Source organism: Amphiura filiformis, chromosome 15, assembly GCF_039555335.1.
Source record: "Amphiura filiformis chromosome 15, Afil_fr2py, whole genome shotgun sequence".
Classification (NCBI taxonomy): domain Eukaryota; kingdom Metazoa; phylum Echinodermata; class Ophiuroidea; order Amphilepidida; family Amphiuridae; genus Amphiura; species Amphiura filiformis.
The window spans coordinates 39,794,271-39,847,898 of NC_092642.1; the positions used below are offsets into that span (position 1 = coordinate 39,794,271).

Below are 53,628 nucleotides of genomic sequence, written 5' to 3' on the forward strand. Positions count from 1 at the left end.
TTAATTGAAATTGGATCCAATTCCTGGTTTGTTCTATGTCAAAAGGTGTCCATGAAAATATACCACTCATCAGTGTTCCAGGGGAAACATAGCCATACTATAGGACCTTTTAGACATGCTATTCCCCAAGAACTTCTAAAGCCCAGCACAGATATTGTGAGCCCAGTGACCGCTCCATCCACCCGAAATTTTTTTGGGGAGTGGTCACTGAGATTTAGTAGTTCTCTGGGTGTGAGTGTTTTTTAAGTAAGAATGCCCAATACAGCTAAGAAAATGCAGCTCTGATACTGGACATGTCAACATTCATTAGGGGTGGTGCAATAATTATGTGTACCCCCGGGGTGGTGAATTATACGGGGGGGGCAAAGATTTTTGGCAGGCCAAAAGGTGGGGCAAGCATTTTTTGGCAGGTCGAAAGGGTGGGTCAAGCGATTTTGGCAAGTCAAAGGGGGCAAGCGATTTTTGGCACAGATATTTTGGGCTCCGTTTCTATATTATGCCCTAAAAAGGTGTAGGAAAACACTAGGAACACGTTCAAATATGCAAAATTTCCTGCTTGCTGCGCTCACATTATCATGATTATATGGTAAGACAAAGGTTGTAAATTTAGGTTCCCCAAAATCTTGCATTGGTAAGGGGGGGGGCAAAGATTTTTTGGCACATCAAAATGGGGGGGGCAAACGTTTTTTGGCACGCCAAAAGGGGGAGGGGCAAAGATTTTTGGCACGGCCAGAGGGGGGGGGCAAGCAATTTTTGGCAAACCATTTTGAGAATTCACCACCCCGGGGGTACACATAATTATTGCACCACCCCTTAACTTTTTTGCCATTTTCAATATGAAATAATAAAGTGACTAATTGGAAGTAGTTTCTGATGAAAGTGATATTATAAATTGAACATGTTTGTATACACAACAAACAGCCCTGATGAAAACAATACTGGTAACATGGGCGTTCTCATTTGTGAATTATGGATGGCGGAAACCTTCAAAACACGCCTAAGAATACGCCTAAGAATACGCCTAACCTTAGACGTCTAAGATGCATTCTTAGGCGCCTAAGATGCAATCTTAGGCGTCTAAGAAATTCGCGGTAGACTTAAATCAACGAATCACAGGACCAGAAATCCCAAACAACCAATCATCTTAGGCCGATTCAATTATTGACCAATGAAATCTTAGACGCCTAAGATTTTACACGCCTAAGAATTCTTACACGCCTAAGATTGATATTTTAGTGATGGACGGTATCACCAATGTGATTTTCTCTGAGGACTTGCAGCAAAATTGATTAATTGGTTTGATTTGATTTTCGTTGGTTTGGTGTGCTGTTTTGGTGTGGCTTGTAGTAGTCAGGTATTAATGTTGAAGAGCATGATGACGGCGACGACGACGACGACGACGATGATGATATGATGATATGATGATGATGATGATGATGATGATGCAAGTCATTCTCTAGCTAAATTGTACATATGTTACAAATCGTGAACACCTAATTTTGTTTATATGATACATTTTAAGGCATGCGCAATAGAAAGATTAAAATGTAAATATATTACATTTTAAGAAAAAGCTGACTTCTGCGCATTTCACTGAAGTGATGATGATGCTTATTTTGTATATTTAGCACGGCAGTAATTAGCGCCCTCTGTGTTACATTAATGTTGCTGTTGGCCAATTTTATACATTAAGGTTACTGTTGGTCAATGATACATTAAGGTTAGGGTTAGGGATAGTGGATTAGGGTTAGGATTAGTGGGTTAGGGTTAGTGGGTTAGGGTTAGGGTTAGTGTTAGGGGTTAGGGTTAGGGTTAGGGTTAGGGATTAGGGTTAGGGTTAGGGATTAGGATTAGGGTTAGGGTTAGGGTTAGGGTTAGGGGATTAGGGTTAGGAGGTTAGGGTTAGGGTTAGGGATTAGGGTTAGGGTTAGGGTTAGGGTTAGGGTCCCAGAATCAACAAAAACATCAATACAGCATCAATTAGCTATCGACAGCCCGTCGCCCATATCCATATTTAGAGACAGTCCGTCACCCATTTCAAACTCTCTACTTTTTAAAAAATTTTACCCCATAATTTCCCTCATTCTTCAGGCCCTGCCCTCTATCGGTGGCTAATTTACAGTTTAAGCTTGATTGCTATTGTATTGGGAGCAACATTGTTTCTTTATAGGCCTCGGCGCAACCTTGAACAATATTGTCCTTGAGCTAACAAAAATATGTCACACGCTGTTCGAATTATAAAGACATAGTTGGTTGACCTTATAATGTGTGTGCAATAATAACCTGACCTCTGAACGTATTGGATATAAACGCATCATACCCTACACCGTCAGGTTAACTTTCTTGTTGAATGGAGGTATCGAGGTCTCTTAACTACGGAAGCACTGAAGGGACATGTCATGTTGTCATGATGACATGATGATGACATAAATGACGACATAATTGACCACATAATTGCAAGTTGTCACGATAAATGATGACATAATTGACGATATAATTGCGAGTTGTCACGATAATTGACATGATAATTTCGAGTTGTCGAGTTGTCACGATAAATGACGACATAATTGACGACATAATTGCGAGTTGTCACGATAATTGACATGATAATTTCGAGTTGTCGAGTTGTCATGATAAATGACGACATAATTGACGACATAATTGACGACATAATTGCGAGTTGTCACGATAATTGACATGATAATTTCGAGTTGTCGAGTTGTCATGATAAATGACGACATAATTGACGACATAATTGCGAGTTGTCACGATAAATGATGACATAATTGACGATATAATTGCGAGTTGTCACGATAATTGACATGATAATTTCGAGTTGTCGAGTTGTCACGATAAATGACGACATAATTGACTACATAATTGCGAGTTGTCACGATAATTGACATGATAATTTCGAGTTGTCGAGTTGTCATGATAAATGACGACATAATTGACGACATAATTGGCGACATAATTGCGAGTTGTCACGATAATTGACATGATAATTTCGAGTTGTCGAGTTGTCATGATAAATGACGACATAATTGACGACATAATTGCGAGTTGTCACGATAAATGATGACATAATTGACGACATAATTGCGAGTTGTCACGATAATTGACATGATAATTTCGAGTTGTCAAGTTGTCACGATAAATGACGACATAATTGACGACATAATTGCGAGTTGTCACGATAAATGATGACATAATTGACGACATAATTGCGAGTTGTCACGATAATTGACATGATAATTTCGAGTTGTCAAGTTGTCACGATAAATGACGACATAATTGACGACATAATTGCGAGTTGTCACGATAAATGATGACATAATTGACGACATAATTGCGAGTTGTCACGATAATTGACATGATAATTTCGAGTTGTCGAGTTGTCATGATAAATGACGACATAATTGACGACATAATTGCGAGTTGTCACGATAAATGATGACATAATTGACGACATAATTGCGAGTTGTCACGATAATTGACATGATAATTTCGAGTTGTCAAGTTGTCACGATAAATGACGACATAATTGACGACATAATTGCGAGTTGTCACGATAATTGACATGATAATTTCGAGTTGTCGAGTTGTCATGATAAATGACGACATAATTGACGACATAATTGCGAGTTGTCACGATAAATGATGACATAATTGACGACATAATTGCGAGTTGTCACGATAATTGACATGATAATTTCGAGTTGTCAAGTTGTCACGATAAATGACGACATAATTGACGACATAATTGCGAGTTGTCACGATAATTGACATGATAATTTCGAGTTGTCGAGTTGTCATGATAAATGACGACATAATTGACGACATAATTGCGAGTTGTCACGATAAATGAGGACATAATTGACGACATAATTGCGAGTTGTCACGATAATTGACATGATAATTTCGAGTTGTCAAGTTGTCACGATAAATGACGACATAATTGACGACATAATTGCGAGTTGTCACGATAATTGACATGATAATTTCGAGTTGTCGAATTGTCACGATAAATGACGACATAATTGACAACATAATTGCGAGTTGTCACGATAAATGATGACATAATTGACGACATAATTGCGAGTTGTCACGATAATTGACATGATAATTTCGAGTTGTCGAGTTGTCACGATACTTGACGATATAATTGCGAGTTGTATGACGAGTTGTCATGATAATTGATTTACATAAAGTCATGATAATTTCGTGTTGTCACGATAATTGACATGATAATTTCGAGTTGTCGAGTTGTCACGATACTTGACGATATAATTGCGAGTTGTATGACGAGTTGTCATGATAATTGATGACATAAAGTCATGATAATTTCGTGTTGTCACGATAATTGACATGATAATTTCGAGTTGTCGAGTTGTCACGATACTTGACGATATAATTGCGAGTTGTATGGCGAGTTGTCATGATAATTGATGACATAAAGTCATGATAATTTCGTGTTGTCACGATAATTGACATGATAATTTCGAGTTGTCGAGTTGTCACGATACTTGACGATATAATTACGAGTTGTATGACGAGTTGTCATGATAATTGATTTACATAAAGTCATGATAATTTCGTGTTGTCACGATAATTGACATGATAATTTCGAGTTGTCGAGTTGTCACGATACTTGACGATATAATTGCGAGTTGTATGACGAGTTGTCATGATAATTGACGACATAAAGTCATGATAATTTCGTGTTGTCACGATAATTGACATGATAATTTCGAGTTGTCGAGTTGTCACGATACTTGACGATATAATTGCGAGTTGTATGACGAGTTGTCATGATAATTGACGACATAAAGTCATGATAATTTCGTGTTGTCACGATAATTGACATGATAATTTCGAGTTGTCGAGTTGTCACGATACTTGACGATATAATTGCGAGTTGTATGACGTGTTGTCATGATAATTGTCATGATAATTGCGAGTTGTATGACGTGTTGTCATGATACTTGACGACATAAAGTCATGATAATTGACGACATACGCATGATTTATACTACATCGCGAGCGATTTGTATGACCAATGAGGTGGCGCGTTCTTCCCAACGCAACAAAAGGCACTATATCCCATTGGTAACAAGCTAAACACAAATCGCTTTTGCTCAGCGTAGATAAGTATAAGATTTAGATGTATTCAGTGCTATGTTTAGACGACGAACAACGACGAGCTGGAGCTGGTCCATACATTCGATCAGGCTACGGTTTTATGAAATTGCACAATTTAATATTCAAAATATGCTACTGTTTTCAAACTGCTTGAATGAAAACTGCAATCAGAAGAAATATTGATAGCAAATGATAAGTTGAATGTATGCAGTTTGTAAAACAGCGCGACATAAGTAGGTCTACGTGTACGTAGAAGTGCCTTGCCTGGCCTTGGTGTATGCACTGAGAATTCGACAGGTCAGACGCCATGATTAATCAACATGATGATATGCCACCATGGTAAGTTGTTGATATTTACGTCGCATTACACATGTACATGGCCTTCTATTATATTGAAATGACATTTTATTTTAAGATAAAATGTAGGCCCTAAGTCAGTGTTCTTTGCATGTACGTGCGCTCAAGTTCAACATACATTACAGACAGTGTGAACAGAACGAATTCCCAGGGCCAGGCTATACCGTAGTATAGAGTCTATAGACCTAAGGCTGTACTACTACACCATTCAGCAAATTACTACAGCGGTGTTTGTCTGCTCTGTCTGATTATCGCGTAAAAAGAACTAGGTCATGCGTTTCTACACAGCTTGACCAGCAAATGCCCGATGTGATGATGACGTGATTCAATAAAGCCAATCAGAACCACACATCAGTATGTACGCCATAAACTCGGGCATAAACTGCGCCAAATTGGCAGACTGCTGAAGTTCTATGGTGAAAACCGGGGGGCACTCAACACAAATGACCATACGGATATGCTCCCCCGGAAAGACCCCCGTTTTGGGCTTTCGCAGTTCCGAAAGACCCCCCATATTTGACCAAAATACAGCTCCGAAAGACCCTTGATTTTGATAATTTCAGCTCTAAAAGACCCAAAATTGCTCATTCCTCATATTTCTTGTTTTTTCAGGCGATTTTCAACCAAAAAGCCAAGAAAGACCCTTGATTTTGACTTTTCGCATCTCCAAAAGACCTCATTTTACTTGTTCACAGCCCGGTTCGCAGCTCCGAAAGACCCTTTTACCGGTGCCGTCAGCTCCCAAAGACCCACCACCTCAAAATTCCGGGGAGCATACTCACCAAAAGTTTTTGATGTGCCCCCCCCCCCCCCGGGGGAAAACTATAGATATGATCGATATATGTAGGCCTGTAGTCCGGGGGCTGGCACTAACACAAATGACCATACGGGTATGCTCCCGGAAAGACCCTCCATTTTGGATTTTGCAGCTCCAAAAGACAGGCCTATAATATTTGACCAAAATAGAGATCTGAAAGACCCTTGATTTTGACATTTCAGCTCTAAAAGACTGGATTTTCGGGCGATTTTCAACCAAAAAGCCAAGAAAGACCCTTGATTTTGACTGTTCGCAGCTCCAAAAGGCCACATTTTACTTGTTCGCAGCCCGTTCGCAGCTCCAAAAGACCCCTTTTACCAGTACGCCGTCAGCTCCCAAAGACCCACCGCCTCAAAATTCCGGGGGAACATACCCACCAAAATTTTTTTGATGTGCCCCCCCACGCCGGGTATAGTCCATTTAGCAAGCTGGAGGCAGCAGTGTCTACATGTGTAGTGTACACAGTACACGCACAATTAAAGGCGATGTATTTCTACGCACACGTTCACTTGCTAAGCGCATGCTACAGATGCGTACCTTTGACGCATATATCACACGCGGACGCTACTGTCTTGAGGAAATAAAATGGACTTTATTAATATTATAATATGCACAACACGATGCACTCAACTGAAGTCATTGATATTAATAAGGGACCGTTCACAAACACTTGTTGGGGGGTCTGATGCAAAAAAGGGGACCTCAACAGTTTTGAACCTCCTAAGTGGGGGGGGTGGCTGAAAATAATGACCACAAATTTTCCTGGGAAAATTGAGTTTATACTTTACTATGGGGTTGACCCATAATTTTCATGTCAAAAAGAGGGGGGCCCTGAAATTTTGAGGTCTGAAAGGAGGGCCCAAAAATTTTTAGGGATAAAATTTTTTTGCATTAGGCCCCCCTCTAACAAGTGTTTGTGAACGGTCCCTAATGCGCTCCACTTGCCAAAAGTCATGTGTTACAGTGTGGCAGTGTGTGAGCAGGAATGTTCACTCAGCATTTGTGCACCTTAATTTGCTTGTAAAATACACTTTCTGGCAGAGAGGAACGGCACTTGTTTACATTTTTACACACAGCGTAATCACAGAAGTGGGGTTGTGATTGGTATTCAATCATCTGATATTTCATAAAACAGACCAGTAAGGTGATTGGCCGATTACGTGTCAAAGAAACAATCAGTGGAGACCAATTTTTTGTCAAAAGGGCACCTGAAAGGACCCATTTAAAATTTGAGTGCATTTTGGGTGTTTTTTATGGAAATTCGGTATAGTCTGCGTGGCAAATCCCTGTAGAAAATTGTTCAAAGAACCCCCGGGGAGTGCTGTACTTCTCTGGAAGCTAGTGTAAATAGCCAAATTTCCTCATAGACATTTTGTATTTGATACTGATACTGGGCAAGAGAGGAACCATTGGGAAATCCATACACCCCATATATGGAAGACATATGACCTTAATCTTCCACACAGGGAATGTGAATTTCAAATGGAGTTACCTGAATGGGTGACTCCATTTGATATATCTACACCCCTGTGTGCGAGATTGAGGTCAGACCTCCATCTAGGGGTGTATGGATTTTAACTGAATAGCCCACTGGCTGCAGGACCGTGGCAGTCAAAATTCACACATCAGCATAATAGGCTATATGTAATCACATTGAATGCACAGTACACTGTGGAGTAACTGCAATTTCGATTTAAATTTGCTGCTTTTTTTTTTTCCAGGGGTTGAAAATATGGGCAATTTTGAACATTTCAATTTTTTCACCCACCCCTCAACAATTTTATTTTCACAAGTTGCACTTACAGCTACCTACTTGCACTGGATTGTACTTAGGTCTAAAATTCATAAATCAAATGTGTACATTTCAACATAGTCCTATGCATAAATCAAAATGTGCAATTTCAACTTTACTGGATGATACATTTTGAATCATAAAAGCATTCAAATTTCATCATTCTTTTTTTTTACAGGTTCTTACAGAGCCCCAGAAGTGACATGGAAAGAAAAAATAATCCCAGGAAACTCAGGGCCTTGACTTACATGTACATGTACGGTAATAACTTTAGGCCTCGATTTAGTAACATAGGGCCCTGACTTAGTTACACAGGCCCTGGCTTAGTAATTTGGGGCACCGACTTAGTAACTCAATGCCCAAATTTAGTAACACAGGTCCCAACTTAGTAACTCTTGGCCCCTAATTACTTAGTCGGGAGCCCGTGCTACTCTATTAAGTCAGGGGCCTGTGCTACTCTACTAAATTGGGGCCCAAGTTACTATCTCGGGCCCGAGGTACTAAGTCAGGGCCCAAACTACTAAGTCAGGACCAAAGTATATTTCTTTCTTTCCATGCACTTTGTGGGCTCTGTAGGTTGTTCAATTTAATCTTGGTAAGAAAAATGTATTAAATTTAAATATTTTTAATTGATATTTTGGTTTATTTTACAGATGAAATTTGAACTTGTACTGGAACTGGAAGGAACCACCTGCAGCAACAAGCTAAAAGCAAGATAAAGATCGAGATGATGATAGTGATGACGATGTGTAAATCAAGTTTGAATTTGAGGGGAAAAGCAATTGATAGAAAAAGGCAACTTGTCAACAACATGGCAAGTAGGGCCTACATGTGGGCCTACCTTATACCTATCAATTAGGTTTGGAACACTAGTAGACAATAGACATCACCTGCAGAATTTGATCTTTTATCCCGGCTGGGATTCTTAGAAACATTTTGTACAGGGATGTGCCACTGCCAGTGCCACAGACTTGGATGCTGACTTTCTCTATAGTCTACTTTTTTAGCAACCTAATTTGTCACAAAAAGCACCCAAATTTGCCCAAATTAGGTGTTTTTAAGACATTTTAGCCTAAATGCCCAATTGTGCACATTTGTCTCCATTAAAAACTACCGTGGTACATCCATGTATACCTTCAATCAGGAAGAACCCCCCCCTCCCACAGATATTACCACAAAATAAAGTCAACAAATACTCCACACCTGTGCCACACCCTTACCCTTATTAACTATATACATGTATGTACCTATTACAAACTCTAATTATACCCTCTATTATAGCTCTAGCAGAGATGTAAGTGTTATTGGTCAGGTATGATGTGCCTATTATGAAGAGTGTACACCATAGGCGTAGATCCCGGGGGATGTGGGTATTTGCCAGTGGGGATGGTACATACAATCATCCCCCCCCCCAATGTTTACGGCTGGTGTATGTGGGTTTCTGACCAAATTAACCTCATTTGTGGCCATTTAGGCCCGAAAGTGCAAATATTAGCGCTTTGCAAATTTATTCCACTTTTGCACCATATTTCAACAGTTTAGCTTCAAAATGGCAAATTTTTTCATACACATTTGTAACATACACTTATTCTGTTGCTAAAAGTGCTGGATTCACTATACTTCAAGAAATGTTTTCAAACCCCATCTCCCCAATGTCAAAAAGAATTCTACGCCACTGGTGTACACTGTTAATGGTAAATCAGCACGGTATTGGGCAATTTAATGAAAATGTGCTCAGAATTGTAGATTGTGAAAATGAAATCAAAATTTATAGTAATTGGAAATTAAGAACACACTTTTTAAGAAATAGGTTTTAAACTAGTACCAATGCTTTTCACCTTTGTATAGTGGTCAAAAAAATTAATATGGTTTAATTTTTTAAATCTTCATTTGTTCCTTTAGTCCTTGAAATTAAAGGAGGATGGTATGATCAACAGCATCATCTCCACTTTTCTCCATCAAAATGGAGATTTATTTATCAGTAGCATCAGTGGAAAGTCCATATTTTTCTTACTGACCCTGTCAAATATTAGTCAAGAAAAATAATAAATTTTGTTTAGAATTTATATTTCCTAAATTGGCTAGTAATAGGTTTGTCTACCTTTGCTGAATTTAAGAATGTGAAATGTACTTGGCATATTCCATTTGTGAGTGGTCCAATAATTTGGGACATGCATTTTGTGGGTCTTTTTGGGCCTGATTTCATAAATTGTCTTTACTGTTTAAACTATATTTATTTTAGATGCTTATTTTCAAACTCTTTACATTTTGAAACTTTTAACACAAAAAATAACTACACACATATGCAAAATATTGTGAATATTGCTATATTTAATTTAAAAAGCAGTTTTAAGTCAATTTTATTATTTCAGGTGACCAGGCCACTTTCTCATCTAGATACCCAAATAAATCATGAATCAGTTGTTTCAACTGAATTTTATTCTAATTTTCTCAAATTCTGAAAGAACTTGACCAAATTTTATAAAGTACGTAACTGTTACAAACCCTGCTCCAGCAATACAGTGAGCTTTAATTTGGAAATATATACATTTGTTAAATATTTTAAATATTTTCACAATGTAAATATTTTTGGGGACACCAAAGCACTTCAACAATTTTCAAACCAATGCATTTTTTAATTCTTCACATTTTTGTAATCAATTTTATTTCCTTCAAATCATGCAAAGCCCAAACATTTAACAAACAAATAACAATAAAACAACCAATTTTATAGAAAATATAATTATTCAATTGAAATTTCACATGGTAAATGAAAATGTAGGACACCAAAGTTGACAGGTGAAACCTATTTTTGATGAAGTCAGTATGAAGGGAACATACAATTTGAATGTAAGAAGTAAGTTTATTATGGAAGATCTATCTTTAGTACACATGAAAATTGAGGCAAAAAACAAGTACATAATGAAAATGTTGGAGGAATGAGCATTTATAAACGCATATTTTATATGTCTTAAAAAGCGCCTGAAAATGATGATTTTTTTACTCATTTTTGTGCAAAATTCATAATATTGCAAGGTCATGAACCAAATTTCAGGTACTAGTATTTTAATTTGTTTATAGAAATGTTAGTAAGAGATTTAAAGTTTATAATATTGCAAGGTCATGAACCAAATTTCAGGTACTAGTATTTTAATTTGTTTATAGAAATGTTAGTAAGAGGTTTAAAGTTTATTATAGAAAATTACTAAAATGGCACATGAACGCACACACTGCTGTAATTTGCCATTGGACCCCTCAAAAATGATGCCACATGTGCAATTCTTTGAATGTTGCCATTTCCTGCTTTAGCTGGCTGCTTTATTATAATTCTTGTAATTTGAAAGACAAAAAAACCCACATATTCAGCAGGGGCGTAGCAATACAATCCATAGCAAATCCATGGGCCCTGGGGGGTTCAGGGGCCCAAGCAAATGTGAAAATGTAATAAGGGCTGATAAAGGAGATGTTTAGTGTCCATGGGCCCGAGGCTCTGCCCCTGATATTGAGAATAATACACTGCCAGTAAAATTTGTAAAAAAATTAATGTATTACTAGGTTGGTGTTACTGTTACATACAACTTATTGTATTTTTGTTTGAATCATATGCTGACCACATGTTGGAATACACTGTGTGTGTTTTGACACCCTGTCATGTGTTAGAAAAATAAAATGACAATGAATAAAAATACAAATTTACATATAATCTATGTGTTTGTTTTTGTGATGACTGGTGTATCATGTCATCAGCCATGTGTTAGAAAAAATAAAGTGGTAATGAATAAGAATTAAAATGTATCTATGTTTGTTTTCATGGTGACTGGTGTAAGGACTGATCAAAATTAATGGGTGAGCTTTTTTAATTGAAAGGGTGAGCGAACATGTTTTTGAGCTAAAAACAATTGAATTAATAAATTGCCTCCAAAATTTGATTGGTTCCTTTTGTGATGTTTTTTATCTTTCACATTCACCCAGCCCTTGCACTAACAATGGGTGTAAAATTTGCGCAAAAATAGTTTGGTTTTCAGTGAAAGTTTTGTTCAAGTTCTGATGAGGGGGGGCAAGTTGTTGGAAAAAATGTCCAAATCTATGAATGCCTGCTGAATTCCAATAGACTTATCAATTTTTATAAGACTCATCCACAATGATATACCGACTTGGGTATGGGGTGGTGTGGACCCTGAGTGATATCATGCATCAGTATAGCTGCTAAGCTGAATCATTGTGCACTTTGCGATAAAAGCATGAGAGTGTCCACACATGGAAGTACATGGCCCAAAGTTTATTTTAAGATGTAGAGCCATTTCAGATTTGGCACCTAGTGACTTCTAGAGGTCACATAGGGGTAAAAATATGAAAATGCTCCAATTTTGCCAACAGATCACCAAATTATTCGCCTGTAAAAATTTCAACTTGCTCCGATTTTGACAGAAATGGCAAATTGTCCATTTAGCTGACATGAATCATAAAAATAATAGTTTTGCATATCGTACTGTGTTAACCTACTGAGATAGAGGTTAAAAATGTCAAATGCCATTGCCAAGGGCCCTGTTGATCGTTGAATTCCATTGCAAATAACAAGTAAATAGTACATTTTAGATGGTAAGTACTATACTGTTTAGTACTTACCATCTAAAATGAACTGAAATATTCGACATCTTAAAATAAACTTTGGACCATGTACTTCATGTGTGGAAACTCCCATGCTTTTAGTGCACAATTGTACCAAATTTGGGAGCTTAGCAGTTAAACTATATGGACACATGTGATAATAATTAATAAATGCATGAGCCCATTTCATACTGAATTTATTACGCATTTCCCCAATCTTGGCCTTTGCTTTCCGTGCCACCCAGTCAAATGATAAAATTCGAACTTTTAGGCCCAACTGAGATTTAGGGGTGCTGAAGTTTGGTTTCGTGGGGTGTGCTGGAGAATTTGAAAGCGACCCCATATATATGCCAATTTTAAAAGAAAAACGTTTTGGCTAAACTTAACGCAAAATTGTCTTATTTTTACAACTCAGTGTCCAAAAATATGTGGAAAAATTTCAAACATTTTGGCTACTGTCATTTTTTGGCTATTGGGCTATTTTCCTAAAAAATGAGAAAATCTTGAACTAAAAGACTCATCCAAATAATACCGAAATTGGCTTTGAAAAAAGGGGTCCTTGATATACTTAAAGGCCTAAAATGCTACCCAAGGTTAGTAACATTAAGAAAACTTGATGCAAAACATTCTAACATAACGTTGTTAAGTGATTAAACTATTTTGCAATTTATATTTTCAATTATTTTAACCAAATTTTTCAAATGTTGTTGTAGTAGGGTACAGAATGGAGGTCCCGTTCTCGGTGTGAGTACAAGACGTTTTGAAGGTGTTTTTAAATAGATTTTAGGACACTGAATAAAATGGGAGGGGTCTGTACCATCTAAAAGTGTGGGGAACTCTCGGTAGAGGGCGTTTTTCAAAATGGCCGCCAAACTCCCTTAAAATCACCATAACTTGGTCAGAGAAGCACCCAACAGAACAATTCTGATGTCTATACCCATGTTTTCAGGGTCAAGGAATCCAATAGAGTCATTTACATCAGCCTAGGACCTATCATTCCAAGATGGCTGCCAAAATTTCAAAATGGCCGCCAGTGAACATTAAGGGGCGCAACACTAAATAAGCGTCCCATAGGATAACGTGTGATTTTGGCCTACTTGAGCGCCATTCCTGGCGTCCCTGCAATACTTGGCAAAATAAATTTGGTATATCAAATTAAAGCTCTGTTTCTGTAGATTCCAAAACTTTTGTCGGCATTATATCGATGACCGTTGACTTTTTTCGCTATTTCATGCGGTGCAAAAAATATGGCCTAAAAATATACTAAATTCACCACTCACATTTCAAAATCGGAAGTTGTCTTCATCCGCCACAGAGAATTGCTTTTGAGATAAAATGTCCGGTTTTTTCTGCATGTTATTATTGAAGACACTTGTCGAATTCATATGAGTGATTTAAAGTGAACATGTCGGTAGATATGGTCGCTACAATCTCATACCGTAAAATGAGGGTAACTTTGGGCACTTTTCAGAGTTTTTAAACCACTGCTTCCAAACAAAACCAATTATATTTCTAATTATTTCTTTTTATGACATTAGGGTTCCCTTCTACACCTTGAAGTTGAAAAAAGATTTTTAGATAATTTTGAAAGGGTGCCCTAGGGGTTAAAAATAGCCTGACCAATGTTACCCCGCATTTGGGGCAACTTTGGTCAGAGTATTACATTCCATGAAGAAAAAAAAAATTAAAAAAATTGATCTTCGCTGTATATGGGCAAGTTTTTGTTTTTGTGACATTTAACCCTTGCAAAATTAATCAACCACACATCCTTGCTCACAAATACCGATTTTAATTTTTTCTGAAAAAATGTAAAAAATGCTCATTTTTGGTCCAAAATGTCGATATTTTCGTAAATTTCAAGAAAATTGGACATGAGCAACTATTATTTCTTCCAAATATTATATTTCTTTACAAATTGAGACCAAATATGACTAAAAACTATATTGCTGTACGGAAATATGACCATTTAAAAAAAAAATTTGACCGACCAAAGTTACCCCGCTGACCGAAGTTACCCCATTTTACGGTACTCACTATGGACTATATTACCCGAATTTCGTTCTTACATAAAATGCGTAGTGATTTAGTGTTGCGCCCGCTTAACTTGGCTATATCTCGGGTGCAGAAAGTCCTAGAAGTATGATTCTGGTGTCTATACCCATGGTTACAGGGTCTAGAAATCCATTAGAATAATCAGTACAGAACCTTAAAATCCCAAGATGGCCGCCAAAATTGAAAAATAACCACCACTAAAATGCAGAATTTTGCCTATATCTTATCTTTATCTGTGGTTTAGACGGCACTGTCAGGGGTTTACGATCCTTACCTGGGGCTAAGATGCCTTAATCTTAGCATAACGCAGTCTAAACCCCAGATAAGGTATCTAAACCCCAGATAAGGCGCCGTAACCCCAGATTAGGGGACGTAGACCCCAGATAAAGCAGGCCAAACCCCAAATAAGGTGCTTAACCCTAAATAAGGAACATAAACCACAGATAAGGCATCTAAACCCCACGTAAGGTGCCCTAACTCTAGATAAGGGTCAAACCCCAGATAAGGCATCTAAACCCTATAAGAGACGTAACCCCCAGATAAGAGACGTAAACCCCAGATAAGGCAGTCTAAACCCCAGATAAGGCGCCTTAACCCCAGATAAGGAACGTTAACACCAGATAAGGCATCTAAATCCCAGATAAGGCGCCTTAACTTCAGATGATGTACGTAAACCTAGGAAAATACAGTCTAAACCCCAGATAAGGCATCTAAACCCCAGATATGGGACGTAAGCTCCAGATAAGGCAGTTTAAATCCCAAATAAGGCAGTCTAAATCACAGATAAGGCAACTAAACCAAGATAAGGCACCCTAACCCCAGATGAGGGACGTGAATCTAGGATAATGCAGTCTAAACCCCAGATAAGCTGGCTTAAGCCCAGATAAAGGACATTAACTGGAGATAACGCAGTCTAAACCCCCGGTAAAGGCGCCGTAACCCAGATAAGGGACGTAAACATATGATAACACAATCTAAGCCCAAGATAAGGCACCTTTACCGCAGATAAGGAATGTAAACCCCAGATTAGGCAGTCTAACATCAGATAAGGTGCCTTAACCTCAAATAAGGGATGTAAACCAAGGATAACGCAGTCTAAACCCCAGACAAGGCGCCTTAGCCCCAGCAAGGAGACGTAAGCCCAGGGCCGGATTTACCATTGGGCCAGATGGGCCCAAGGCCCCCAAAATTTGGGGGCCCCCAATTTGGCCATATGCATGTTTATTTTTAGCCTCCAAAATGATAACATTGTAAAATTTTGCGCGCTTATCAGGGGTTAAGGCAGCTTATTTGAGGTTTAGACTGCATTATCATATATTTACATCCCTTATCTGGGGTTAAGGTCCTGGAGTTTAGACTGTCTTATCTGGGGTTTACGTCCCTTATCTGGGGTTTAGACAGTGTTATCCCAGTTAACGTCCCTTATCAGGGGTTAAGGCAGCTTATTTGGGGTTTAGACTGCATTATCCTATATTTACATCCCTTATCTGGGGTTAAGGTGCCTTATCTGGGTTTAGATGCCTAAAGAATGGATCTGGGATTTAGACTGCCTTATCTAGTGTTAACATCCCTTATTTGGGGTTAAGGCACCTTATATTGGGTATAAATGCCTTATCTGGTGTTTAGATTGTGTTATCCTAGGTTTACGTCCTTCATCCGAAGTTAAGGCACCTTATCTGGGATTTAGATGCCTTATCTGGTGTTTACGTTCCTTATCTGGGGTTAAGGCGCCTTGTCTGGGGTTTAGACTGCCTTATCTGGGGTTTACGTCTCTTATCTGGGGTTTAGATGCCTTATCTGGGGTTTACGACCCTTATCTAGAGTTAAGGCAACATTACATGGGGTTTATTGGGTGTAGAGTTTGCCTCAAGAACTTGCCTCTATTGACAGGCACAATTGAGTGCCCTCCCACCTCCCAAATGTATACGGTATATAGGCCTACTTTGAATATCTTGCATAAATAATTTTAAAAGAAGTCATAACCATTTTATATATTGCATTTCTGAGAATCTGTAACCATCTTAAATCTTGCTAATCTATTTTGCTGTTTTGGGAGAATATTTGGGAGATTCAGGGAATCTTTTAGAAAACTTTGTAGTTGAAGAAACCTTTAGATGGAGAAGCAGAAAAATGTCTTAACAGAGACTGCAGCTGGAGAGGGAAAGTTCCCAGGACCCGAAGTCAGGGAAAGTAGCAGTAGACAGAGAGAACTGGCAACAGGGTGTAGTTTTAGCTGGGCTTGTAAATCTTAATACCATCAAGACTGTAAACGTCCTAAAAAACAAGCCAGATAGTCCAATAAATCCTGGTAACTATCGTGCAAATCCTAGTTAAATTTGCTGTATTGGGCAGAGATATACATGTAGTACTTAAAGTGCTAATCAATCATAATATATGTTATTGGGGCATTTCAAGAGCACCCTTATTTGGTTGGAAAAGGTCGTTGAACTTTTACACAGGGGTCAAGTAAAAAATTGTTCGGACTTTGTTAAAAACACAAACAATGTGTTCATCTACTCATAAGGATTCAGAAAAAGTTAAGTTTGACCTATCTTCGACGTACGGTTATAGACTTATAGAGTTGTCTAATTTCTTGCAACAAGACAACTACTTTGAGATAATTTTCAAAAGAAAAATTTCTTTTTTGTCCCCTGTGGGAGAAAAATAGACCTTTGACGTCACAATGTTACTTTCTTGCCCATAACTCCATAACCGTACGCCATAGCTAGACCAAAGTATATTTCTTCTCGGAATCCTCATTGCCAGAGGATCACGACGGTATGAGTTTTGAACAGGTCTGAGTAATTGAACTTGACCCTATGTAAAGTTCAGTGACCTTTTCCCACTAAAATGGGGGTATGCTCTTGTACAGGCCTAAGTGTTGTAATGCCTCCATAGCCTACATGTAGGCCTATAGATTAATCAGCACTGTATGCACTATTACTCTGCCAAATATACCAACTCTGACATGATTGGCCAAATATGACGACTCTATAACATGATTTGCACGATTGTAGTCATGTGAACTAAAATCTCTTGCACTAAGGTGGCAGTCACAACCGGCCATGGTTTTCAATCACCCACATTGTATAAGCAAGGTTTTGCAGCCTGGTTGGTCTGAAAGGCATGAATTCCTATCGAAAAGCTTGAGAATATGCAGAGTAAAGGCATTTCAACAACATTTGAACTTGAGTAGGATTTAATATTCCCTAGAGAAGTCCTTTTCAGAGGGCCGAGCTTTTGTGGCTTTCTAGCGAGTGTCATCTGCAAAGCAAATTGCCCCACTTCACCCTACTGTGTTATGCTTGACGAATGAGGGCAGCACTCCTCGTCACTCCATACATAAATTCTCCCAGCCACATCTCCCTAATATGAAATTTAAAAAGAAAAATTAAGTTTGGCAGAGGTGGGGTTCGAACTCACGGCGCGCCGCTATCAATGGATACTCTATGAGCCTAGCGCCACTTGTTGGTATCCATCTTGAAACTTATTTGAACATATATCATCGCAACTTCAACATAGCCTACCACGTAACAAGCAAAGACAGAAAACGTACCATATTTTGGAATTTTATTTGTTTAAAAACATTAATATGTGTTAATAGCGCTCAATTGTTGTTAACTGCGTGTTCTACATACAGAAATCCGACAATAAATGGGCTCTACATGGACAATACATTATATCGTAGAAAAGCTGCTCTATCATGAGAGTATGCTGATTTGTTTTGCAATTGATGCTTCTAATGTTGGCTGACATGATGCAGTCATGTCTACAGTAGAATTCATCTCGACCTTTGCAGGACTTAACCCCATTAAAAGCTATAACCAAGATAACACTCATTGAAACAGCTCAACTGATTAAATCGGATCTTCTCTGGCTGTGCACATGTGACTGTTTTCATGTGCGATATCGCAATAAAGTTTGTATTAAAGCTTCAGTTGGGTAACCGATTATAAAGGAAACGAAAGGAAACAATGGTATGTGTACCATTGTTCACGAAATGAGACAATGGCGTGCTTTTTGTAAACCAGCATTCTTGAAAATGAGCAACATAATGATTGTTGACTTAACACGGTTTGGAAATAATTTCTTCATATTTTTGGTGTTATCTGTCGTTTACATATCCTTCCTAAAACACAAAAGTACGACCCTCTCCAAACACCTAAATTAGCTAAAAATTTAGGACATGTTAAAAACTATATTGTCTAGAACTTTAGAAGAGTACTTTTAATATTGGCCGGTTATTTTTCACACAGCGACGTTAACTAGTCATATCCCCATACTGTTAACGTAGGGCTATTTGTAGAGGTCACTCGTCAATGGGAAAGAGCACTGTGTATTGTGTATAGGAAAACGGACAGTAACTGCAGTATGAATGTTTTTGACCCGGGTTTTTGATGATCATGAAAGTCAATCTTTGACCGGGATCTTTGACAAGATGTAATTTTGCTACGGAAAGTGCTATGACAAAACGGTTTTCAGATTTGGCTTTCTTTAATCAAGGGTTTAATTTGATATAAAATGATGCGGTGTTTGATGGCAAATTTGAATTCCCCTTTTAGGGGGATTTCCTTTTCTTACGCAGGGGGGTCATGAATATTCCCCCCCCCCCCCCCCATCGCGGGCTAAAATATTTTACGACCCCCCTATCGTGGGTCAAAAAATTTTATGACCCCCCCCCCTTCCATCAAAATTTTAGAGCGGAGTGCACAAAACGCGTTAAAAATTTGGCCCTAAGCGTAAAGAAGGCGCACGGAGGCGCAAAAATCTTACATTGTATAACTAAAGATTGTGTGTACATTTTGTTTTAAAAAGTGTAAGAAAAGTTTAAAATGCGCGTGGCGCATAAAACTTTAGTCAGTCCTTAATAATTCTATAACCCCCTATTTTGATTGTTACAAAATTATAACCCCCTATTTTTGGTCTCAAAATTCTATGACCCCCCCCTTCCGAAGAAAATGATAGCCCCTTATACCTATAAGGGGCTCAGCTGTGCAATAATTTTGAGCCCTGGAAGGAGTGTAAAATAGGCAAGCGAAAGGGGGGGCAAGCAATTTTTGAGCCGAGGGGGGGCAAGCAATTTTGGCACACATATATGGGGCACCTTTTAAATAAAAGCGCTCTAAAAGGCTTAGGAAAACAGTAAAAAAATATGCAAATTTTCATGCTCGCAACATATCTAGACCTTTAAAGGTTTGCAAATTGGGATCCCCAAAAATTTGGCATGTGTAGGGGGGGGGGCAAAGATTTTTTGGCGAGCCAAAAGAGGGAGGAAAGAGATGGTTTTGTAGGCTGAGAGGGGGGGCAAGCGATTTTGGTGGGTCGTTCGACATTTTATTACCCCCGGGCTCATAATTATTGCACAGCCCCAAATATGGCACATAAATGAAGCCTGTGGTGTGCGACGGATGAGGGAGAAGCTTGGGGGCACCAGTGGCGAAACTAGACTTCCAGTCAAGGGGACAGCTAGCTGGGGGTAAATCTGCCACCACCGCCAAGGGAGGGGGGTGCTGGGGGGAATACAGATGCATGTGCTCATTTGGGAGAAGGGGGGGGGCAAGGATTTCAAACCAAGCCGCTGTAACAGCCCCATGCTGGGGATTGTGCCACTGTCCCAGCTGTACCCTGACAAATTTTCTAAAATCCTCTATTTCTTTTTCAGGCCGGCCTACTAAAAGATCAGAGCTATACTGTACAAGTAACAACCAACTGCCAGTCACCATTAACAATGCCACTGTGAGCCATTTCATGTCACATTTTGCAGCAGAGGCAGATGAAACAAATGAAATAAAAGGACTGAAATAATGACGGGAAACGCACTTCAACATCACTAATTGAACAATACTTGTGTTGAAAGTCGGGACTCATAATTTAGGTGTAACAGAATGTGTAAAAAATTATTAAGATCTATTAGAAATATTCAATCTAATAGATTAGAAATGAATCTAATTCAATTTTAATATTTAAGGGATTAAAATTGCTTAGATTGATTTTTAACCCTTAGATTAAAATCAAATTACCGGTAGATGTATTCAATTAAGATTTTTTAAATCCATCCAAGTATTTTTTAGATTAAAATCAAATTAGATTGAATTTTAGATTGAATATTTCTAATAGATTAGAATTCAATCTAATTTGATTAAATGTTTTAATCCAATTTTGGATTTGTCCCAGATCACAATCACTCATTTTTTAATCTTAAAGGAATTTAGAGGAATATGCTGAATTGTATTATAAAAATAAAGACTGCACAAAAATAATGGCTGTTATAAATACGCCTGTAAGCGTTTGAACTAATAATTGTGTTCACAATATTTCAACATAGAAAGAAGGATGATTTATTCTGGCATTTTATACCCCATTTGTCCAATCTCGTTCAATAGTAACAACACAGCAGTGCTTTTAAAGAAAAATACCTAAATTGAAAAGTTGCAGTTATTTGTATTGATTTGAAGTCAGTGCAAAGATAAATGGAGGGTTTTACGTGTCACAGTGCTTGCATAATAACCATTGATTGCTGTAAATTGCAACTTTTAAATTTGGGTTTTTTTCTTTAAAAGCACTACTGTGTTATCAGTATTGAACGGCATTTGACAAATGGGGTATTCAAATGAGCGTAAATAAATCTTCCTTCTTTATAATGTAGAAATATTGTGAAACGATTACTAGTTCTGAACCTATAGGCGATTTAAAACAGCTGTGTTACTTTTGTACAGACTTTATATTGGATATCTTCCATCACACAATAGAGGATACATACATAGTAAAAAAAAATCTCCATCATTTATTCTCTATTAAGTAGGTGTGTTCAACTGTTTTGGTTTGTTGGACTTCCTTCTTCATACTTTTTAATGAAAAAATAGTGCTTTTATTTCTTCACTTCCTTACAGATCTCAAAATAAAATAAAACAATGATCAAAGCTACATATTCACCATGCATTCTAATGATTCTTGTTTATTTCATGAACTCTTGTCTTTCTAATAATTATGTACCAGAGAAATAAGTGTAAAAATACATTTAGTAATGAAGTATGAGATAATGAGTGCAAAAGACCATTTATTTACAGTCTATTGGCAGCCACTAGTCTTTTGAGAAGGCTTTTGTGCAGACCTTCATTTTTTTTTTTTTGGGGGGCACCCTTTGTCAAGGCCATTGGGGACCACTTGTCAACAAGGAATGAAGAATACCTTGAAGTTAAACAAAGATCAGGGGCACAACGGCCAAAACTGAAAAACTGCAGGCAATGGCCCTGACTGAATTTCGTTCCCAGCTTGTGTGTTAATATGGTGCCTTCACAAAAGACTAGCATTGACTGACATCGGCTAGTCTTTGCTGAAGGCTTTGGGTGTGAATGCATTGATGCACAGCCACAGCCTCAATGAAAGTCCTTAAAATGAAAAAGTTTTAAATTTGATATACGCCACATTTGGGTTAAATGCACTTGAGCAATGAAAATGCATACCTTTAATTTCTTTATATGTTACTTATAATTACAAAATCTAGCCTTGTTACACTCAGAAAATTATTTTTGTAACTTAATAATTTGTTTTGAGATGAAAAAACTGAACTATAAATCACTTTTTTAGTTTTTGCCACCAAAAACTGTTTTTGCCAAGCGGTTTTAACTCAAGCGAAGTTAAAACCGTGGTTTTTTCCACCTGTGGCAAAAACCTGCGAACCCTGTTTACATGTAGGACCTTTTATTTTAATTTCATGTCAAGGGTTTAATGTATATAGGACCTTTTATTTATTTATCTAATAAATAACAGACATTAACGGCCTTATCTGCAATAGCTGCCAGGTGACATTTTTTAAAAATCTTCATGAGATGTGTACACTACATAATGCATAAATTATCAAGATGTCTATGGGACAGCTATTGCAGTTAGGGCCTTTTGGTTCTAAACCCTTGCTTAGTGGATACTCATCATACTTACAGGGATGAAGGTAAACCAGTAGCGTAGCCAGCGGGAGGGATGGAGAAGTGGAAAAATGGGGACGAGAAGAAGCCTGGGAGAAAAGAAAGAAAGAAGGAGAGGGAGAGGAAGGGGAGGGGAAAAATAGATAGGGGCGATACTGACGTTTGCCCCCGGACTGACAATGCTGGCTACGGGCCTGAGGTACACCCCCCCTTGTTGTGCCCCTGACACTATGGATCAGCTACTGAACAATTTGGTCTACAATTATTCTACATCCTGCATCCGCTAATCCTAACATGCGCTAGTCATAAATGTCACTATAGTCCAAGATAAAAAGGGTCGCTAGTCCTAATGGCTGCAGATTTTCCATTGCTAAGGTCTTGTAAACCTTATTTATTTTTGGACTTGTGAACCATTTCCTATTTTTTCGGACTAGCGATCCGTATTTTTGGACTAGGGAACCTTGGCTATACATTAGTTCCCCTCAAGTTCAGTAGTGACGTAGGTGCATATTTTGTTGGGCGCAGTATTGAATTGTGTGCGTATAGTTAATTGTGTAGCAAAAAAAGGTGGGTCGTGTGGCGCATCCATGAAAAGACATTGATATCACTGCTGAATTTGAGGCAAACCAAAGAAAAGTGCCTAGAACATGTCCAATAATTCCATGCTACTTTTTACAGCCTGTAAGGAACTATGCATTACGATTACATCACATGTCAGTGTCACTTGTTGAGGTCCTTATTGTTTTGATAATTGGAGCAAACATTTACTAGTACACCATGCATGTGTTAGTTTAGGAAAGTTTTCAATGCATGCGGTGATAGCCCTACTAGTATAGGGCCTTTTGACTGTGGTGGTCCAAAACCATGCTATATCGGAAAACCTGGCTATATCCAGAGAACTGCTAAACCCAGACTGCTAATTCCCCCTTTGGTGGAGCGGTTAGTGGGTTTTAGCGGTTCTCGGATATTGTAGGGCTAGCGAGTGATGCGCCAGATAACAGATGCCAGCTGTTGACTTCCAAACCATGATCCTCTTTGTCTTTCAAGAATTGCGCCATAAAACCAGTATCCTCAGTAGTACTGCTGCACCTGGAAATTGAAATAAAATAAAATAATAGCCAATGATTAATTATTACACATTATTATCAGGATTATGGTATCTAGGCTGTTTGTTTGCCTTAAAGCCTTAATGTACAATCTTTTTAAATTTTTAGATTTTTCTTCCAAAATGATAAATTATTGTAGCAGAGTCATGATTTGCTATTTCAATAGGTGTGAGGTCAAAGGTCATAAAGTAGTCACTTGCAAATCATTTTGAAATTTAAACAAAAATGTTTACGAACTGTGAGAGCGGGGACACATTTAAAGCACTAATATGTAATTTACTAAGTCTACTTGTCGTGCATAGTTTCATGGGCGTATCCATCTTTCTTAGTAAGGAGGGCAAAATAAAACTTGGGGCACACGAAAAAACTTACAGTTGCATCATACAATACATAGAGATTGTATGTCTTTCAGGGATGTATCGTTCGAGTCCGGACTCGAGTCCACCTTTTGTCGGACTCGGACTCGGCTCGGACTCGGACATAAAAAGACTCGAAGCCGAGTCCGGTCCGAGTCCATGCAATTAAATCCATGTTAAATGTGAACTGATTATACCTAAAATGTCAAAATAGATCTAAAATTTGATTTAAAATTTGTTGACTTCACTTTATTTGCCCTTTTTCCTAAAATTGGGGCTGTCAAATAAGTCATCTGTCATGTATCCTACATATCCACCATATTAATTAAGTTAATATCTGTGAATTAGCATAGTCATACTTGTTAGCATTGATAATAATTATGCATAATTTTTTAATACTGTATAAAAATATCTAAAACTTCTTTAATGGAACTTTCTAATTCATGAAACTCAGTGAAAAAGAGAAAAAGTGCACACTGGACCATGCAGTATGCATGGCAGCTCATCCTAGTGTATAGTAACTTTGTGCTCCTTACATGCATGTACATGTATGGGTATGGTTATTACATAGGTATTTTACATACTGTTTTTCTCTTGCGATAGATTTGGCTGTTCCATCTTGCGCCCCAGACACAGGGGACACTTATCGTTGTACTCAATGGTGGAAATCACAAAACATGTCATATGATAAATATACCTCTTTGTGAAATAATTTAAAAGTTTGATTTATTATCGGGGAATACGCTCCCAATAAATTACAAAAGGAAAATTAATGCACATTGATGTGTTCTATCTTGCGGAGAAAATTGACTGGAAATCAAAGGCCCTGTACAATCCAGTAGGGATGTCGTAAGGGTGTCCCCTTTGCCAGATGTGAGAAATGGGTAAGTGCACTAAATGGAACAACCCTGACCGAGAGAATACATGTATGTGTAGTTTGTATGTGTTCACTATTCACTGCACATTTGTTCAGTTTTAAAAAGATATTTGAAATTAATATCACAGGTACAAAGCATACCACATACTTGAACTTTTGTTTGGTAACAGCATAATCCCCCACTGCCTGACTGAAGTCAGACTAAAAGTGGGGGATATGGACCCCACCCCTAACTGATTTGTATACATGTGTAGTTATTCCAGGCCTGCTTTAATGAATGTGGTAAAAAGTAAAGCTGTTTGCATACTGGTATCAAAATGGCAAACTGGGAAAACATTTCAACACATTAATTTTCTTCTTGATATTTCTGAAGGGTGAATTTCTATTATTATGATTATTATTATCATTTATTTTATTATTTTATTATTTATATTGTTATCATTATAATATTTTTCTATAATTTATCTCACCCCCATTGAATACATTGCTCTCCATGTACATTTAAATGCTGCACACAGCCTGGTGCCCCTTACCTATTCCCTGTGGCCTGTGTATATCTGTGAGTTACATGTCACTAATGTGACACACACATGCCAACATCTCCACATTTACTGCTCTCTGATACATGTAGTTTCTAGAGAACTTTTAATACCTGTGACCCCCATCATTTAAAATGTAAATGACCCCAACCCAGTGATCTTAATTAACCGGTTAATTATAAACGGCGGTTAATTAACGTTAATTAACCGTAAGATTGGTTAATTATGGCTGGAAGATATATAAATCCGAGCTCGAATTCAATATGCCATCATACTGAAGAACACTGCGCAAGCATTTAACATGAGCAGATGAAGTTTTCTTGTCCACCTTTAGCTTTAAAACATTCCATTTTAAAATTTTAAAATTAAAAAATTATTTTCATATATAAACTTATAATGTCAATTCAACCTGTTTAAAAAATTTTACACTCATTGACACAGATGCACAATGATACCGCAAGTCTGTGACTATACAATTAGAATTTTATCAACTTTGTCTTTTTAGTTATTGATTGAAGCAATCCTGGGCAAAAATGGTATAATCTGCTCACTCTGCTGTGGATTTTTGGGTTCTTGTACAACAGGTGGTGGGCATTCTGCCTGGTTGAAGGTATACAGGGATGTGCCACGGTTTTGGGGTACCTTTTCAGCAATTTTGGGAAAAGCGCCAACATTTGCACATTTTTGGTCATATCAATTTGTAGGCACTCTTTAGCAATGTCATATCATTGAATTTACAACCGTATGATGACAAAACAGACAAAAATAGTAACTTTTTGCACAAGATTTGAAATTTAAAGAGAATTGGCAATTACTCATTAAAATGAGGCTAGTAGGCCTATATACATGTATGGACAATATAGTGTGCTCTTCATTTAAAATGGAGGGAACACATGAGGTTTTGACTTCAAGGATAGGTAGTTTTCAACATATTACCAGTAATTACCACATTCACCTGCTACAATGTATAACATTGAATTGCATTATAAATCTGTTGACCTACTGTATAAATGGGGAAAAGTGTATAGGGAGTAAAAGTGTTAGCTTTCGTATGATATACATTGTAAAACAAATTCTGATTAGAAGTAGGTACATGTATAGAGGAAGTCAGCATCCAAAAGTCTGCAGGGCACATCCCATTACAAATTTTTCAAAGAACCCCCTCCACAGATTTTTACATATAGACCATGATATAGTCTGCACATATGGTCTATGATGTGGTGCATGACACTCTAGACTAGAGAGCAAGAAGAAGAATACTATTTTAATATTTCCAGTGAACACTGAAGTGATATTAAAGTGTTAAAACTTAAAAAAGCGTCAGAATAATTCAAGATTCATAATTAACCTATTTTACCACGGTTAAATATGATGCTGTGGTTAATTAACGGTTAATTAACCGGTTAATTAACCGTAAGATTGAGGTTAATTAACCGACTAAGAACACTGCCCCAACCCCCACTTTTTAGGCCCCTACTTCACTGATAGAAACATACATGTTAGATATAAAGTTCAGTGCCCCACCCCAGGCATGGACTCTGACCGAGTCCGGACTAGGGTCATATTTTTGTTTGACTCGGACTTTGCTCGGACTCGGCTCGGCTCGGACTCGGACGAGCTGGACTCGGTACAAGTCTAAAGTCTTTGAGCTTCTAAAAAGGCTTTATTGGGACGTAGCACGCAAAAAATTTGTTATTTTACACTATTTTCGGTCATGATCAGGCTGAATAAGGTATTGGCATTTTGTGTGGTGTGCTGCACCCATTTGGCTACAACTTTGTAAATGAAATTACTTACATCCTCCTCACTAAGGAAAGCCGTGCTGTTCGGTTGCAGGTGCTTTGCTTCAGCGCATGTTAGTCTAGATTTTTGGAAGATATGCCTTGCAGAATGGACCTTTTCCTGCTAGATCCTGTGCCAGTTTCTGGAAAGACAAAACAATATGACATTGTAATTAAAGCCATATATTGTAACATTTGCTAAGGAGAAAGCCCTGAATATTTTTCAAAATTCTGTTTTTACACGATTTCAATGTACATGTACTTTGTAAACATAGTACATAGGCCTACTCAGCAAAAATCAAAACTTTATGTTTAATGCTCACTTGCTGTGGGTTGGGATTGAGACTGAAGATGAAGTGAAAATGTGACACAATCTGGTCCATCGGGGCCAAAGGAGGCATTTTGAAAATTAAGTTACTGTAATCATTACATTATACATACAATAGGCTATCATTACTGAAATAAACAAAGGTCTAGCATGCTTGGTTCTAAAGTTTTTGATGTCTATTTTCTTATGTATTTTCTTATTTTTACTCCATATTTTTACCTATCTCAGTTTCAAATTTACCTCCTTTGGTCCACATGGACCAGATCATGTCACAAATCATGTTTTCCTATACTATTCTCTCGGTCGGGGCCACGTCACATCCATTTATCACATGCATTGGAGTGAAAACAACGTATCGCATATTTGTATTTGCAGATCGAGAGTCGAACCTGGCACAATAGTGTGATAGCTTGTGATACACTCCGACGCTGTCTCCGAGTTCAGTGAATGCGAATTAGGGGTTCATTCATATATTTTCATGACTAAACGATTGTTTATGCCCGAGGGCTTTAGCCCGAGGGCATAAACAACGCTTAGTCATGAAAATATATGATGAACCCCGCTCATACATATCTGCAACATTCTGCTTGCTGTTATTTCCTCCAAAACTAAAAATACCATCATTTTAAACTAAAACTACCAGTTCCTTATCATTTTTAACAGTTTCTCCAACGCTAATTGTAAGAAAACGTTTTCTTGCTTAGTCCATCGTGCTTGGACGCGCGCGAACATCGCGTACATCACTTGCGCTTTGCGTAAATAGCTCGCGAACATAGACGCGTAATATCCTACTCGCGAGCGTCCATCAGTTCTCGCGCGCCTCGCGCTGGCTTGTTTATGACCGAACGCCGGGCATAAACGTTGTTTATGCCCGCCTATCGACCAATCACGCATGCTGTTTATAGCGATGCGTATGAATGTTGTTTCAGTCCAGTGCTAAAATAAATTGTCAGCGGTTCATGCCCGGATGTCCGATCGACAGAATAACAAATCCTCACTGCCAGTTAAAATTAATGTTGTGTCGTTTAGTTTTACTTTTGCATAAAAAAATAATGGTTATAAAAAGACACTCACCTTGCAGAGTCGTGTACGTACAGACAACACACCCAACTCAGCCTGGAGGACGGTGTACACACGGAAAACACTGCACGGTATTGCAATGATCAATGCACAGTCATGTGTGATGCACGGGTGAATGGGACAAATCTCGTCATGTTTTCGTGGTGTATTCGATGTCCGTGGACATAATTGTCCTCAATCCATCATGTCATTTGCTTCTCTAAATATTAAGTGAATTGAATACTTATATTACTATTGCAAACTAATCCAAGCACGCCGTTAAAATGAGGCAAATAATTCGATTTTCGCAACTGGACACTACTGTCATGACTGTCGCAAACACAGCTGATCGAGGTCAGAGGTGAAATCTGTCGTGCAATGGGATAGAGCGGGTTTTTTGCGTTGGGAAGAACGCGCCACCTCATTGGTCAAACAAATCGCTCGCGATGTAGTATAAATCATGCGTATGTCGTCAATTATCATGACTTTATCGTCAAGTATCATGACAACACGTCATACAACTCGCAATTATCATGACAATTATCATGACAACACGTCATACAACTCGCAATTATATCGTCAAGTATCGTGACAACTCGACAACTCGAAATTATCATGTCAATTATCGTGACAACACGAAATTATCATGACTTTATGTCGCCAATTATCATGACAACTCGTCATACAACTCGCAATTATATCGTCAAGTATCGTGACAACTCGACAACTCGAAATTATCATGTCAATTATCGTGACAACACGAAATTATCATGACTTTATGTCGTCAATTATCATGACAACTCGTCATACAACTCGCAATTATATCGTCAAGTATCGTGACAACTCGACAACTCGAAATTATCATGTCAATTATCGTGACAACACGAAATTATCATGACTTTATGTCGCCAATTATCATGACAACTCGTCATACAACTCGCAATTATATCGCTGGTATCGTGACAACTCGACAACTCGAAATTATCATGTCAATTATCGTGACAACTCGCAATTATGTCGTCAATTATGTCGTCATTTATCATGACAACTTCGCAATTATGTCGTCAATTATGTCGTCATTTATCGTGACAACTTGACAACTCGAAATTATCATGTCAATTATCATGACAACTCGCAATTATGTCGTCAATTATGTCGTCATTTATCGTGACAACTTGACAACTCGAAATTATCATGTCAATTATCGTGACAACTCGCAATTATGTCGTCAATTATGTCGCCATTTATCATGACAACTCGCAATTATGTCGTCAATTATGTCGCATTTATCGTGACAACTTGACAACTCGAAATTATCATGTCAATTATCATGACAACTCGCAATTATGTCGTCAATTATGTCGTCATTTATCGTGACAACATGACAACTCGAAATTATCATGTCAATTATCGTGACAACTCGCAATTATGTCGTCAATTATGTCATCATTTATCATGACAACTCGCAATTATGTCGTCAATTATGTCGTCATTTATCGTGACAACTTGACAACTCGAAATTATCATGTCAATTATCGTGACAACTCGCAATTATGTCGCAATTATGTCGTCATTTATCGTGACAACTTGACAACTCGAAATTATCATGTCAATTATCGTGACAACTCACAATTATGTCGCAATTATGTCATCATTTATCATGACAACTTCGCAATTATGTCGTCAATTATGTCGTCTTTTATCGTGACAACTTGACAACTCGAAATTATCATGTCAATTATCGTGACAACTCGCAATTATGTCGTCAATTATGTCGTCATTTATCGTGACAACTTGACAACTCGAAATTATCATGTCAATTATCGTGACAACTCACAATTATGTCATCAATTATGTCATCATTTATCGTGACAACTCGCAATTATGTCGTCAATTATGTCGTCATTTATCGTGACAACTTGACAACTCGAAATTATCATGTCAATTATCGTGACAACTTCGCAATTATGTCGTCGTCAATTATGTCGTCATTTATCGTGACAACTTGACAACTCGAAATTATCATGTCAATTATCGTGACAACTCGCAATTATGTCGTCAATTATGTCATCATTTATCATGACAACTCGCAATTATGTCGTCAATTATGTCGTCATTTATCGTGACAACTTGACAACTCGAAATTATCATGTCAATTATCGTGACAACTCGCAATTATGTTGTCAATTATGTCATCATTTATCATGACAACTCGCAATTATGTCGTCAATTATGTCGTCATTTATCATGACAACTCGACAACTCGAAATTATCATGTCAATTATCGTGACAACTCGCAATTATGTCGTCAATTATGTCATCATATATCGTGACAACTCGCAATTATCGCGATTTATCGCGACAACTAGACAAGACGAAATTATCATGTCAATTATCGTGACAACTCGCAATTATGTCGTCAATTATGTCATCATTTATCATGACAACTCGCAATTATGTCGTCAATTATGTCGTCATTTATCGTGACAACATGACAACTCGAAATTATCATGTCAATTATCGTGACAACTCGCAATTATGTTGTCAATTATGTCATCATTTATCATGACAACTCGCAATTATGTCGTCAATTATGTCGTCATTTATCGTGACAACTTGACAACTCGAAATTATCATGTCAATTATCGTGACAACTCGCAATTATGTCGTCAATTATGTCATCATTTATCATGACAACTCGCAATTATGTCGTCAATTATGTCGTCATTTATCGTGACAACATGACAACTCGAAATTATCATGTCAATTATCGTGACAACTCGCAATTATGTCGTCAATTATGTCGTCATTTATCATGACAACTCGCAATTATGTCGTCAATTATGTCGTCATTTTCGTGACAACTTGACAACTCGAAATTATCATGTCAATTATCATGACAACTCGCAATTATGTCGTCAATTATGTCGTCATTTATCGTGACAACTTGACAACTCGAAATTATCATGTCAATTATCGTGACAACTCGCAATTATGTCGTCAATTATGTCGTCATTTATCATGACAACTCGCAATTATGTCGTCAATTATGTCGTCATTTATCGTGACAACTTGACAACTCGAAATTATCATGTCAATTATCATGACAACTCGCAATTATGTCGTCAATTATGTCGTCATTTATCGTGACAACATGACAACTCGAAATTATCATGTCAATTATCGTGACAACTCGCAATTATGTCGTCAATTATGTCATCATTTATCATGACAACTCGCAATTATGTCGTCAATTATGTCGTCATTTATCGTGACAACTTGACAACTCGAAATTATCATGTCAATTATCGTGACAACTCGCAATTATGTCGTCAATTATGTCGTCATTTATCGTGACAACTTGACAACTCGAAATTATCATGTCAACTATCGTGACAACTCACAATTATGTCGTCAATTATGTCATCATTTATCATGACAACTCGCAATTATGTCGTCAATTATGTCGTCATTTATCGTGACAACTTGACAACTCGAAATTATCATGTCAATTATCGTGACAACTCGCAATTATGTCGTCAATTATGTCGTCATTTATCGTGACAACTTGACAACTCGAAATTATCATGTCAATTATCGTGACAACTCACAATTATGTCGTCAATTATGTCATCATTTATCATGACAACTCGCAATTATGTCGTCAATTATGTCGTCATTTATCGTGACAACTTGACAACTCGAAATTATCATGTCAATTATCGTGACAACTCGCAATTATGTCGTCAATTATGTCGTCATTTATCGTGACAACTTGACAACTCGAAATTATCATGTCAATTATCGTGACAACTCACAATTATGTCGTCAATTATGTCATCATTTATCGTGACAACTCGCAATTATGTCGTCAATTATGTCGTCATTTATCGTGACAACTTGACATCATGACAACATGACATGTCCCTTCAGTGCTTCCGTACTTAACTGTGTATTTTGGCTCAGTCATAGCATACGTGTTAAGAATAAAAATCCCTTTAAAGGGAATACCCAGGCCGTACGGAGGTCACATGACTGCACAACCACCCCCCCCGGACTGCCCCACCTTGGCTCCACATAGCTGCAAAGAGGTAGGCAGTGTATGCAGTAAGCCTATATAAAACACAGGTCTTCTGATCAGTCAAGAAGGTGGTGATTCAACCAAAGAACTAGTACTCCACAACTGAGCTATGATTGCTGAATAAGTATATGAACTACCTGTATGCTACTACTAGCCTACTGCAGTCAGAGAACATCAATCCCCATTATGCCAATATGTTTGTATATAAATGTATATGAATGCATGTGGTGTTACTATGCTATAGAACATTTGGCTCAGAGGTCACAGCTAGGATATCAATTTAAAGTAAATGATTTGGTACATGAAGATCAATCAAAACTAATTATGAACTTGAGACGGCCAGATTTAGTGACCTTCTCTGTCAAACATTGCACAGATTCTCATGTTGAGTATCTGTGATTTTTGTGAGTGAGAATGTTTCACTGGCAATTGCTTAATCAATGCTTAATTATTTTGATAAAAGTAGGCCTATATCAAACAGTCTAAGTGGAATAACTTGCATGATGGGAGCAGAAGGATTTTTTACAATTAATTTAGTGTCCGATTATAATAGCAGACTTTAATAGTAGTAGTTTAATGGTTCCTTCTAATTCAGTCTGTGATGAGAACAACAATGCAATTCAAATCATAGATGTTTAAGAAGTGTGACCTCAGACCAGCCAGCCAGCTAGCCAAGTTCATGAATTAGTGGCCATGGCCATTCACCGGTCAACTTTCATATTGCAACATCATCCCTATATGTCAAAAAATAACTTCATAGGCTACAGAACAGCTGTACGAATAATTGTCATGGGGACTTGAATGAGGTTAATATTCCATCCATTCCCTGGGTAAAGTCAAGCACTACTGAATATAGTTTTATGAATTTTGTCATGGGGAGTGAGGTTAGTTTTTAGTAGCCTGCAGATCCATTAGATACTCTGCATTATCCTGTAAAATAATTTTAATGAGGACGAAGCAAATGCATTTGGCTACTTCGTTTCAAAGTAGCCAATTTGGGTTCAAAGGACAAGGTCTAAACTGAATGTAATATCACCAGGCTGAAAAAAACATACATGAAAAGTGAGCAGGTTGACACCATCGACACGTGCTCTTTGTTTAAACATCACAAGTAACATCAGTGGCAAACATCAATGTTTCATATGGCTTGCAACCCCCTCCCCCTAATCAATGTTGGAGCCAATACTAGTCCGTTCCTATCTCAGTATCAAAACAACATTGACTGGGTGGGTGCGGGGAGGGAGGTGAAAATTTCATACTAAATTTAATCCCTCATCACTGCCATCATCATCACCACCACGACTCTAATAATCATCTGACATCATTTGTATTATCCATCATCATCATCATCATCATCATCATCATCATCATCATCATCATCATCATCATCATCATCATCATCAACAACAACAACAACAACAACAACAACAACAACAACACCATCATCATCATCATCATTATCATCATCATCATTTACACTATAGCCACACAAATAAAAATCTTACATTAACTGCAAGTCATCAGAAAAACAAAATATTTAAAACAAATTTAAGTTTTATCAGTTTGCAACAACAACATCAACTGCTAGATTATGTTCAAATGAAAAAAAAGCCTATGTAAAATACATTGTTCCGCCTGAATTGTCAAAAAGTGGCTGAAAAGAACAAAACAATGGGCCATTGTGCCGAAAGGTGGGAGAACATGTACCCTATCCCCCTCCCACCCCATCACCCCTTTCTCTTTGGGATTGACCCGGGTGGCTAAGGAGAGAAAATGAGTTTATTAAAACACACCACCCAGCCATTGTTCGAAATATTCTCTAACGCACAGCGTCCGTTGTACGTTTTGATCGAATTTGCGATACCGTCCACCACTAGTCACGGTCAAATGGTCAATCTTAGACGTGTAAGAATTCTTAGGCGTGTAAAATCTTAGGCGTCTAAGATTTCATTGGTCAATAATTGAATACGCCTAAGATGATTGGTTGTTTGGGATTTCTAGTCCTGTGATTCGTTGATTTAAGTCTACCGCGAATTTCTTAGACGCCTAAGATTGCATCTTAGACGCCTAAGAATGCATCTTAGACGTCTAAGATTGCATCTTAGACGTCTAAGGTTAGGCGTATTCGTAGGCGTATTCTTAGGCGTATTTTGAAGCTTTCCGCCATCCATAGTGAATGAACTCATTCGTGCATATGTGCACATATTAATTACCTGTCAAGAATAATATTAGCTCACTGACATGGTATTGAGGCTTGATAACAATAAGGTTTAGGCTTCCATGGATGCTCTCATTCATACATGACATGACTCTGTGTACATAGGCCTAATGAGTCCAAGGCATTTGCGCCAATCTGGCTTGAGATGTGGGGGGGGGGGGCAATTGGCCTAAATTGTCAAAAAGTGGCTGAAAAGAACAAAAATGGGTCATTTGCCCCCCCCCCCCCATTGATGCCCATGGTCCCAGGTACTGCACTGAATATACAATCATTTCATGTCTCATTCCAATTTCATGTAACCAAAATATAATAGAACACGCAAATATGTTACACTTTTGTGATCCTTAGATAGCTTTAGATCCAGACAAATAATTTGACATGTTTTTATTGAATTTGGAGCATGTTTAATTTTTGCCCTTGAATGAGTATGTAGGGGTTTGGGGATCTTATTTAGGCTCACAGGGTTCCAATATCTGATATAGCTTGGCAGACAAAATTTTTGAATTCAGCATACCCGAATTAACCAAAATAATTTGGTTGCCAGCTTTTACATGAATTTGCTGCTTGATATTTCCAAAATAGAACCAGTCCGATACAGTTTATATAACTGTCCAATCAAAAATATTAAACAGTAAAATGGGTAATTCTTGTGGTAAACAATTTCATATTCTTCACTTCACAGGGTAGGATTTGGGTTCAGGTTCATGTAATTTGCATAAAAGACTTTTACAATAATTTGCTGCATGCAGTGTAGCCCAGCCTCACTGTTTAAGACCAGGGACAGCATTGAAGGGGCTGACGAAATAAAAAATGTTGGTGCCCCATCCTGGGTGGTGCCCGAGGGGGGGGGAGGGTCTCCCCTTGGTGTCAGGAAATTTTGCGAAATAGGTAAAAAACACCCATTTTCCCGGTGTCTGGTCACATTTTTTACTTCATCTGGAATTATTGTGTGGGGGGCTGAGCCCCCGCAAGCTCCCCTGGTTTATATGCCCTCTGTGACTCGTTACTGGTTACAGGTCAAGAATCGAAAGGGTCATTAGGGACCGTTCACAAACACTTGTTAGGGGGGCCTGATGCAAAAAAAATTTCATCACGAAAAATTTTCGGCCCCCCTTTTTGAGATCTCAAACAATTCAGCCCCCCCCCTTTTTTGACATGAAAATATCAACCCCCCCATAGGAGGGTCCAAATTTTTCAGCCCCCCCCCTATTTTTGCATCAGGCCCCCCTAACAAGTGTTTGTGAACAGTCCCTTACTCTGAAGGCACAATAATAGTATTATAACACTTTTAGCCATAACCCTAACTTAACCCTAATCTGAACTAGGGTTGTAAAATTCCCAGGAATTTTCGGGTGGAAAGTTTCCACCGGAAATGTTGGGAATTAACGGAATTTTCAGGAATATTCGGGAATTTTCATTCAAATCTAAAAATCAAAGTTTAAACAGGGGAATCACTGTAGATTATATAGGGTATTGGAGTAATTTATAAGAGCATACAATCATAATAAAGAACTTCAAGAATGATCAATATCCATTTTTATCAAAGAAAACAACAAGCATGACCAGATCTTACTGCGTTGTTTTTGTTCTGTAAAACATCTTACACTAGCCAGTACAATGAGTTTTGAAACAATAACCACAAACTCTGAAGGGATAATCATTATCTTTAATCTTATTAGGCCTACATAAAGACTTCTTTTATTTTAGTAATATAATACTTTTGCACTACATGTAGGCCTACCAACATTTTTGTTACCAGCTACCAGCTAAGTGATCTTTAATATTAAAGTTAAACTCTCATTCAGTGCTACATGTAGCTCATAAGATTCGAACTACAAAGATCTTGCATGAGTTAATGTCCGGGAGTTAAGGGATCTAAAATGAGCGTTTATTGCGTTTCGACAGTATTTTTTGTGCGACATGAGAGCACCTCAGACCTATCGAATTGCATTTTGAATACGAAGCATGTCTTTCTGATATCAAATAATTTTCATTTTTTGAAAATCACGATATAATACAAATTTTATGACAAATTATAAAAATTTGATATTTTTCAATTTTTGATATATAACAGTCCTCGAAGTGAATTATATAAATCTAATGATATATTCTTAAAGTGTATGTAGCAGGGAGGAAAAGCCGACGGTCAATTGAAAATTTTGACCTTTCATATTGAAGATATGGATTTTTTCCCAAAAGACCTAATTTTTTGGGTGTTTTGGGGAAAAAATCCATATCTTCAATACGAAAGTTCAAAATTTTCAATTGATCGTCGGCTTTTCATCCCACCTACATACACTTTAAGTATAAATCATCAGATTTATAAAGTTCACTTCAAGTACTGTTAAATATCAAAAATATCAATTTTTAATGATTTGCCATAAAATGTGTATTAAATTGCGAATTTCAAAAATCAAAATTATCTGATATCAGAATGACATTCTTCGTATTCAGAATGCAATTCGATATGTCTGATGTGCTCTAATGTCCCAAAATAAATACCGTCCAAACGTTCATACCCCAGCCCTTAACGTCGTCTGTTCAGTACCAAAATACACGTATGTACAGGGTGTCCCAAAAAAACAGAGGCCCCTCATTGCGCCCTCTTTTTCGTCTATTTTTTAAATATATTTTGGTATGTAAAGAAACCTTTAATTGTTAGCTTAAATAATAAACCAAAACAATTATCTCAATCGGCTCACAACTTTTGAAGATATGCCCTTCTAAAGACAAGTACCCGTTTTCACTCTGTCCACGGATAGCAAACAGAGTGGTTGGGATGGGTCATGCTGTGGAGTGGCCTGCAAGATCACCAGACCTCACACCACTTGATTTCTTCATTTGTGGCAAAATCCAAGATCTTTGCAAACATATTCAAGTACTGCTATACTCGCAAGTATCCGGCGCACAAGGTTGATACGCAACGCAATTGATGCAATGAGGACTAGGGCTGAAACCTGTATTCGTCAAGGAGGCAACCAGGTAGAGGGCAGAGCAGCACAGTAAACTCACTTCAAAAGAACCAAAGACAAACTAAACAACCCTTTTCAGGGCTACCTTTTATTCCAAAAAGAGAAATGACTTATGTTGTCAATAAAAAGAAAGCAAGAAACAATAAAGTTAGAAAGTAAGAAACATAATAAAACAAAAATGCATAAAATAACCGAGAAAAACATAAGTAATTGCAAGTATAGCAAAAGAAGTCCCATCCCACATCAATTTCACCCAAATTAATGACACTTAACAAAATCCGTAACCCATAAGCCCACCGGTAAATCCCATTCCCTAAAATAAAGTTGTTATTTTATAAATTTATCATCGAGGAATGTTTTATATTCATGCATGGTATATGCCCTTTTCAATCTTTGAAGTAACCAAACCTCCTCTGTGGACAGAGTGAAAAACGGATACATTTCTTTAAAAGGGCATATTTTCAAAAGTTATGAGCCGATTGAAATAATTGTTTCGGTTTATTATTTAAAGCTAACGGTAAAGGCTTCTTTACATACCAACATTATACTTGATCAACTTTTCTGAAATAGGAGAAAAAGAGGGCGCAATGAGGGGCCTCTTTTTTTGGGACAACCTGTACCATGATGTAGGCTTATACGCATTTTTTTTTTATTTAGATGGACTTTATTTTCATAATCACCAATAATTATTCGATGTCAAAACATAAATTTTACAGCATTCATATTCATTATTCAAGAAGTATAGTATCACATCCCAGCAAACACAAAACGTTTTCGACATCATTCGCAAAAGGTTATAAAAGGTTGTCAGAAAACGTTTAAATGTCGGGTTATATAAAGGGTATATTAAGAGAATAAAACGTTTTCTTTACCTTAAAAAACATTTTTTGATAATCTACTGCTCAGCAAACAAAAATGTTTTACAGAAAACGTTTAAATGTCGGGTTATATAAAGGGTATAAAACGTTTTAATAACATTCCAAAAACATTCTTGAAAACTTGATACAAAACATTCTATAAAACAGAATGTTATTTTGGGGTTGAAAAAATATTTTGCGAAAAATGTTTGCCCAAAATATTTGCAATAACGTTTTAAAAACATTTTCATGACCTTTATATAACCCGACATTTAAATGTTATTAAAAGGTTTTGAAAAGAACATTTTAAGAACATTTTTGTGTTTGCTGGGTTCAAATATTTTAACATAATGTTATTTAAGTATTGACAAAATATTTGGCAAAAATGTTTGCAAAAATAGTTTAAAATAACATTTTTGAAAACATTTAAAAATATTGTTGTAGTGTGTTTTTCATACAAAACGTTTTAAAACGTTATCATGACCTTTATATAACCCGACATTTTAATGTTATTAAAACGTTTTTACCTAAACCAAAAGCCAAAATATAACTTATTTAAAACGTTTTTGTGTTTGCTGGGATGCTGTTAAAATATTTAACATATGATTTCTGAAAATGATAAGAAAATTTTTCACTTTCATAGCAATTTGAAGAGGTTTGATTGAGGAAGTCAATTGTATGACATGACAAGTTACATCCATCAAAATGACTTCCATATTCTCAAGGCAAAATAAATAGGAATGGTTGTCTCAGTGACTCAAAGCTATTGAAAAATCCCAACTGCATACATGTTTGGTTAAGAAATAGCAATGAACTATTATAAGGCCACCGGCATGAATTCATATAGTTTCTCTTGGAGCGCTCGTCATTTTTCAAAACTGGCCAAAACTTTCATTATTTTCATTCAAATCTCAATTTTCTTGAAGTTGGTGTCATTATGAAAGTGTTTGCTTGTCAGAATGTTTGTCTCATTCTTGTAAGCATTTTAGCAGTGTTTTGCTGCAGTAGGGGTAGAGTGTGTGCTACATAATGGAAATTTAAAAATCCTCGTCACTTTCCGGTGCAGTTTCAGATTATTTATTTTAAAAGATTTTTATTTCACTATATGAGCAAAATGAACCTATAATATGCTGCAGTAACAGTTGGAACATGTTTTATGTTTGAATCCAATCCTCTACAAATAGCAAATAATGAAATGTGACCTCATCCCCTTTTCAAGATCTCCAAGAGGAAACTATGAATTCATTGCCGTTGGCCTAATGGTAATTGGGAATTCCCAAAATATGCAACATTTTAGGATGAACCTTTTATTCCAAAAAAGAGAAATGACTTATGTTGTCAATAAAAAGAAAGCAAGAAACAATAAAGTTAGAAAGTAAGAAACATAATAAAACAAAAATGCATAAAATAACCGAGAAAAACATAAGTAATTGCAAGTATAGCAAAAGAAGTCCCATCCCACATCAATTTCACCCAAATTAATGACACTTAACAAAATCCGTAACCCATAAGCCCACCGGTAAATCCCATTCCCTAAAATAAAGTTGTTATTTTATAAATTTATCATCGAGGAATGTTTTATATTCATGCATGGTATATGCCCTTTTCAATCTTTGAAGTAACCAAACCTCCTCTGTGGACAGAGTGAAAAACGGATACATTTCTTTAAAAGGGCATATTTTCAAAAGTTATGAGCCGATTGAAATAATTGTTTCGGTTTATTATTTAAAGCTAACGGGTAAAGGCTTCTTTACATACCAACATTATACTTGATCAACTTTTCTGAAATAGGAGAAAAAGAGGGCGCAATGAGGGGCCTCTTTTTTTGGGACACCCTGTACCATGATGTAGGCTTATACGCATTTTTTTTTATTTAGATGGACTTTATTTTTCATAATCACCAATAATTATTCGATGTCAAAACATAAATTTTACAGCATTCATATTCATTATTCAAGAAGTATAGTATCACATCCCAGCAAACACAAAACGTTTTCGACATCATTCGCAAAAGGTTATAAAAGGTTGTCAGAAAACGTTTAAATGTCGGGTTATATAAAGGGTATATTAAGAGAATAAAACGTTTTCTTTACCTTAAAAACATTTTTGATAATCTACTGCTCAGCAAACAAAATGTTTTACAGAAAACGTTTAAATGTCGGGTTATATAAAGGGTATAAAACGTTTTAATAACATTCCAAAACATTCTTGAAAACTTGATACAAAACATTCTATAAAACAGAATGTTATTTTGGGGTTGAAAAAATATTTTGCGAAAAATGTTTGCCCAAAATATTTGCAATAACGTTTTAAAAACATTTTCATGACCTTTATATAACCCGACATTTAAATGTTATTAAAAGGTTTTGAAAAGAACATTTTAAGAACATTTTTGTGTTTGCTGGGTTCAAATATTTTAACATAATGTTATTTAAGTATTGACAAAATATTTGGCAAAAATGTTTGCAAAAATAGTTTAAAATAACATTTTTTGAAAACATTTAAAAAATATTGTTGTAGTGTGTTTTCATACAAAACGTTTTAAACGTTATCATGACCTTTATATAACCCGACATTTTAATGTTATTAAAACGTTTTTACCTAAACCAAAAGCCAAAATATAACTTATTTAAAACGTTTTTGTGTTTGCTGGGATGCTGTTAAAATATTTAACATATGATTTCTGAAAATGATAAGAAAATTTTTCACTTTCATAGCAATTTGAAGAGGTTTGATTGAGGAAGTCAATTGTATGACATGACAAGTTACATCCATCAAAATGACTTCCATATTCTCAAGGCAAAATAAATAGGAATGGTTGTCTCAGTGACTCAAAGCTATTGAAAATCCCAACTGCATACATGTTTGGTTAAGAAATAGCAATGAACTATTATAAGGCCACCGGCATGAATTCATATAGTTTCTCTTGGAGCGCTCGTCATTTTTCAAAACTGGCCAAAACTTTCATTATTTTCATTCAAATCTCAATTTTCTTGAAGTTGGTGTCATTATGAAAGTGTTTGCTTGTCAGAATGTTTGTCTCATTCTTGTAAGCATTTTAGCAGTGTTTTGCTGCAGTAGCGGTAGAGTGTGTGCTACATAATGGAAATTTAAAAATCCTCGTCACTTTCCGGTGCAGTTTCAGATTATTTATTTTAAAAGATTTTTATTTCACTATATGAGCAAAATGAACCTATAATATGCTGCAGTAACAGTTGGAACATGTTTTATGTTTGAATCCAATCCTCTACAAATAGCAAATAATGAAATGTGACCTCATCCCCTTTTCAAGATCTCCAAGAGGAAACTATGAATTCATTGCCGTTGGCCTAATGGTAATTGGGAATTCCCAAAATATGCAACATTTTAGGATGAAAATATGCACTTGGAAAATCCCACATGAAAAAATCTTGTGTCATTTTTTAATACTGAAAATCTGTGGTAAAAGAAGATATAAACAAGGCCTATTCTTCATTGGTAGTCACTTGTCTGATTGTAAACATCATATGTACGTTGTGAAAAGATTAAATTTGCTTTCAATTTGCTTTCTCAATGAATACAAGTTAAAAACATAATAAAAGCCAATAATTGAAAATTCCCAATATTCCCGGGCCCTTCAACATTCCCGGAAACTTTCCAAAATTCCCGGAAACTTTCCACCCCTTTACAACGCCTAATCTGAACCCAAATGCTCCAAATCCAAAAAATTAATCCCACAAAACACATATTAAATGTTCCTTTTTGAGATTTTGATACAGGTTTCAAAAGTGACACCAAAATTATACTCTTGAAAATCTGGTATAATTTGTCAAGTGTTATTTAGATATTCAGGCATGAGAATTTTCAGGCTTTTGTCTGAATTCAGGCAGTTTTGTTGCCCAAATTTATGCATTTTTTCCAGCCTGTTTTGGGCCTTTTAAGGCTGAATTCACGTGCTTTTTCAGGCAGTTTTCAAAAAAGCCATTCTCATCTGGATATTAGGCCTACATGTAGTGTGTGAAATACCACAATTCGTTTTTGTTGGGTTTTTTTTTCTTCAAATATATAACACTTAATGGGAATTAACACATTTCAACAGGCAATTATTTATTAAATGACCGTGCCACTTTTTTAAATACTTGTGTAGACAGCCAAGTATTTTAGGGATCCGTCACTTACATATATTTTCATCGAATCAGTGTTTGCTACTTCACACCTGGGATCATATCTTCCGATACAGTCAAGCAATTTAAGTAAAACATGCACATGTAAGTACATATATAATAAGAAACCGCCAATAAATATATTACATTATATTCACATATATTTTAGGGACCAGTCACTTTATATATTTTCATTATATTTCATCAAATATCAAACATGAACAGTCTCTATGTATTTTATGATGCAACTGTAATTTTTTTCGTCTGTGCCCCCGAAATTGTATTTTGCCCCCCCCCCCACCAAAAAGCTGGCTACGCCCCTGCGTATAACAGCGTCACTGAAAGTGCGAAAACCTGTTAATGTTAAAGGTAAATCGTTGCGCTTCTCATTGAAAACATGCGCTAACAACGGGTGGGGTGAACACTCGGCTCAACAGATGTGTTATCTGGCGTTCCTCAGGGTATGGTGCTTGAACCTTTGCTATTCCTCATATACATCAATGACTTGCCACAAAACATACAGTCTGAAGCCCTGCTCTTTGCCAATGATTGTGTTATCTAAAGACAAATAGTTCACAATCATGACCATGATCAACTCCAGGATGACCTGAAATGGCAGAATGATTGGCAACTACATTTTAACATCCAAAAATATTCCGTCATGAGGATCACTCATGCACGTGACGTGCCACGTCCTACTGAAATGTTTAACTACAAACTGGGAGAAAGCATTTTAGAAGGTACGAATTGCCATCCCAACCTAGGATTTCAGATTTCTAACAATCTTTCATGATCTAACCACATCAATCAAAACACATCATCTGCAAACAGACAATTAGGATTTATTAGAAGGAACGTTAAGGAACTTATACTCTTGTATCAAACAAATCACACAAACTACCTACATAGTATGCCTCTTGTACGTCCCCGCATTAAATATGTTCAGTGTGGGACCCCCACCAAAAAGACCCAAGTAACAAATTTGAGATGGTGCAGCGCACCATAGATAGTGTCACACATGCTGAAGGAGATGCATTGGTGTTCTTTGAAAGATCGTAGAACAGCCAATGTGTTAACCTTCAGGCTAGAGAGGTTCTCCTGCACCTGTCGGTCGATGACCTCCTTCTGCCGGTCCAACGTCCTTCTAAGCTCTTCTAGGCACTCTCACCAGAACTCATATCAAATCATAACCGCAGCAAATAAGAACTGCTACAAGTACTGGCCAAGGACAGTACAAGACTGGAACAAACTACCAGGGCCGTTCCTAGGGATTTTGCCGCCCTAGGCAAAGCCTCTTCCTGCCGCCCCACCAAAAAAAGTGTTAAGGCCCTTGAAAACTCACCTTTTTTTCCAGTGCCGGAGCTATAAGGTTTGTGGTGCTCAGGGCTATAAGGATACATAATGACAACCCCACCCCAATTCTTGAAACAATTGTGCGCGGAGCGAGCAAAAATGTGCACAAATAGGGCTTACCACTAATTAATTTTGGTTACAATGATATTGAATATCGGTCTTAAATTGATATTGTAAATGATCTTGTACGAAATGTGCGCGAAGCGCGCGAAAATTTTGACATTCTTCACTTGGAGGGGCGCAGAATCGATCCTGAATTGGTCAATTCAGCGCCCCCTAAGGGAAGCGCTGTCATTTTTCCCTTTTCTTTCTCCATTCCCGTTTTTTTTCTTTTTCGCCCTTTTTTTTGTGCCCCTCTACGTTTGCCGCCCTAGGCGACCGCCTTACCTGGCCTAATGGTCGGAACGGCCCTGCAAACTACCCTACCACATCACCACGATACAAGAATGCAAAGAATTTTTAGAACAACCAAGCAATCAACTACCTAAAGCAACCATTTATCATGTTCATGTTCGTTTTGCTTCACCTGAAGCGTTGGGCAGTATTGCTACAGATACAGATACGGTTAACCTCAAAAGAAAGATAATTATACTTTTCTATTATATTGTAAATCGCGTTGGGAATACGTGCTTGTCTATCTATGTACACTGGAACGATTAACCATTTGACCATCATGTATTTAACATGTTTAATTAACACAATTTCACACAACATTAAGCCGATTGTCTCATGTTGGTCAAGTAATGTTTTTTATATATCATAAATTATTTTAAAGCAATAAATGCGCGTCTCCGGTGCGTATATCTCTCTCTCCCTGCCACTTCCCCCTCTCTCGCTCTATCTGCCCCCTCTCCCATTTATCACACAATGGTAAAATTGTGACATAAAAGCTACCCTGCAGAGGTCGCTTGCTGGTCAAGATGGTTGGTCCAAAAGATGCACATGCGCAATGTGTATGGAACGTGAACAAATCTTGATTTCATACAATAGTATAATTAAGCAAACTTAAATTAAAGTAGCTTTTATTTTGTTGTACCTTTTAAACATGTGTGATTAACATACCACATAAACCATTAACATGATTAAGACTATACATATTTTGTGTACAAAACGCTATATGAAATCTATACTAATTGACCGCTCCCTAAAACTTAATTCTTTTCCTCTCCATTTTGGGTTATTCCTTCATGTAATTTAGGATTAGGGTTAGAGTTAGGATTAGATTACACGAAATAATTACATGAAGGATCGACCCTATTTTGAGAGATTTATAGCAATTATGTTTCCGAAATGTGTGCCAAATTGTATTAAAATCGATGGCATAACTGCAGAGTTATTGTCCAAAAACTAAAATCAGATGATTTTCGTAAGCAATTTTGTAGACGATCCCGGAAAAATGTGTTCGAACACCTTCTCTAATGTTCATGTTCTTCTTAGCATAGAGCGCGCGCTATATGAGTCACCGGAAACTAATAATAGTGTTATCTCAATGTTCATCTTACACGTACCCCTCCCCTTTCCCCACCAAATAATGTTGGGAGAAAATATGATGAAGATGAGCATATTGGGCCCGGGTACTGGGCATGCCAACATTGTATGGGCAGAAGGGGGACCATTTCCAATAAGGCCTTTAAAGTGTTCGAACAATGATTTCTAAGATTGTAGTACCATTTCATGGTCCAGCAAAAATATCAGGGGAAAGACACGTTTGCACTGTCTAAAATACTTTGTTACTGCGGAAATACGGTAAGAAAAGTCAACTCCGTGTAACCCTATTGACCATAACACATCTTGGAATGTTTCTTATGTAATGGAGCATTTTACATAGACAGTGCAAACTATTCTTTTCTGGCTTATTGTCAAATAATTTGAGACCAGTTTTGTTATGTTAAAATCGGGGTACTTTCCAGTACAGGCTCCAAGAAAATTGGGTCATTTGCGAATGTTGAAGCTAAAATTGCCAAAAAATGTTAAATTTGTTCGAAGCACTCAAAACAATAGCAGAATTGGTGTAACTTTTTAATAAAAGGGGTGGGTGTAAACTTTTCAAAATAGGGGATCATCGGGTGGCAGATTTACAGAGAAAAGGGGGTCTATTGACAGCCACATGACGCGTATCAATATATGAGAGTGCCCCCCCCCAGTTCTAACGCAATTGTTCTAACGAAAGTCACTTCCTTGAGAGATCCAGGGGCGCATTATGGCTGGCAACTGGTGTCATTTGCTTTTGCATCTCAAACATTCGTTGAAGATGTTCTAACTCAGTCGGTTGTCTCTGATATTTCGCTGAATCCGTGCTATGACGCTGAAGCATTTGAGTTGAGGATCGAGGTTGGATCATGGAGTTGATGTTCACTGAATTCGTGCTATGACGCTGAAACATTTGAGTTGAGGGTTGAGTTGGACTCATGGAGTTCATCTTCACTGAGTCCGTGCTATGACGCTGAAACATTCGAGTTGAGGGTTGAGTTGGACTCATGGAGTTCATATTCACTGAGTCCGTGCTATGACGCTGAAACATTCGAGTTGAGGGTTGAGTTGGACTCGTGGAGTTCATATTCACTGAGTCCGTGCTATGACGCTGAAAAAATTGAGTTGAGGGTTGAGTTGGAATCGTGGAGTTGATATTCAGTGCATCCTTGCCATGACGCTGAATCATTTGAGTTGAGGGTTGAGTTGGATTCATGGGGTTCCTATTCACTGAGTTCGTGCTATGACGCTGAAAAATTTGAGTTGCGGGTTGAGTTGGAATCGTGGAGTTGATATTCAGTGCATCCGTGCTATGACGCTGAAGAATTTGAGTTGAGGGTTGACTTTGACTCGCGGAGTTGGTATTCAATGAATCCGTGCTATGACGCTGAAAAAGTTGAGTTCCGGGTTGAGATGGAATCGTGGAGTTGATATTCAGTGCATCCGTGCTATGACGCCGAATCATGTGAGTTGAGGGTTGTATTTGACTCATGGAGTTGAAATTCGACATGTTCGATGCAATCCCAGGTTGACTTACATTAGGATTGCTTTGTGTATGGACTGATGTCGAAGAAAGTATGGACTCTTTGTATTGATTCAATAGTGAAATGTATTTTTGTAGGGCTTGTAGGTCTATCTGAGAAGGGTTAAGTATTGGTAACTGCGCTTGGAGCCCGGCTGGGAGATGTGGCGTAATTCTTGAAACATCAGGCTCTGGTGGTGTCCTTCTTGGCGGAACTCTTGTTTGAAACAAACTGGCCTCAGCACTCGCTCCTAACCGACCTCTTTGCCCTTCCTGCGGAAAACTTTCCGTTCGTAAGTCGGTTAGTCTACCGCTGATGGTTTTATTGACGGGTGTTGCGACCATGTTTGCTTGCCCACGTCCGTTGCAGTTGGTCCATCTCATGGAAGGTACAGTCGCCGTTGGATGAGTGTCTTGTATTGTACGAAGTGGAAACTGGCCAGCAGGAGTGGGGCTTTGTTTCAATGCGGAGAGCCTATCACCAGGTGGTTCGTGCATATTGATTTCCTGTTGTGGAGCTCTCAAAGTGTTCGCGTAGATTGAATGTGGACAATCCAAACATTGGCAGTCACCGCCTCGATGAACAGGTGTGTCGCCGGATCGAGGGGAAGGCTGTGGCAAGTGACCACTGCAAGCTGGTTGTAACCGTCTTCCATTTAAAGCTATACTTTGATCGGCACCCGGTACCTGCAATCCGTGAACATCAGTTTCTGATGAAGAATATTGAGCCATTACCAACAATTTATGAAGATCATCTGGTGAAAGATTAGGGGTTGCGAGAAGTCGTTGCGGTTGATTGGGACTTGTTGGCGGACCCCTACGACTTGAATTAGTATCGACTATTTTATCTGCGTTTATCTGACGTTGGATAGCATGAGCAGGGATGGAAAATGACGATTTTGGGTCAGACAGAAAATTAGCGTTTCTTTCCGTAGATTGGATTGTTTGTGGCACGTGAGGAGGCAGTCCAAAATTAGCTGTTTGGAATCTCATTTGCGAGACTGTGTCAACAACATTCTGTCCTCCAGATGGCAGGGTGACGGGTGGAGGTGATAATTGATTCCAACCAGTTTTATCCACAGGTCCCCGGTTCATATCAACCACCGCATTGTGCGTGTGTCCATTATTATTATTATCGGTAGACTGTTGTCCGTCTTTTACGTTGGTAATAGTTCCACGGCTAAAAGCTGGCAATGTGGCGCCGTGCATACGTTGAAAGTGCTTGCGAAGATTGGTGTACAAGTTGAAGGCGCGGTTACACCTTGGACACTTGAAAGGCTTCAGTCGCGTGTGAATGATCATGTGACGTTTAACGCTGCTTAAATTGTAGAATTCTTTACCACAAGCTGGGCATCGGTGTTTCCTGCGAAAATGTGTGAAAGTATGCATCTGAAGATCAGTCATGTGTGGGAAAGCCACCTTGCACTTGTTACAGTTGTACAACACTTTTCCTTTGCCATCCTTAATGATAGATGTGTACTTCATCTCATCAATATCTGAATCATCGTCATTTTCGCCATGGCCGGATGTTTCTTTTACTCCTTCCAACCGACTAATTGCATCACCTTGCACCATTGCGTCTTCTACCAACTTATGAAACTCGCTGACAGCTTCGTGAATCAGTATCTGATTTTTTCGCGTAATCAACTTGCCTGAAGGGGTTGGAACGAATGTTGTGACGTCGTTTGTTGATTTGTTATCGGTTATTTTACATTCGCTTTTATCAGAAGGATGTTGCAGTTGAGGATGTTTCGCATGGATTTCTGCCGATTCGTTTGCATAATAGCTTGGCATCTTTACATTGATTGAGTCAGGAGACAATGTTTCTTCACCTGTTTTGTCATCCGATGAATCAATGGTATGTTGCAGTTGAGAATGTTTCGCATGAATTTCTGCCGATTCGTTTGCGGAATAGCTTGGCATCGTTACATCGATTGAGTTAGAAGGTGATGTTTCTTCATCTGTTTTGTCATCCGATTCAGATGAATCAATGGTATGTTGCAGTTGAGACTGTTTCGCTGCCGATTTGTTTGCGGAATAGCTTGGCATCTTTACATCGATTAAGTCAGAAGGTGATGTTTCGTCATCAGCTGAATCAACGGTATGTTGCAGTTGAGAGTGAGACTGTTTCGCTGCCGATTCTTTTGCGGAATAGCTTGGCATCTTTACATTGATTGAGTCAGAAGACGATGTTTCTTCATCTGATTCGTCATCCGCAAAATCGAAGGTATCCTTGATGTCAGCTTTTGAATCGTCGACTTTTACATTTGATGATGGAATCTCATCCGAAGAAGGAACCGGCTTTTTCGCGATTTTTCTGAATTTTGACATAATCTGTGTTACTGGTGAATCAACGGTATGTTGCGATTGAGAAAGTTTCGCATGGATTACTACTGATTCGTTTGCGGAATAGCTTGGCATCTTCACATTGATTGAATTGGAAGACGACGTTTTTTCATCTGCTTCGTCATCCGCAAAATCAAAGGTATCCTTGGTGTTAGCATTTGGATGATCGACTTTTTCATTCGATGATGGAATCTCATCCGATGGAGGAACCTTTTTCGCGATTTTTCTGAATTTTGACATTATGTAATCTTGTAGTGTTACTATTTCTGGTATAGATTTCTCCGTGTTCTTGCTAGGTTTGCGCGTCTTTGCGTCGGTCTTTACCTCACGAGCACGTGCAAGACTTGGAATTGGAGAAGGTGGTCTGTTGTCCGATGCATACTCACTTGTTTGGATCACACGCTGTGACAGATTTGACGTTTTAATGGCGTCTGTGTCGATTGCGCCCCTAGAAGTAGTAGGATAATCATGATTTGCGGCAATCTTTGATGCTAATGACAGTATCTCTTTACCTCCGTCATAACCATTATCTTCATCTCCATATCCGTGGGACACATTTTCTTTTTTTTCTTCTAATGACAGCCTCTCTTTACCTCCGTCGTGATCATTACCTTCATCGTCTGTCCGATATCCGTGGGAAACATTTTCTTTCTTTATTTCTAATGACATCGTCTCTTTACCTCCGTCATAATCATTACATTCATCTCCATATCCGTGGGACACATTTTCTTTCTTTACTTCTAATGGCAGCATCTCTTTACCTCCGTCATAATCATTACTTTCATCGTCTGTCCGATATCCCTGGGATACATTTTCTTTCTTTACTTCTAGTTTCTGCTTTCTTATAACCAGGTTCAGTGGGCCAGACTCTTCCACAACATACTTTGAACTTTCAGAAGAAGCTTCCACAACCACACCACTAGCATGACTAGCACCAAATCTTTGAAATTCGGCCAAGTACGTGTTCTTTGACCGAGACACAGGTACTTTGGCACCAGCGTCTTTTCGAGTTGTCAGAGACTCCGTTCCATTGAAATTGTCAGTTTTGGATTTTTTCGCGGCAGATTTTTTACGACTGTCTTTCAAGTTACTCATTTGTTGTACGTTAGTCTTGCCATTGCTATTATCATCAACACCTTGTTTGCCCTCTCCGTTGATTTCCATCCGAATCAGATGGTCAATGAATGTTTCTGCCTGGCGTTTTAGTGATCGTGATTGCTTTCCATTACAAAGATCACCTGGCAGTGTTGTACTTTCTCGAGACTGTTTCATTGTTCTTTGAGATACTGGATTACTGCTTTTCTTAGAGGGTATGATGAAGTTCTTCGACAAATTTACGCTGTTATCTGCTTGTACGAGTTCCGTGGTCAATAGGTTTCCTGGTGGATTTGTTGCCGATATCTTGTCTGATTCTTTCAGCGATTGGCGTGATGATTCTGTTACATCAACCTTCCTGACCTGCGTAGAGGTGGTAGCAACCGGCTGTAATACAAGCATCATTGGTGATCCATTGCTGGGTTCTTCCATCGATGCCGCGACCTTCTGTCTCTTATTGAGGCCCGGTTGCAACTTGATTGTCGATTCTTTTTTCAAACACAATGGTTGTTCCATGTTACTGTCGATTTCTTTGTAGTGTCGAAATTGTCCACACTATTTAGTCCATTAGGGGTTAGGATGCAGTTCTGTAAAGGATTCAAATAAACAATATATTGTCAATTTTTTTACGTTGCATGGTGGTGGATTGTCAGTACGAGAGTACGAATTGGGCAACAGTTGAAATCCATACACCCCCTATGCATGGGCGTCAATAGGGGGGGCGTGTCGACCAAGTGACCCATTTTTTGTTCCTTTCAACCACTTTTTAACGTTGGGTGTAACCCCCACACACATTTCAAGCCGGATTGGCGCCAATGCCCCTATGGAAGACGTGACTTTAATCTTCCACACAGGGAGTGTGAATTTTAAACGGGGTACATGAATCCATTTGAAATCTACACTCCTTGTGTGGGAGATTAAGGCGATGTCTGCCATAGGGGTGTATGTAATTCAAGTGGATTAGCCCAATAGTACGATGGGTTTATGCCATAAGGTCGTAAGCATGGTAAGTCACTATTTCATAAAATAATGTACAGGCGACGTGTTTTTGTTTTTTTACCGGACAGTAACATCATATTCCATTATACAGACTTCTGCAAGATCTACTTTAACCAGTTTATTTAAGTTCCCGATAATGTCATTTTTTACAATATATATATATATATATATATATATTGTAAAACATTTCTTTTCATGATCATCAAAATCTGTTAACATGAGCAGACGACCTTCCATCCCGGTATTATAGTTTCAACTGCAAAATGGACTGATACAGCCCTAGCCAGCAGAGCATTTTGAAAGACACTTGAATAGACCATTTTGTAGTTGCTTTGCAGTCTTCAACTTTAGAAAATCAAGCTGACTACATAACCACTACTTAACACCAAAAATGCAATATGCACAGTTGTCTTAAATTTTTCTTAGCGTTGAATAACTTTAATTAAAATAATTACACAATATTATTTTGTTTTTGTTTTGTTTTTGAAAAAGATAATATTGCTCCTTGTTTTCCTTTAAAGGATTATGTAAGTATGTATCTCCCATTCTCTTAGAACTTCTTAGCAATAACAAATAATACACTCTTTAATAATAAAAAAAAAGTTCCAAGTAGAGTAGAACCTTAAAAGGTTCTTAATTAAGCAGTCCTGTATGTCAGTAGAACCTTATATAGTTTACGAAGAGCTAAAAAAGTGCTGCAAAGGCCAGAAAGAACCATTTAAGACATGAAAAGGTTCTGTAAGGCCAAAAAGAACCATTTTGGGGTTCTTGCAATTTCCTAGAACCCCATTCTCTTAATCCTAAGCTGAAAAATCCGTAGAAGCCTTTTTTTTTTTCTAAGTGTACCGACATGACTTTTATAAGGCAGCATCCATAACCAATTTGCTATTGAATACTGAAAAGTTTTCTCAGCTGTTATAAACCTTAAAATAAGTATTTCATGGCTTGATATCTTACCGTTTTTGATCACCGGCTTCAATCTGATTTACCTGCGATTGTATGCAGCAGCTTAAAATTCGCTAAATTTGAATTCACAGTCACTTTGAGCAGACACAGATTTGTCACCAACAGCTTCGCTGAACAGGTAATGCAGAAATGACGTTGCAAACTTTGCTTTAGTGAACTACTTAGGTATAAAGTTGCGGTGATCACTGACGCTGAGAAATCTAAACAACCGTGTTATCATGGTTATCATACAAATTGCATGAATAATAATAAATTGTGTTTACCACTTATTTTTCCTGGCATACACTGAAAAGAACAAGGACTAACTATGCATATAGTAGATGCTTTCATTTTGTTTGCAAAAGACCCATTCAGTCCGAATCTTCGGATGATGTATTATACAACACGCCGGATTGCCTGCAGATGCAAAAAAACCTTTTGACTTAAAATAACTTTTCAATTAAAAAGTAAAAAGAATTATATTTTGTGTATTATTTCAACAGAGAAGATTCTTCTCGTTTTCACGGAATTGAATGACCCACAAAAAAACAAGGCCGATATCCAAAAAATAAAAAATAGTCTGTAAAATTTACTCAAAAGTTAGTTTAAAAATTGGCAAACAACGCCCAGTTATTTTGTCTTTTTTTGTTCAAAATGATGATCTGTTAATTTTAGGTTCCTTGACTATTTTTCTTCTGAAAATATCTTTTGAATGTCATGCGTGAATGATCTTAAAAGAAGTTACGGCACTTTTACTTATAATAATGCATTTTCGAGCCTTGGGAAGATAGTATTTGCTCATTGATTTCGATCGCTGCCGGGGCAACTTGTCTTATTCAAGTTGTTCAACGAATGTGCGTTTTCCATTGCCTGGTGCTCCTCCGTGTAAAGA

At 37.7% G+C, this 53,628-nt stretch overlaps 1 protein-coding gene and 1 long non-coding RNA gene across 2 annotated transcripts; both read right to left on the reverse strand.

Moving 5' to 3' along the window:
* Positions 1-23,627: 23,627 nt before the first annotated feature.
* Positions 23,628-29,203, reverse strand: LOC140171625 (uncharacterized). Its single transcript, XR_011861624.1, has 3 exons — positions 28,752-29,203; positions 27,366-27,492; positions 23,628-23,779 (listed from the first exon to the last, which is right to left on the reverse strand). It is a non-coding gene; the product is annotated as an uncharacterized lncRNA (long non-coding RNA).
* A 16,416-nt stretch (positions 29,204-45,619) lies between these two features.
* Positions 45,620-52,870, reverse strand: LOC140171626 (uncharacterized). Its single transcript, XM_072194911.1, has 2 exons — positions 52,749-52,870; positions 45,620-51,379 (listed from the first exon to the last, which is right to left on the reverse strand). The coding sequence occupies exon 2, from the start codon at positions 51,306-51,308 to the stop codon at positions 46,530-46,532; it is 4,779 nt and encodes a 1,592-aa protein (XP_072051012.1). The 5' UTR covers positions 51,309-51,379; positions 52,749-52,870; the 3' UTR covers positions 45,620-46,529.
* Between the last annotated feature and the right edge of the window lie 758 nt (positions 52,871-53,628).

Bases quoted from the DNA above. Each gene is read 5' to 3' on its own strand.
- LOC140171626 (XM_072194911.1), bottom strand. From the start codon at position 51,308: ATGGAACAACCATTGTGTTTGAAAAAAGAATCGACAATCAAGTTGCAA.